Source organism: Danio rerio, chromosome 1 (genome assembly GCF_052040795.2).
Source record: "Danio rerio strain M-AB ecotype USA chromosome 1, GRCz13ab, whole genome shotgun sequence".
NCBI lineage: Eukaryota > Metazoa > Chordata > Actinopteri > Cypriniformes > Danionidae > Danio > Danio rerio.
The window spans coordinates 54,917,940-54,990,028 of NC_141021.1; the positions used below are offsets into that span (position 1 = coordinate 54,917,940).

Consider the following 72,089-nt stretch of genomic DNA (forward strand, 5'->3'; position numbering starts at 1 on the left):
CTCGACTTTTTCTCCTCAGCAAAAAAACTATTCAGTGACGTCTGTTTCTTACTCATTTTGCTGCTCGTGGGTGAAATTTGGGCTCTCAAGCGACAGAGATGTAACGAGAGAATACGGTCATTTTTCAAAATAAAAGATCGTTCAGACTCAGATAATAAATAAAACGGAAATAATTTGTAATTTTTTTGTGTGGCCTAGTACCAATTGATCCACGGAACGGTACCGAACCGCAGCCTAGTGTTTGAGGACCACTGGTCTACCATGTAAAAAGCAATTTTTAATGACCTTAGTCCGACTATAGTTATAATCAAACTAAAGAGAAATTGGATTAATATGTATGCCTATTTTAGTCGCATCATTGAAGTGCAGTCCGGACATGTAAACACCGTAATCAAACTATTACCGTAGTGTAGAACTTTTGCAGCATTTTGTGACAGGAAATTCCATAAACAAAGTTGTTTGACACTATTCTCTGCACCTACCAAGTGAGTAAAGGACCACAGACACCTGCAAGGTGGAATGCAGAGTTTTATTTTTCCATTCGGCGTGCAGTATCAAACTACATTAAAACAACACTCTTCCAGCAGTACTCACTTCATACATGCATCCAATATCTCGTTTGTCACGGTGGACATGCATGAAATGTTCCTGAATGAAAGTGAAAGTGCCAAGCTACAGTAAACGTCAAAAAATTAAAAATAAACACCCGAAAACACCCTAAACACCCGAAATGACATGAAATTCCAGAGAAAACGTGGACAGCATGACAACACAATGACACTAATCGAACTATGTGCTATAACTAGGGCCAGACGGAATCTGTGGACATTTTTGGCTATTTCTGCAAAGAATTTTGGCAAAAATCTCAGAATTTCTGCGGAATTATTTTGGGAGTATCATAACTAAAACCTTAATATATAAAAAAAAATAATCATAATATCTTTTTAACTTTCATTTAATATTTAAGATTCAAATCCAGTTAGATTCACTTGATTTGGTAAATAAAGCAAGTTTGTCATAATATATCTCGTAAAAGACAGAAAATAATACTGTACACACTGCACTGTACATAAATCAGATTTACACAGACAATAATATTACTGAAATTAATTTAAAAACTGAATAAATATAGATTTACACACATTTACTCATGCAAATAAACAGAATTAATGATAATGGCTAAAAATCTGCGGAAATCTGCGTAATTCTGCATGCGCAGATTCCGGGTGGGCCTAGCAATAACAAGTAAAATTGGATCATGAAAGGAACATTCAAAAAGCAACTCATGTAAACACATTAATCATATTACTGTTTTTTTTTTTCATATTAAGGCAAATAATTCGATTACTGACATCCATGTAAAAGTAAAAATTGTTAAAATGTCTGATTTGTTTTAATGTATGCAAAAGTAACACATGGCTGCTCCACTTTCAAAAGATGTGATGCTATCTTTTCCATTAAATAATATAAAACAGAGGTTGTTTATATATCTTAAAAAAAACATTCTTTCGCATATCAAATATCACAGTGCTTAGCATGCTATTGCATTTTTCTTGAATACCGCACAGCCCTAAACACGAGGGAAAGCAAATAAGGACATGATTTTATTTATGTCATATTTGCTTGTATATATTTACATGGTGTCTCACAATCCTTAAAAGTTTTCATCCAAAAGTACAGATGTACAAACACATACTTTCTGATAAATGACAGCAAACCGTAAATACAATTAAGTAAGTTTCAGCAGGGACTGTAGTAAGTCCAAGAGCACAATAATTACCTGGGGAATGTAGAAGTACAAGTAATGTTTGTACTTCATACCACATTTAACAAGACAATGCCAAGGAGTGGCCTGTTCAAGAAGATATTTTCCCAAAGCAACCATTATTACAATAAAACACACATTACAGAAGTTGCTGCATATTTCCAGGTTAAAGGTTAAAGAGACAGTTTTCCTTACTATTTACTCAAAACTTCCAAATGTCGGAAACCAGCAGCCATTGACATCCGTAGTAGGAACAAAAAGACTACAAAGGTCAATGGCTGCTTTTTTACATTCTTCATAAAATGTTCTGTTGTGTTCAACAGAAGGAAAGAAACTCAAACAGGTTTAGATCAAGTGAAGGATGAGTAAATTCTGAAAATGTTCATGTGAACTGTCTCTTCAATCATAATGATCATCATGATAATACTCTGAATATAGAGTAACTCTACATGAATTTCCATTTCTAACAGAAAGCATGAAATTCAATAGTACACAATATGCACATGACCAAACAGTATCAGTTACACAAAGAATCCATCATAAGCTTATGTCCTGAAATTAAATCTATACTAGGGCAGCTTCTAATAATAGCTCCTATCTAAGCAAACTACTCAAGTTACTCTTTAACATTCACTCCCACAATAACTAATACGTTATCCATTTTCATCCATTTTCAGCTGGACATTCACAGCAGCTTTCAGTCTCACTAAGCCAACTGTTGACAGAAAATATTCTTTAGGCAGCAACAACAAGGTTTTACCGGCAAAGATTAACCTTAATAAACCCAACAGCTTTAGAACATCAATCCACCATCATTTCCTAATGACAATATGAGTATTAGAAATGGGACGATAACCGTATTCAAGGTATACAGCAGTTTGGAAAAGTTAAGGTTTTAAAACTATCAAAATTTTCTGCTATACCGTGTCTAAGGTATAAGTAAATTTTTATTTACATTTTTTTCTTTAGTTTTTTAGGACAGCAGTATCTCCAACAGAAAAGATCTCCAAAGATGCTGTTTTAAATTGTGAAAAATCTTTGAAACAAATTACTACAGCAGAAGTCAATGATCCATCTGAATTATTTAGCCTGACATGTTTACTGCTCCAAAATATTATAAATGTTTTTCAAATTAAAATATTGTGTACAAAGGAGGAAAAGGTTTTGTTTTTTTACCCAGCCATTTAAAAATATACATTTTAGAGCAGTAATCTCAATACCGTACCGTGATAGTTATATCCAAGGTTATCATACCATCAGAATATTATACCAGCCCATGCCTTATGTGTATAACAGACCCATTAAAGCAACCGATATCACACACATACATTATTTCAAAAGCAGCTCAATATTGTACAAAAGAGAAATATTAAAAAGACAGCCTCCTGTATTTTTCATCCCTTGATATCTGCTGTTCACATTTTTATTTGTCTAAGTAGTATTCACTAAACTAAATAAAACATATGAAAAATGGTAGTTAAAAGACATGGTTTCAAGAGGACAAAAACATTCGTTTTTAGTAAGCTTGTATGTAATTAATACATTCTAAAAAAAAAAAAAACTAATAATGATTTTTATTCTTAATAATATAGGGTAATCAAACTGCATTTTGTATTAAGTCTGGTAAAAATAAATTAATCATCATGTAAAATAATGTCTCTATTTTTTATTTCTACAATTTTTAGCTAATTGTATTGATGTAAACAATTCCATATTAATATTATGTATATATATTTACATTTTCCCAGTGCTGAGTTGTAGCTGGAAGGGCATCCGCTGCGTAAAACACATGCTGGATAAGTTGGTGGTTCATTCCACTGTGGCAACCCCTGATAAATAAAGGGAATAAGCTGAAAAGAAGATGAATGAATGAATACATTTACATATAAAATTAATGTGAATTAAATTTGCATCTGAAGTAGAGCTGCACGATATTGAAAAAAATCTAACATTGCGATATATTTTTTATACTTCGATATGAATACAATTTCCCCAGATGTCTTGAATATCTCCAATTAGAAAAAATGTATAACTTAGATAGATAGATAGATGGATGGATGGATGGATGGATGGATGGATGGATGGATGGATGGATGGATGGATGGATGGATGGATGGATGGATGGATGGATGGATGGATGGATGGATGGATGGATGGATGGATAGATAGATAGATAGATAGATAGATAGATAGATAGATAGATAGATAGATAGATAGATAGATAGATAGATAGATAGATAGATAGATAGATAGATAGATAGATAGATAGATAGATAGATACAAAATCCAATTCGCAATTCAAAACACATTTCAAAAATACATAAATCCACTTCGTAAGTTCAAAACACGGTTTATAAATACACAAAACCAATTCGTAAGTTTAAAACAGTTCGTAAATACACAAAGTCAATTCATCTGCCGAAAATATTTATAATTTTTACTTGTGAATTTATAAAATGTGTGTTGTATTTATAAACTTTTGTAAATATGAATTGTGCTGTGCATGTATGAATTTTATGTTGTAAATGTATTCTTTTTTTTAGACTGATTCCATATTGTAATGGGCAACATATACATTGTGATGGCAAAAACTTGGTGTGAGTATTCTGTTATTTTCATGGTCACATCTTACCACATGTCCTGTTTTTGCTTTGACTTGATGTTTTTGTCATGTTCAATCTACTTCAGCTTGTTTGGTTCAGATGTGAGCATTCACACACTCAAATGAAGAATTACAATAGTTCATTTCAATCCAAACAAACCTGCTAGGGTACATCCTGCCAACATATTAAACATTCCATGGAAATGATTTGTATAAACTCACTGTTTTCTCAAAACACTGAACTAAGGCCAGTGACTAATTTAATCCATTTACTGTGACACGTGCCAGTGAGGACAAGCTTTTGTACTTTTGCTCAGATTATATGATTCCTGTTTGGGTTTTGACTGCATTAATTGGACTTAAGTGCATTTCTCACATTAAACCTATAAGCATTGTGACTTTGATAGTGCAGGACCGTAGCCAAGGGGGGTTTGGGTGGTTCGAAAAACTGACAAATATCCAGTATTTGTCACATACATGAGCTCATTTGTCGTATTTTGACTGTTATATGCCATCATAAGATATCCAAATAACCAGCCTGATCTCACAAGAAAACATAAGTATTTTATGTTTTGTCAGTTTAGTGGCTAATCCATATGAATTCTTACGAGTTCAGTCATACTAAAATATACGATTTTAAAAAGGAGGCGTGGCACTTAACCCCACCATTAACCCCAACCGTCATTGGGTGATGAGAAAATCATACTAAAGTGTACAAACTAGATTGTACAAATCCATACGAATTAGCCACTAAAGCAAAAAGTAATGAATTTCTGTGAGATTGTGTTGAAATAGCACATCAAAAAATGCTTTAACACCAATCTGTGAGTAGAGTCAACTGTATTGTTTTTATAGAGAAAACATTTTATAAGTAACTTTTATTACAAATCTTGGATCTTATTCTTGAAATTAAAAAATGACCAATAAAAAGTTGTGAAGCACCAAATGCTGCCCAAATTAACACTTGTTAGGTTATTGTTGTTATTTATGAACTTTAAAATGTACATTTTTACAAGAAAAGCTAGAAAATCGTGATTCTTTACATTATTATGGGCTTTATATATAATTATTATCATTCAAATGGTCAAATTCTGAGACTGTGGAAAGTTGAACGTGCTGGCCAGTTTGTTATTTGCCTAATATATGACAATAAGTCAGTTTTAAATTTAAAACTATATCAATTTTTCCCCCTATGGTGACATATTATAAAGTAGCCTAAAAATAAGTTGCCTCTTCATATTTCTTGATGTTTTGGCACATCAAAAAAGTGGGATCATCCATAAATGTCACTAAATTGCAGCATTAAAATCTCCTAATTAAATAAAAAATGAGTTAAATAACTGCAAAAAGGTCCACTTGAAAAAAAACATCATTTTCACTATAGGCTGGCTACATGCCCGTAGTGGGATGGTGCCCGTAGTGGACCGCGGGCCAAAGTTGGCCCATTGATTTGGCTCGCCATACCATCTGAGAAGAGAGGGAGAATGATGGGGATGGTTTGGAGATTTTCAAGTAAATTCAATGTAACCCTTTGTTTGTTTGATTGTTTAAAGCTAACTGATATTAAATGTTTCAATTAAATGGTGTCTCCGGGCATACATACGGTCACCCAACAATGCAGAGAATTTGGTGGGCAAATCAAGACAGAGGCTGTTTCTCAATATGCATTCTTCAGTGATCTAGCTATCTTGCGTCCTCATGTTTTCGCGTCTTCATCAATTGCCAAAGTTCAGTTTCTAAAACTCAAGACCACAAGAACAGAGGATGCGTGAAATTTACAGGATGTGTTCTAAATACCAAGGATGCATCAACGCAGAAGCTCACTTGAGAAGTCTCAGAAGTGATTGCAGCTGAATAAACGAGGTGAGAAATCCATCACTTCATATAGATTTATTATTAAAGTTTAGAGATATAACTTATTTGTTTCAGGAGTTTCCCTAAATGAGACGGTGAAAATAAACATCACCATGAAAATCTTATTAAACACATTAGGGTTGTTTATTTGCTGAAATTCGTATTAAATTTGTTTTATGTATTGTGCAACATATATTTGTAAGATCTTTATGCATAGTATATATTTTGAAAAGGGGAAAACAAAAAATTGTTGCGTTAATGCCGTAATGATTAAATAATTTTCTGTAAAAATGTGTGAAGGTCATGTGACCATCAGGAAGAACGCAGCCTCTCATTTCTCTCGCCATCTCCCAAGTTCATTCTTCTGAGGTGACCTGGCAAGACCGGTCTTCACAAGAACGCAAGTCCGTTTTCTGCATTCTTGCAATTGAAAAAACAGCCAAAGGCAGATTCTGTATGACTAGTGTATTCAGCATTGAACTCCAATGTGTTATAAATGTGATTGATAATGTTTTTATTGCAATACGTTATCATTTAAATGAGTTAATATGATTTTAAGTAATGTTTTCTATTTATTTTTAAATATTAGAAAATAAATTAGGAAATTACCCATGACAGCTTTACCTTCGGCTCACGGCTCTCAATGGTATTTGGTTTTTGGCCACTTAAAAGTTTGAGCACCCCTGGTTTGAGAGCATGACTATTGACCAAATTCTTTAATGCGAAAGTGCGCTCGTTTTTGCGATTGTTTTAGAACTTACGATTCAGCTGTCTGTGAGAGCAATGACTAGGAATAATAAACGGCAGAAAATGGTCAAACTACGTTGATAATGACTTTACAGACAAAATAGAAAAATATAATTAGAAAATATCAGTTTGCAGCATTAAACAGCAGAACACACTGTTTTTTAATATCTGAAAATGAATGGAAGTGAATGAGACCGGAAGTCTTAAGCCAAAAAGATTCAATTATGGCTGCACCTGCTTGTCCGCGGACAATAAGGTGAATTGCTCCAGTGGTAGATGAAGTGTTACTGTTCCAAATAAAATATTGAGGTAAAGTTAGTTTTATATTCACACATTCAGACTTTCTCATTGATAATATAATTTCAGTAAAGTATTGTTTGCTAATTCTAAATAGTGAATTCATATTAGCAGCATATTAGCATATTAATGTCTATCAAAGTAAAACACTGTTTACAGTCAATTAAAAAGTGCTTGAAGACATACTTATGTCAGACTTAATATTCAAAGTACCATGGTAAACAATATGGGGAGTGTGTCACTGCACAAATTACCTCTATTATAAACACAACCAATCTCATACATTTTTTAATGGGAAAGCTAAGCTGCTCCTACCTGATTTGGTGCTGTCATCTGTAGCTGCCTCTAGTGCCATCACGTGTTTGGATTAATAAACAACTCTGAATTACTAAACTTTAGTTAGGAGCACATTCCTGTAGTGTACCTTTATTTTTTAATTGTTTATAATACATTTTGTGCATTGTTTTGCGTCAGATAACGGAAGAGCTCAGCGAATTAACGGACCCTTTTTGAAAACATTTCCTGTCTGTCATTGGTCGGTCACAACTGACAGTCTCGCCCAAGCTCTTATCATTGGTTGATGGTCAAAAGGCTTTAGTGTTACATTACTTTTATTTTATTTTTGTAATTTTTGCTGATATAATTATTTATATACGTTGTATAATACATGTGTTTACCATTCAGGGCTAATTTATATAATCTACATAATTATAGTGATTTTTAAAATTATTTTGATACAGTTAAACCGCAAGAAATTAAGTTAAAAACGCTATTTGATCGACGTCTGCTGCAATTTTGAATGCAGTATGAACTGACCTGAAATCTGCATGCAGTATATGATACCAACAGTTTTGTTGTTACCATCTGGTTACCGTCAGAGCTCTGGTTACCATGGCAGCGCGGTGGAAGTTGTTGAACTAGATATCATCATGTCATGCGTTAAGCACGCGTTTACTGCAGTGCAGTACATCAAATTTGCAATGGAAACCTGTTACACAAAAACTGAAACTTCCTTAACAAAAGCCTGCTTTAAACTCATTTAAATTGAAGACAATGTAGATTCAACATGAAAAATGGATGCTGCTGATCATATGAACACCTCCCAGTTCAACGCTCCAGTTGAAGCTTATGTTGAAGGTTAATCATTTGAGAATGTGCTTAAAAATGAATAATGAATGAAAACATCCTTAAGTAAGTAAACATCATATTATTTTTTTATATTAACTAAACACTATTTAAAACGTTTACCCAAAAGTGCGGATTCCCCTACATTGTGTGCGTGTGTGTGTGTGTGTGTTTGTGTGTGTATTTGTGTGTGTAAGCTATATACTGTATGTACAGGAAAATAAATGAATGATATTTATATATATATATATATATATATATATATATATATATATATATATATATATATATATATATATATATATATATATATATATTGTGAAATACCATTTAAGAAGCCTCTGTCACACCTAAGCATTTTTAGAGAGTAATAAAACAATCCTTAAACAAAAGCAAGAGCACTTCATTGAAGATGTAATTGTATCATATTTGTGAAACAGGACTGGCAAGCACTCCGAAGTATGGACGTTTCTGATTGTATTTAAATCACATAATCACAGACAGAATTGAAGATATACACTCAACGGCCACTTTATTAGGTACACCTGTCCAACTGTTACCGCAAATTTCTAATCAGCCAATCACATGGCAGCAACTCAATGCATTTAGGCATTGTCAAGACAATCGGCTGCAGTTCAAACCGAGCATCAGAATGGGAAAGAAAGGTGATTTAAGTGACTTTGAACGTGGCATGGTTGTTGTTGCCAGACTTGCTGGTCTGATTATTTCAGAAACTGCTGATCTACTGGTATTTTCACGCACAACCATCTCTAGGGTTTATAGAGAATGGTCTGAAAAAGTAAAAATATCCAGTGAGCGGCAGTTCTGTGGCCGCAAATGCCTTGTTGATGCCACACGTCAAAGGAGAATGGCCAGACTGGTTCCAGCTGATGGAAAGGCAAGAGTAACTCAAATAACCACTCATTACAATAGATGTATGCAGAAGAGCATCTCTGAACGCACAACACATCTAACCTTGGGGCAGATGGGCTACAGCAGCAGAAGACCACACCGGGTGCTACGCCCGTCACCAAAGTTGGACAATAGAAGATCAGAAAAACGTGGCCTGATCTGATGAGTCTCAATTTCTGCTGTGACATTCGGATGGTAAGATCAGAATTTGGTGTCAACTACATAAAAGCATGGATCCATCTTGCCTAGTATCAACGATTTAGGCTGGTGGTGGTGGTGGTGTAATGGTGTGGGGGATATTTTCTTGGCACACTTTGGGCCCATTATTGAGCATCGTATCAACACCACAGCCTACCTGAGTATTGTTGCTGACCATGTCCATACCTTTATGACCACAGTGTACCCATCTTCTGATTCAAGCAGAATAACCCACCATGTCATAAAGCGTGAATCATCTCAGACTGATTTCTTGAACATGACAATGAGTTCACTGTACTCAAATGGCCTCCACATTCACCAGATCTAAATCAAATAGAGCACCTTTGGGATGTAGTAGAAAGGAAGATTGGCATCATAGATGTGTAGCTGACAAATCTGCAGCAACTGCGTGACACTATCATGTCAATATGGACCAAAATCTCAGAGGAATATTTCCAGTAGCTTGTTGAATCTATGCGACGAAGGATTAAGGCAGTTCTGAAGGTAAATGGAGGTCCAAACCCCTACTAGTAAGGTGTACCTAATAAAGTGGCCAGTGAGTGTAGATGTGTTTTTAGGAACTAGCCTGTCAAGTGCACACAAGCTTTGTCCATCGTGCTGCTGAGAGGACCAACGCACGTGTACATGATGCAAAATGTCAGCGGTGACATCCGCATATAAATGCAGCATTTACTGTCACAATATAAAATGACTGACTTAATGGTAACCACATGAATAGAAGGGACTAAAATATCACATGACAAGACTTTAGTTATAATCAAAGGTTATAATCACTTCGCAAACAATACCTCTGAATGCAACTCAGGCATGCATTCATAGTGACGGTAAATCAGCATAGAAAATGCTGATTGTTTAGTGCAGTCAGCTGTTTGTTGAGAATTATGGGTGGAGGTTGTCTGCATTCTCACAGCTGGAGGGAACAGATCGTGTTAGTTCAGTGGGTTTTTTTTGCCCTAAGACTTCCATGTGGCTGGCAAGGGTGTGAACATATGAGAAGTGAGATGTTTCCTCATGCTTTCTGTCATCTTTTTGATTAGATGAGTGTAGCTATTTTTGAGAACCATGATAGCTGGGATTTTTTTTAGTTGCTGCTGCATCACTTGGCATCAACCTCCTTTGCTTTTGACATGACTTATGTAATTGATCAAAGCTCAATTCCATTCATTTTCTTTCTATAGCACTTTTACAATGTTGATTGTGTCAAAGCAGCTTAACATAGAAGTTCTAGTAAATCGAAACTGTCCGTCCAGATTTAAGAGCTGAAGTTCAGTTTAGTTCTGTTTCATGTGGTTTAATTTTCACCGCTGAAAGTCTAAACGCTAGAGAGCAAATCCATCGAGTCCCAAAGCCAACAAGCCAGTGGTGATAGTGGCGAGAAACAAAACTTCACCAATTGACAAAAATGAAAAAAAAAAAAACTTGCGAGAAACCAGGCTCAGTTGAGCACGACCACTTCTCCTCTGGCCAAACTTCCTGTGTAGAGCTGCAGTTTAAGCGCTGGAGGCTTGAGAACGCTGAACGTCCATCATAAAGAAACTGCAGATATGAGTAGGTCACCGGCGGGTTTTCATGCTGTCGCAGGTGGATCAATGTGCAGACTCGTCTGTCACTGTGGTCGATCATGATCAGTCTAATGCTGTCCACTCGTCCATGACCACCAAAGCATCTGCACAGGATGCGGCCTGGTCCAGGATTATGCATTAATCTCACATAATCTTCTCAGATAATTAAGTAAATGGTGTAAGTGTCAAAGGAGTCTGCTTGTTTCTGTGGATTATGAGTCTGAGAACTTGACATCCAAAGGGACCATCCAGACTTTCATAAGAGACCGATGTGAAAGCAAACATTCATTTGTCATCACTGTTGAGCATTTGAAGTCTTGTATCATGTTAAATTGGACAAAGTTTGGCTTGTAAAAATTTATACCAAACTTTAACAATTAGTATCCTCGATTCTCAAAAAACAGTTGATGTTATGGTGTGTTAAAAACAAAACTGTTCCAACATTGTTTTTAATTATAACTTTTATAGGGGTTGTAAAACTTTTTTTGCAATAGGATATTGGAGAACAGACAGGAAAGCATTCGGAGTAGAGAAAGGATCGGGGTAGGACCTTGAGCCGGAAATCAAACTTGGGTTGTCATGAGCACCATGGTGCTATATGTCAGCCAGGCCCGGATTGGCTAATCGGGAGGACCGGGAGAATTCCCGGTGGGCCGGTCCGATTTTTGGCCGCAAGGGCCGGTGTCCCTAGCTCCAGAATCTGTTGTTCTGAGCAGTCACACTTTTTAAATTAATTAATTTATTTACTTGACCACAGCCTTCTTATTCTTTAATTTACTCATTATTGTATGTTTTGCATTTCAATTCTGAATACAGGCTGCAAACTATTCAACAAAAGTATATTACGTGGTAAAGTCCAAGTAAAAATCCTATTCTGTGTTAAATAAAGGTTCAGTTTCATCCTCAGCATTTGTGGCTTGTGGTTGATTACAGTAAAGTATTTTATTTTTTGTCCCCTGGTTTGTTTAAAAAAAAAGGAGCAGAAATGTGTTTACAGCTCTTTGCTCTTTTCATATATAACCAGCCTGCAGGTTCATAATGTTATGAGTCACCTCTTACTATTCAACTGTTGTGGCCCAGTGGTTAGCACGTTAGATTACAACGTCGCCGACCCGGGTTTGATCCTTGCCTGACTGAGTATATTATTATTTTCATTTTTATTGTTGAGACATATAATACTGTTAGGGTTGTTGAACATTTGAAGTTCTAAAGCAGTTGTTTTCTCAAAAAAAAAAAAAAAAAAAAAAAAAGGCGTGATAGTGTAATTAGAAACTGAATTGGAAATGACCTTATTTTAATATAGTCAGTCGTGAACTGAGGTGGGCCGGTCTGAGGCTTGAAACTCCAGGGCTGAAAAGGAGTCCCACTCCGGCCCTGATGTCAGCGCACTTAACCACTAGGCTAAAGCCAACATCCCAACATTTTCAAAGTCTGTTGCTGCCATCAAAATCTAAATAAATGTGTATTTCCTGAATAAAGCTTATTTGGTCAGTGAAAATATTGACATCTTTGTACTTGTCAATTAAATACAAGTTAGAAGGTTATGAAACCCTCAATTAAAGTTTCTGGACTAACTGAGATTTTAACAGATATATATGTTGGACATCAATTAAGACAATGTTAGCATTAATGTTGCCAAGTGGTGCATTGATTCAGGTTACACACAACAACATGTACATAGTAGGTTTGTGTAAGTTTAGAATTCTCCAGCAGCTGTTTTATTCACCTTATTCTCTGCCGACGAGCGGGCGCTGCCATTTAAATCTTTTTGGCTCGAGACTTCCGGTCTCATTCACTTCCATTCATTTTTTGATGTTAAAAACGGCTCATTACGCTGCTAGATGTAGCAATTTGATAATTTCACATTATATTATTCTACTTGGTCTGTATAGTCATGCAAACATTTGTTTGTAGAGCAAGTAGTTTGACCGTTTTCTGCCGTTTATTATTCCTAGTCGTTTCTCCCATAGGCGACTGAATCGGAAGTTCTAAGACAATCGCGAAAACAGGCGCACTTCCGCATTTTAGAATAAGGTCAATATGCTTATTTAATTAGGGTAAAACAGGCTAACTCTTTTGCCTAGTTTTTTGGTTCTGGGTTCAAAATCTGCATTGCATCAATGTCACGGGTTGTGAAGTGGCATAGTGCTGGAAAGTACTTCAATGTCTCATTGTTATTCACAAGATTGAGTTTCTGACAGTTAAGTGCTCTCAATAGTACAGACTTCGATACCAAGTGGTACTAAAATAAAAAAAAATATATGATAGCAGCGTTTCCCACTTGCTATTGAGTTAATTCTTAAACACTGCCGACTGGCCACTGTTTCCACGTGTATTTGAAGACTGTGTCTGCTAGCTCATCTCTCAATGGATCGTTCATATCCCTGCTTAGACAGATCCTCTGACTGACACTTTCAAATGTTCAAGTGTTCTGAGGGCTTTTCTGACCTTTCAATGTATGCATGTGTGTGTCCTAATCTTAAAACAAGCAAACTTTGCATTTCCTCACATTTTACTTCTGATTTTAATCACTATGGGCCACTGAAAAAAGCTCTTCTCTTAAACCACTGCTTGCCCTGACACACCCTTCCTTGTACCTTTTGCTCATGGCTTTTTACACCCATTTAAGTTGCAGTTGTTAAACACAAATTCCAGGCTTGAGGTTGACTTAAACTTGAAGTGGGGGTGTGTGGGGGGGTGTTTATCACACATATATTAAAATCTCAAAAAAATGTTGAGGCTTTCATGATCTTTTAAAGATAATTAATATTCTTGATTTTATCGCATTTAAGGGAAATGGTTTTGTAACGTAAAGATTATTTGACACTCCACATGTGGTTTTCCTGTAATAGTTACTGTATGCTAATGAGATTGCTATTGAAAGGCTTACTTCAGACTTCCATATGTCTAGACAATTCCTCTAGCTCCTTTGTGGGGAACCCAAAGTATTCCCAAGCAAGTATTTTCGGTCATTACTCAAAGTTCATTACAATAAAGGTGAGAGTTGGAATGAAGACTGACCAGTACATCGACTGAGACCTTCCATCCTTCCCTCGTTCATGAACAACACCCTGTGAAATTTCACCTGGGGCAAGGACTCTCCTCCAACCTGAACATGGCAAAGGACTTGGACTGCAAAACTACTAGCCTTTAATTACTTTCTGTCGGATGTTAATTTCTCTCATTATAATCTTCAGTTTCTGCTTCCAAAGCCTTTGGAGCCATTGTAATTCCAAAAGTTAATAATTGCATCCATTTCAGTCAGATTCTAACAATGTGAAGTTTAATGAGTAATAATCAAGCTGATGAATGAATGGATGCATGGATGGATGGATGGATGGATGGATGGATGGATGGATAATAGAGTGGTGGGTGGGTGGATGGATGGATGGATAGATGGTTAATCAAGTCGAAGAATGGATGAATAAATGGATGGGTGGATGGATGAATTGATAATGGAATTGGTGGATGAATGGTTGAATAATAAAGTCAAAGGATGAATGGAATAATTGATAAATGGATAATCAAGTCAATAGATGAATGTATGGATGGATGAATGAATAATTGAGTTGGTGGATGAATGGTTAATTAAGTCAAAGGATTGATCAATTGATATATAGATAAACATTTTGATGGATGGATGGATATTTGAATTGGTGGATAAATGGATGGATGGATAATTGAGTTGATGGATAAATGGATGGATGGATAATTGAGTTGATGGATGGACAGATGGATGGATAGATGGATGAATAATCAAGTCAAAGGATGGATGAATTGATTGATGAATAAAGTCAATGGGTGGGTGGATGGATGGATGGATGGATAAATCAGTTTACAGTTGGATAAATTAATGAATGGACAATGGAGTCTATGAGTGGTTGGAAAAAAGATGGATAAATGAGTGGATAGACAGATAAAGGCAATATAATTGAGTTGATGAATGGATGGTTAGTTGAGCAGGTTGGTGGTTGGATGAATGAAGGAATGGATGGATGGATGATTCGATGGATGGATGGATGGATGGATGGATGGATGGATGGATGGATGGATAGACTGATGCATGAACAGATTGTTAGGTGGATAATTGAGTTGGTAGATGGACGATGGATGGATAATTGATGTGAATGGATGGATGGATTGATGAATGTATGAATAATCAAGTCATTTGATAGATGGATGGATACATCAGTTTACAGATGGATAAACGGATGGTTAAATGAGTGGATAGACAGATAAAAGGGAAAATAATGGAGTTCATGGATGAATGTTTAGTTGAGTTGGTTGGTTGGTGGATGGATGGATAATTTGATGGATGGATGGATGGATGGATGGATGGATGGATGGATGATGGAGGGATGAAAAGACAGTTGATTGGATAGATAATGGATGGATAATTGACTTGGTGGATGGATGGATAGATAGATGGATGAATACCCAAGTCAAAGAATGGATGAATTGATTGATGAATGGACAGTCAAGTCAATGGGTGGGTGGATGGATGGACAGATAAATCAGTTTACAGATGGATAAATGAATGAATGGATGATGGAGTCTATGGGTGGTTGGAAAATATATATAGATAAATGAGTGGATAAACAAAGGCAATATAATTGAGTTGATGATTGGATGGTTAGTTAAGGTGGTTGGTGGATGGATGGATGGATGGATAAATGGATGGATGGATAAATACTCAACTCAAAGGATGGATGGACTGATTGATGAATGGATCATAAAGTCAATAGATGGATGAATGGATGGATGGATAAATCAGTTTACAGATGGATAAATGGATGGATGGATAATGGAGTCAATTGGTGGTTGGAAAAATGGATGATTAAATGTGTGGAGAGACGCATAAAAGGAAATATAATTGAGTTGATGGATAAATGGATGGTTAGTTGATTTGGTTAGTGAATGAATGAATGATTTGATGGATAGATGGATGGATAAAAAGAGGGTTGGTTGAATGGATAATTGAGTTGGTAGATGGATGATGGATGGATGAATACTAAAGTCAAAGTATGGATGGATTGATTGATTGATTGATTGATTGATTGATTGATTGATTGATTGATTGATTGATTGATTGATTGATTGATAAATTGAAAAGTCAATGGATGGATGGATGGTAAATGGATGGATGGATGGATAGATAAATCCATTTACAGATGGATAAATAGATGGATGGTGGTTGGAAAAATGGATGGTTAAATGAGTGGATAGACAGATATTCAGAATTCAGCTGATGGAAGGATGTTTAGTAAAGCTGGTGGGTGAATGGATGGATGATTTCATAAATGGATGAATAAATGGTTGGTTGGTTGGTTTGTTGGTTGGTTGGTTGGTTGGTTGGTTGAATGGATGGATACTTGAGTTCAGTTCTCCCTGCTTTACAAGTGTTCAGTTATATTATTCGACAGTTCGAGATTATATGATGTTGTACGCACTTGTTTCCTTATCAGATAACTCAAAATATAGCATAACATTACATTAGGAATTTAGTGTTATGATAAGAAACACCTGATTAGCCAGATGCATTGATAGGCTGAGAAATGTCACAATACAACAATGCATGCCACACCTGTAGTCTCTGTTCTCACGTCACATACCTGCGCACAAACTGTACAAACTAGTGTAGCAGCTACATTCTCTGACCCATCGAAACATAACAGTCTTAAAAAGAGACTGGAGTTTTTTTCTTTTGCAATACAAAGCGCTCTGTCTTTTTCTTGTCATGCGGTATCTACTTGAGTGATAAACAGGTGTTATGGACGGCTACTTTGACACAATGTTCAGAGAAAGCAACAGGAAGTTTACTGAAAGACAAATAAATACAGGTATTAGCTTTGCTGTCATGGTCATTCTCAAATGGTGACTCATTTGCTAACATGTCTGGTTTTTGGATTTAGATGGATTTAATATCACGTCAAAAAATACTTATCAAATACTAGAGTTAATACTACAAAAACACATTATAACAACAAATACCAATGGAAATTCCAATAGAAAGCTTTTAAATAAACAGCAAAATCCCTAAAAAATTGTTCAAAAATGCTGGAATTATTTTAAAGACAAATAAAACAAATTACTGGAGAAATTATATTGTATAATCAATGTCAAGTTAGATTATTCATAGGGTGTTTTTTAGACCAGTGTACTTTAAAGATTGAAACTAAGGGTTGCAGTACTGTTTGTAAGGCAATTTTTTAATGACATTTGTTGTTTATTTATTGTATGGTGAGCTGATGTTATTTTCCTTTTGGGATAAATACATTTTTAAATAATAATAATAGTAATAATAATAATAATAATTCAATTCATGTTAATTTCTATAATACTTTTAGAATGTAAATTGCGTCAAAGCAGCAAAATATATAAGTAAATTGAAACTGTGTCAGTCCATTTTTGAAGTTCAGTTTAGTTCAGTTTAGTGTGGTTTAATTTTCACTGCTGAAAGTCCAAACACTGAAGAGCAAATCTATCAATGCGCAGCTGCACAAGTCCCAAACCAAGCAAGCCAGTAGTGACAGTGGCGAGGAACAAAACTTCACTAATTGACGAAAGTGAAGGAAAAAACCTCGAGAGAAACCAGGCTCAGTTGGACATGATCACTTTTTGGCCAAACTTCTAGTGCAGAGCTGCAATCTAAGCGCCGGATGCTGGAGAACACTGGACGTTCATCGTGGAGAAACTGCAGGTGTGAGTACTGTAGGTCAGCGGATGTTCAGCCTGGCTCACGGGATCAAATCAGAGGCTCATCTGTCACTGGGGTCTTTCAGGAATTTTCAGGAGTCTCGTGCTCTCCGCTCCTGTAAAGAGAGCCAAATTGTAGAATGATTTACCTGTTAACCTTAAATTAGAAAGAAAGATAAATATTGTTAGTAGTGTTCTTAAAAAGTGGTTAAAAACAAAATAGCACTGTTTGCACAAATCTACAATTAGTTTGTTGGATCATGCTCCCTTTGCTTTTGCCTTCAATAATTTTATGTGAAGAATTATAATGTTGTGTATATATGTTTATTATATTTTCATTTTGTCAATTTTGTGTACGAGGTACACTTAAACAAATGCAATTTTTTGTCCCGTGAAATTGTGATGTCCATGTAAAAAATGAAAAAAATAAACAAAATAAATAAAAATAAATAAATAAATAAAAATAAATAAATAAAAATTAAAAATAAATAAATAAATACAAATTAAAAATAAATAAATAAATAAAAATAAATAAATAAATAAAAATAAATAAATAAATAAAATTTATATTTATTCTCTTATTAAATTAATTAATCAGTCATATTATTGACTAAAATAAAAAATGTAAATATGATTTATTTACAATACAGTTTGTAAAGTAACATTTTCTGTCTTTTAGTAGATATATTATATGAGAAACTTGCTTTTGTTTGCCAAATAAGTGGATCTAATTGGATTTGCATTATAAACATTAAATAAAAGTTAAAAAGGTATTATTTTTTTATTTCATATATTAAGTTTTAGTTATACTTCCAAAATAATTATTCATAAATCCTCAGATTTTTTACAAAATTCTGTGCAGAAATATCAAAAAAAATGTCTGCAGATTCCGTCTGGCCCTAGCTATGTCTTCAGCAGATAAACATGCATTTGTTCTGCACTTGATTTACTGTTTTTGGGGAATCTGAAGCATGTTCGACATGTTATCTTCATCCTGTCTATCAGTGAGTTTACATTGGCAGGGTCAAGACTTCTCTATTTTGGTGGAGGCCGAACTACTCTGATCAGAAGTGAGCACATTGTCAGTTTAAGGATGCACAATCATTTGTCAGGTGATGTTTACCCACAATGCAAATTTGAGTTTATTCAAAGCAGGGCGTGTCTCTGCTTTAATTATGCTGGAAGAGCAGGTGCAGAGAGCCTGAAGCGGCATTGGAGGGCTTTTAATTACCAAAAACTTCCTTTACTTGCACAGAGTTAAAAAAAAAAAAAAAAGTAAAGGCTTTAAATAAATATAATTCAAGTTGGTTTTAAATTAAAACACTATTAAAACACTATTTCACTATAAACACTATTCAGCTTTTTGCTAATAATTGCATATTTAATTCAAAGTGCTGTTCGCTGTTTCTTTCTTTTTTAATTGTGAAATGCTGCAATGTGAGTAACAAGAATTTTAAAAAATTCTTCCTGGTAGAATTACGGTTACAAGCAAGTTCCTAAGGGTTCATGTGTTTAAGATATTAAGTTTAATATGTTTAATTAGCTTATTAAGTTATTTTTAAAATAATAAGAGTAATAGCTCAGACATTGCTCATTCGATCAGAATTTAGAAAATTCTCCATTTTAGAAACCAAAGGTTGCAAGTAGTTTTAGGTCAAAGATGAGATCTAGATCAAATATTTTCATTCATTAATTTTTTTCATAGTCCCTTTATTCATCAGGGGTCGCCACAGCTGAATGAACCACCAACTTATTGAACATATGTTTTAAACAGCGAATGCCCTACCAGCTACATCCCAGTACTGGGAAACACCCACTCATTTCTACACATACACTACGGCCAATTTAGTTTTTTCAGTTCACCTATACTGCATGTGTTTGGAATGTAGGGGAAAACCGGAGCACCAGGAGGAAACCCACGCCAGCACCGGGAGAACATGCAAACTCCACACAGACATGCCAACTAACCCAGTCAGGACTCAAACCAGCGACCTTCTTGCTGTGAGGCGACAGTGCTAACCACCGTGTCACCCCGGATATATTCATTTTGTACAATAAAGCATATTAAATATAATGCTTAGAAGAACACAATAAAATATACATTACTTTGAAAAACATGCTCTGGCATGAATAGTATTACTCTGACACAAATTGTATTATATAAATCCTTCTTGCAGACCAATGGGTAAAATTGAATACAATGGCCAAGAATGATGATATAAAATGAAAATTAATGTGTGACTGCACTGAAATCCTTTAATAATGCTTAAATATGTTTGAATATGATTAGTTTGAAATATTTCTGACCTGTTTTGGTGAATAAACTTCACATGGCATTTCCAATGGATGTCAGTAAAATGTATATGAACTAATATTTTTGGGTCAGAAAAAAAGCTTAAAAAATCAGGAGACGTTCTAAAAAACAAATAGAAAGCTCTATATAATTTAAATATTGTTTTGCATTATGTTTAAAACCTATGGCTACTTTTGTATGACCCACATCATCCAGTAATGCTAAATTAGATGTGTGAATGAAAATATGCCTCTGCTTTAAACATTTTAATCTATCTTTGTTTCAAAATGTAATCATTCACACTCAAAAAGTGGACTTTTATTTTTAATAACAAATCTGTGCTGCCGAAAACGGAAACAAATCAATAGCAGACATTTTTACATTGTTATAATAATTTATGTTTCAAAATTGTACGTTTACATATAAATAAGTGGCAGTAAAAAAACATTTAAGAGTGATAAGTGATTGACTAACCAGTTATTGCACAAGCTACTTGTGTGCTACCACCGTCAGCCATGATGACAGTAGGCTAGGCTAAAGCTTCAGTTGTTTTCAGTATAACAGAGACATCTTGTGGTTTTATTTAACGGGTGTTCCGTTTTTATTTTTTTCATGCCAATCCCTTTAAATATTGCATGGTTTGCGCGGAAAAGTTTTTTTACTATTTTCATCTTCCAAAATACACTAACCAACCAATTAACAAACAAATAAGTACTAAATCACAATTCACTTCTACAAGCATTTAAAGAGAAAATGGATAGCCGAGACATCTTAAAAGTATTTTACCTGTCGAAAGAGTGTTGTCTGTGCAGTTGGACAGTTGAGCACCAGAAAATCAGTACTGAGGTGAGTTTGACGGTTACAGGTTCAAAAAACAAAAAGGCGGGAATTAAGAATTAGGGCTCATCATGGCTATGATTGTGAATATGAGTCCGTTTTAAAGAATATTATGTAGGCCTCTTTTGTGTATATTACTATTGTAGTTTAATCAAACTGACTGAATTACAATAAAATAAAATAACAGAATCAGTTGCTTTAAAACATAAAATAAGTGACATTAGTTTTTTTGATATAGGGTTGTTGTTGTTTTATTATTAAACAGTATATTGTTAAACATTAATCCAAGAATATTTCATTTTTACTTAATGTGCAATTTTAAGATATCAACAATAGAGGTCGCCCTAATTTAGCTTACCTGGCTTGTTAATGACTTCCAGTCGCATCAGCAGGAAAAGGAAAAGTAAGCTAGGCCTATCCTACAGTTTGTTTAAAACCTGCCTGCCTAAAACTCTTCTTATATAAGTTGCTCCTTATTTAGGCTAATCCATTACCAGTTTTATTTATAATAAACAATTGGTAAACAGGGTGACACTGTGGCTCAGTGGTTAGCACTGTTGCCTCACAGCAAGAAGGTTCGAGTCTCGGCTGGGCCAGTTGACATTTCTGTGTGGAGTTTGCATTTTCTCCCCATATTGGTGTGGGTTTCCTCCAGGTGCTCTGGTTTCCCCCACAGACCAAACAAATGCGGAATAGACCATTTTGAGGGATGTAAACAAAAAAAATATCCCCAACTTATTTCCAGTTTTTCATTTTTAATTTCTGCAGCTTCCGAGAATCCAAAAAGAGCCACATATTGATAAATAATGTTATGAAAGCTGTTTTAACATTAAGTTATGATTGAGTTGTTTGATAACAAGTTGGAAATATCCACGGGCCATCGACATCACCACATTGAAATGGTCTCAAATAATCTAAATTGGCCGTAGGGAATGTGTGTGTATGATGTGTATGGATGTTTCCCAGTACTGGGTTGCAGCTGGCAGGGCATCTGCTGCATAAAACATATGCTGGATTATTTGGCAGTTCATTCCACTGTGATGACCCCTGATGAATAAAGAGGGTAAGCCGCAGGCACGTGCACACATAGGGCTCGACCTGTGCAGTGCACATTCCCTTTTTAGTCTTGTATAGAAAGTGCCCTGCCAAAATGATCTGATGTGCCCCCGCGACTGGAAGGGCATTCGCTGCATAAAACATATGCTGGATAAGTTTTAGTCATTCTGCTTTGGCCACCCCTGATTAATAAAGGGACTGAAAAGAAAATTAATAAATGAATGAACTTGGAAATTGGCATTTATGGTAAATTCTATAGTGTTTTTGATCCATAAGTGTATTCGACTGTATATATTAAAGTATTTAAAACACTTTTGTTAATGAATGCTACAACATTACTTATATTAAAGTGAAAAAAAGACTAATACATACTTTAAATGGGGGAATTGTAGTATAATATACATTCAAATTAGTACAGCATTGGTTGTTTATATTGCGTAGTTGTTTTTCAACTGTATTTGCACAACAGGGTAGCATGGTGGCTCAGTGGTTAGCACTGTACCCTTACAGCAAGAAGGTTGCTGGTTCGAGTTCTAGCTGGGCCAGTTGGCATTTCTCTGTGGAGTTTGCATGTTCTCCCCATGTTGGCGCGGGTTTCCTCTGGGAGCTCTGGTTTCCCCCACAGTCCAAACACATGCTTTATAGGTAAACTGAATAGACTTAATTGACCGTAGTATATGAGCATGTGTGTGAATGAGTGTGTAAGGGTGTTTATAGGTTTTGGCTGGAAGTGCATCCACTGCGTAAGAAATATGCTGGAATAGTGTGGCAACCTCTGAAATAGACAAGTTGAAAGAAAATGAATGAATGAATAATTTCTAACATCGTAGTTTAATTAATTAACTATAATATGCTTCAAAAGCACTAAAATATTTATCTATCAATTACTATAATAATTTATAATGTGGCTTGGCGTTTTGGAGAAGGGTCTGGATGCAGACCTGGTGCAGTGCAATCTGAGCTGCATCTGTAACGGAGGCCAGCTAGTAAGTGCTATTCAGGTAAACCTCACTCCTCTGACCTCTAAAGGTGCTCTAGCGACAGATGCTAGAGGCCATGGTCTTTAGTATCCTTGTTAGAGTAGCTGACTTCCATGCGGAAGGTTGCCGGTTCGAATCCAGCACGGAGTGGGTTGGGTGGCGTAGGACTGGTGAGGTTACATTGGTGCTGTGACCCGGATGGGAGTGAGGTTTAGGGGAGTGAGTGTAACGGAGGCCAGCTAGTAAGTGCTGTGCAGGTAAACCTCACTCCTCTGACCTCTAAAGGTGCTCTAGCGACAGATGCTAGAGGCTATGGTCTTTAGTCTCCTTGTTAGAGCACCCGACTCCCATGCGGAAGGTTGCCGGTTCGAAACTAGCTCGGAGTGGGTTGGGTGGCGTAAGATCGGTGGGGTTACACATCCAATGCTTTTTAATGCGCTCACCCAACCCCACCCCTAACCCTACCCACCCCTCACAGTGTTGTCATTTGTTCCATTTGAGAGCATTGATGCAAGCTGAGATTGATAAAGGCTGAATCCAGATACTATTGGACATTTTTGTGATAGACTTTGGCTTAAAACAGCTGTCTACTAATATGCAAACAACAACATTCATATCATTGCACTAGATATATTTGATATTTATTAGTAACTGTGATAAAGACATAAAGGGTACTGTTGACACTACCTGAAAAATTACATCAGTGAAAGAAAAACTTTTATATTGGAAAGTACCTATAATGGCACTAATAAACAGATCTTGTCTCTGGTTTCTCATCAAGCACGTGACTTCGAAGAACCCAGAGCTCAGCAGTGCAACCAAAAAAAAAAAACACCAGACAATATGATGACTGTGCGTTTTGTGCATCTATGAAAGATTGCTGGAAATCCCGGTATTTTTGTTTTTGAATACGAAACAAACTAGTGTCCCTCATTGTTTAACATATAAATGTTTTTTATAGGTTATTTGGTACTACATTAGCATGACTTCTACCATAAACTACAATGAAAGTTTTACTTAACCCATCTTATTATTTGGTTATTTGTGTTATTGGTAATTTTTTAAATCTCATGTACAGTTGAAGTCAGAGTTATTTGCCCCCCTTTGGGTTGTTTTGCTTTTTTAAATATTTTCTAAATGATGTTTAACAGAGCAAGGAAATTTTCACAGTATATCTGGTAATATTTTTTCTTCTGGAGAAAGTCGTATTTGTTTTATTTCAGCTAGAATAAAAACAGTTTTTAATGTTCTAAACACCATTTTAAGGTCAAAATTATTAGCCCCTTTAAGCCATATTTTTTTCGATAGTCTACAAAACAATCCATCGTTATACACTAACTTGCCTAATTACCCTAACCTGCCTAGTTAACCTAATTAACCTAGTTAAGCCTTTAAATGTCAATTTAAGCTGTTTAGAAGTGTTTTAAAAAATATCTAGTCAAATATTATTTACAGTCATCACGGCAAAGATAAAATAAATCAGTTATTGAAACTATTATGTTTTGAAATGTGTTGAACAAATATCTCTGTTAAACAGAAATTGGAGGAAAAAATAGACAGGGTGGGCTAATAATTCTGACTTCAACTGTATACCTGTACACTGTAAATAAAAAATTGACTCAACTTAAAATTTTAAGGCAACAAACTTCAGGACATTTTTGCGTTTACTCAAGTTAAATCAAGCCAAGTGCAGTAATTAGGTTAAAGGTTGAGTACACTCAAAAATGTCCTGAAGTTTGTTGCCTTAAAAATTTCAGTTGAGTTAACTTTGTTTTAGTTTTTTTATTTTTATTTTTTGTTTTTTTACAGTGTTGATACTGAATTTACTATATGAAGATTGAAAATGAAACTAATTTGTTTTTGGTAAATCAAATGTTTTCCGCCTGCAACCTGTTCCAGTTTGGAGCTCGAGACGCTAAATAAATAACCATCTCTTGCACCAGAAGTTATTTGCATGACAGCTTGTCTGCACGGTATACACAAACAAACTCACAAGATTTTCACTTTCACTTTTTAATAGCTTTTGCTTTCACTAGCATGCTGTTATGTTGTTGGTTAAGATGTGGAAAGAATACACAAAAAAGGTAGCTTGGTTATTAAAGTTTATTTTCCAAATGTGTAATTTGACTACATTTCTTTACAAGACAATTAAAAAGAAACAACTTGACAATTTTTTTTAAATATTATTTTAGACTTTATGTAAAAAAAATAAAAATCTGGTATTTTCTATAACCCAAATATAATATATGAACAAAAACCCAAAACTATATTGATTATTTATATAGTCAACCAAAAGATAATTTTTATGAAAATGTGACCAAATGTAAACAAAACTTATCGAACCTAACGGTTATATGAAGACATATAGTACATAATAGACACGCAAGCATAAAAAAAATAAACAGAAGAGCTTAAAAAAGTCTTTTTAGCCTCCATGGCACTTCTGGTAGGTGATGAATGTAGCACCGGGCTCCACCTGCAGATCACACAGCTTCTGTTGTAGTTGAACTGGTTTGCCATTAAAGGTCAGATTCCCGCATCCCACAAAATCTGGCTTGAGCTTCTCTGCTTTCTTCTGGAGTTTCCCAATGGTGTCAGTGCTCCTTATCTTTACAGTAATCTTCTTTCCCTTTGAGCCATCAAAGATGTTAACAAAGAAGCTTTTTGGACCTGGAGAAACTGGCTTTTCCACCTGGAGAACAGCGTGGCTGGTGCTTTCCAGTGGCTCGTGATAGGGAACAGGCACCATGTTTTGATCTCCTCTGACATGCTGCCTGGCTCCACATGCTGGAGCCTAGAAAATATTTGGAGTCAGAAAGAAAATATAAGGCATTGACACAAGCATCTTCAGATGATGGACCATATTAAATATGCACATATATTAAATATATATATATATATATATATATATATATATATATATATATATATATATATATATATATATATATATATATATATATATATATATATATATATATATACATTATATAAATATACACACAGGTTGGTTTAAACTTAAAATACACTTCATTGGACATGCACACATAGATATAGTATATAGTATATGCTATAAAACTGCAGGTTGACTGTTTATAATATCTAACTGTTAAAAGCTATTAGTTAATTAAGTTAAAGTTAGTAACTAATAAAGTTTTGAATATTATTAGCTTTCACTTTTCTGATTTTGATTGTAATGCAGTCATGTGCACGTCTTGTAGCTGCTTTGAAACAATAAGTATTGTGAAAAGCACTATACAAATAAACTTGAATTGAATTGAGAGGACATTCCATAGGTTTCCATTGCTTATATATCGTAAAAACTGTATTTAAATTGTCATATCCCAAGCCTACACCTAACCCTACCATAGAGGAAAATGGGTGCATCATTCTGTTTGATTTATAAGCCTTTTGGAAAATGAGTGCATCAGCAATGTCCTCATAATTCACACACAAAGGTCACACACACAATGTATGAAATCATCTTACCTGTACTTGGTAAACCATAGTAGCCATTCTGCCTTGAGCTGTCAACTGTCTTCAGTGAAGAAATACAGTGTACAGAGACTGTACTTTTGCTTGGATTTATAGTCACATGTAAACAGTGAAAAAAGTACCCAGCTTACCAACATGCCCAACCCTTCATGGCTTCTCACAAGCATGATGATTTCAAGTAAGTCATTTGATTATAATACAGACATGGAATAACAGAAAATGGGAATTCCCTTAAAAAACTTAACTAAACAAACCGTTTTTTATTGTTATTATTATTATTATTATTATTATTATTATTATTGTTGTTATTATTATTATTATTATTGTTGTTGTTGTTGTTGTTGTTGTTGTTGTATGGTGATGATGCAGCAGTTAGCATCTACATTAGGTGATACATATTTTTATACATGCATGAACATTTTAATCTAAACTATAGCAGGGCTACTCATGATGTCCTGCATAATAAATTGACCAATGTGTTTTGGGGAGATTGGATTACCTAAATTTGGGCGATTTCAGGGAATATGCATTGTTTATTTCTTTCATAACTCACAGAGACTACCATCAATTCATCTTTTTTATGAATTATGTTTATATAAAGCAAGTATTCAGGAAAATAAATGGACATCTGATGGATTTATGTGTGGCACGGACATTTTTTTACAGTATTTACAATGATTTCATGTTATTCATCCATTCATACATTTTTCTGCCGCTTAGCCTCTATTTCAGAGGTCGCCATAGCGGAATGAACCGCCAACTAATCGAGAGGGGTCTGGCTGAGACCTGGTGCAGTGCAATCTGGGCTGCATCCAATGCTTTTTAATGGGCTCACCTAACCCCACCCCTAACCCTACCCATCACAGTGACGTCACTAGCTCCATTTGAGTGCATTTTGTCTGACATTGCATCGCTGAGTGATGCAGTCTCAGCTTGCATCATAAAGGCTGCATCCAGATACTGTTGAACTATTCCAGCATATGATTTTGCGGCAGATGCACTTCCTGTCGCAACCCAGTACTGGGAAAGATCTTTACAATATCACTCACACATACACTACAGTCAATTTAGTTAATCCAATTCACCTATAGAGCATGTGTTTGGACTGTGGGGGGAAACCAGAGCTCCCGGAGGAAACCCGCACCAACACGGGCAGAACAACTCCAAACAGAAATGTCAATGGTCCAGCCAGGACTCGAACCAGCGACCTTCTTGCTGACAGACTACTATCAATTTACCTTAATAAGCATTTCTATGACTTATGTCCTATATATAGTAAACATTTAGGAAAATAAATGGATATCTAATGGATTTATGTGAAGACAAACTCAAACTGGCAAACTTTTTTGTTGTGTTTAACATAACAAAGGCATTTTTTCACATTATTTTCTGGAACACACCAACCACTGCCCCTCTTAAGTAATCTTTTTCTTTGCAATTGGCTCAAGAACAAATCAATTAATGACTGTTAAACTAATTTAAGCCTTTTAAAATGCATTTTAAGCTGAACATTAAATATATTGCAAACTATTATGTAAAAAAAATTTTCCATTAATCATCAATTAGGAAATATGAAAATAATAATAAAAATGTTGGCCTAATAATTTTGTCTTTGACTGTAGATGTTATGAAATCAATTGTGTGACTGGTTTCAGGTGTTTTTGCTTCCACTGAAGCTCAAAATGCTCTTTATAAAAACATATTATTAAATTGGAAAATAATGCATAAAGACTTTCTTTTTTTTAACCAGTGGCTTGATCTTTATTAAAACAGAAATATACAGAAAGGAAATCATATTTGACAAGTTGACAAGCTTAATATTTCCATTAACGTTGATTTTCTGTAAAGACATCTCCTCTTTCATTTAATACAAGTTTTATTGTGAGATATTTATGAGGTTGCATTTGAAAAATTATCTTTTACTGAAAAAAAAAATTGCTTGTTTTTATCTAAAGATTCTACACTGTAAAAACATGTTTGGTATCCACACAATCTATTTGTGTTGGGACAGAATGAAGAAGTTCAGCAAACTTCTTGTGTTGTTTTACAAATGTAAGTGGATTGAAAGCAATTACTGTAAGTTGTCCCAAAAATAACTCAAGAATTGTGTTGTTTCAGCTCATTTTATATCAGTAGTTTAAACAAACAGTAAATGTCATTTATTGAGTGTAATATTATTGCATTATTCAACTCTCAGTGAATATCACAGCATAATAAAGAATGTAAATGAAGAGTTAACAGTTATTGTGGTTACTTCCTAAAAATCCCCATTCAAACAAAAATAAAAACAATGCAAGTACATATTTGGCCTTAAACACAATATTTCAATGATATATATATATATATATATATATATATATATATATATATATATATATATATATATATATATTATTATTATTATTATTATTATTATTATTATTATTATTATTATTAGACTTTGCAGCAAATTTACAGTTTTTTTACTGCAAAACGCCCAGTAAAATACCACAAACAGTCTTTACAGTTCACTGCTGCAATATGCACTGCATTGTGGGTCATTTAAAACTTTACAGTTACTTACTGCCTATTAGAAATTTGCGGTATTCTACTGTAATCAAAGTAAACAAGCACTGCTACTGTAGTTGAAGACAAAAATTAGAAAGTTGAAAAAAATGAGCCACTTGTTTGGAATTGATTAAATTCAATAGTAAAAATAAAGGTTTTGTATTGCTAGTGTAACATGTAAATAATTACAGTAAAGCTACTGTAAAAATTGTTAATTGTAAAAATAAAAATGTTATCATAAAAAGGGGCTGTGGTAAGGCTAAATTAAAGTAAAACTAAAAAAAGAAATGAAGTAGGGATCTGCTACTGTAAAACAATTACAGGTAAGTTACTGTACGGGGGTAGTTGCTGTAACTTGCTGGCAACAGTACAAAATACAATAAAATGTCTAACAGAGTACACTTCTGGAAGCTGCAATTCTGTTTGATCAGTTTTGCTTTAGGTTACATTAATTTGCGTCAAAAGCTTTTGTTGCTTTACAGATTATCAGTCTGAATCAAAAGAATGCAGAAGATAACGGCATTAAAAGAAATGACAAGCAAAGATGTTGTATATATAGTGCCTATTTAAAGTGCTATTCAGATAACAGAACAAGAGAACAGAACAATAGAGATTCAGAGAAATGTCTCTTTTAGCCTCCGTGGCACTTCTGGTAGGTGATGAATGTGGCGCCGGGCTTCACCTGCAGATCACACAGCATCTGATTCGGCTGAACCGGTTTCCCATTGAAGATCAGATTCAGGTCTGTTTTGACCATCAGGGCCTTCAGCAGCATTTTGGCAACAGTATACGAGCTCCTCACCTTTACGGGAATCTTCGATCCCCTTGAGCCATTAATGATAAACACAGTGAAGCTTTTGGGAGCTGGAGAAACAGGCCCTTGAGCCTGGAGAACAGCGTGGCTGGTGTTTTCCAGGTGGGGATGATAGGCAACAGGCACTGTGTTTTTAGGATCTCCTCTGAAATGCTGCCTGGCTCCACATGCTGGAGGCTGGAGGAGATTTGGAATCTGAAAGATAATATAAAATCATTGACACAAGCTTCTTCAGAAGATGGATCACAAACAAACACAAAACCATACTTGCTCTCATTTTATATTAAAGTCCACATAAAGTCAAAACTAACCATATTGATTTTGTTAGCTCGCTTTGCTGGTTTTGTGGTGAACAATTCATCTGTGCATGTCATTAGGAAAAATAAAAGGGTTTGCCCATGTCATTTAAAATTAAAATCTGAAAAAACACTTCCTGTTTGTTTTCAGATTATTTCTATGTCTGTTTGAGGTACTGGGAGTGGCTAACATACTTAACCACGCCCCTCCAGCTGTCAGTTTTGACAACAAACAGAAATGGTTAGGAGGAAGTGTCTGTCAGGTTGTAATAACTCTCCTCAAACCCTTTTCCAGACCCTTCTGAATCAAAAACGCCTACTTTACTACATCCAATCAGCTCTCAGTAGAAAAATAACAAGCCACGCCCACTGTTTGCTCATTTAACATCCCGTTTCTCCAGGAACTGCATCACAATACAAAACAAGGTTACAGCTTCCAGTCTACGCGTTTTTAAGCAACCTTCATTACTACTTACATTTTAATTAATCATTTAACACAATGCATTTATTACTGTAAAGAAATATGTAATGACAAAACTTCAAGACAACAAATATTTTTGTGTTGCTTTAACTTAATTTAGCAAGTTAATCAGGTTTCAACTAGTAACATAAGTTATACAAGCTTTAACTTCATATGTAAAGTCTGTTTGATTGATGTAAGTTGAGATGACTAGACATGTTAATTAGATTCAACTAAAACAAATTAAGGCAGCATTCATTTTTTTTAAGTGTACATTACATATATATTCAAAAAATTATCTGCTTACAATTAGGCCTGTAATTAATTTCTGTCATTACGTTTTTAACTGATCATCCCTTAAACTTTAGCTCAACTTTAAACCTGGCCAAAAACAATGAAATCCTGAATCTCACTTCAACACACTGTAAAACAATGTAATGACAAAAAGTCAAGACAACAAATATTTGTGTGTTGCTTTAACTTATTTTAACCAGTTAATCAGGTTTCAACTACATTTGTAACATAAGTTATACAAACTTTAACTTCATATGTAAAGTCTGATTGATGTAAGTTGAGATGACTAGATAAGTTTAATTAAACTTAACCTAAATTTATCTAATTAAACTAAAAAAAGGCAGCAATCATTTTACAGTGTAAACTGTACTTAAACAATATAATTTTAGTAATTAGATCTGCATTAATTTCTGTCATTACATTTATAAATACACATACTGACCATCACTTGCACCTTAATTCAACCTTAAACCTACCCATACCCCCAAACCTAGTCCCTAACCTTATCTGAATCCCACTTCAACACACTAGAAAGAAGATTTAATCAGGAAAAAGTCAAGACAACAAATATTTTTATATTGCTTTATTTATAACTATTTTAAAAAGTTAATCAGGTTTCAACTAAATTTTTTTAGGTTATACTTAATATTTTGTAACAAGGGCATAGATATTCTCCTGATAATGGTGTGGATATACATCCCTAGCGTGCATGAATGGAACAGTACAAATTCTGTATCACGCTTTTAAAAACATGAATAAAGTACATATTAATATTAAATAAACACTTAATAATACAAATAACATCCTGTTCCAGGCTACAAAAGTCAATTTACATGATTTTACTGCAGCCGAGCAGCAGGGTTCTGTGATGCAGTTTAACTGTTTTATCCCGATTATTGTTTATATATATATATATATATATATATATATATATATATATATATATATATATATATATATATATATATATATATATATCATGGAGGCCAAAATTGAAACTGAATTTTGATTAATTGTACAGCATTGGTTAATGGTATTACACTGAACTTGACAGGTAGGTTAAGAGTTAACGAATCATTACTTTGTTTAGAAGCTGATAAAACTATTGGTAGGGACATTATAGTAGTTGGTGGATATTGGTGTCCCCTCTGTTCATGCCAATTCTACGCTCTTGTTTTGGAAGTTGTGATGACTAGAAAAGCTCATTTGATTCAACTAAAATATTAAAATATTGAAATTTAATATTAAAGTGTTTTTGACAGTGTAGCACCATAAGTGGCAACACTATATGAACACCACAAGTGTTGTACTTGTTTTCTGATGTAAGAACATAGTAATTAAGTACACTTAATATAAAGCGTGACTAAATACTTTAAAATATCTTACCTGTGCTGGGTAAACCTCTGTAGCCATTCTGCAACGGAGCTGTCAACTATTCAGAGTAGGAACTCTTTTCTGATAGGGTTTCCTGTTGTTGTGTCAGATTTATGCATGTAAGTCAAAATAGAAAGTAAACTTGTCTTCCTTGTTGGCTTTACAGTACATGCCCAGCCCTACAGAGGTGATTCTCGAAAACTCACTGATGTACAATAAATGATTTGATTACTATCCAGACACGGGATCACAGAAAGAACGGGAATTTCCTTCTAAATGCTTTTTATTATTATTATCATTGACTCTCGTGATAATTCCTCAATAAGGATCAACATTACAGCTGACAGACACATGAACTTGTTTAGACCTTTTAAACACTTTTAACTGAGATTACACTCTAATGCTGAAAAGGGGGGTCCATTCTGTTTTGGGTAGAGTAGGAGTGAATGTAATTAATGTGTTCCCCTATTTAAAGCATCCTACTTTCTACACTCACCACTTTATTGGGTACACCTGACCAACTGTTCATTAATGCAAATTTCCAATCAGTCAATCACATGGCAGCAACTCAATGCATTTAGGCATGTAGACATGGTCAACACAATCTGCTGCAGTGTAAACAGAGCATCAAAATTGGGAAGAAAGGTGATTTAAGGAACTTTGAACGTGGCATGTTTGTTGGTTCCAGACAGGCTAGTCTGAGTATTTCAGAAAATGCTGATCTACTGGGATTTTCACGCACAGCCATCACTAGAGTTTACAGAGAATGGTCTGAAAAAGAGAAAATATCCATTGAGCGGCAGTTCTGTGGGCGCAAATGCCTTGGTGATGCCAGAGGTCAGAGGAGAATGGCCAGACTGGTTTGAGCTTATAGAAAAGCAACAATATTTAATACCCACTCGTTACAACTGAGGTCTGCAGAGAAGCACTTCTGAACGCATAACACGTCTAACCATGAGGCAGATGGGCTACAGCAGCAGAAGACCACACCGGGTGCCACACCTGTCAGCTAAAAGGAAACTGAGGCTACAATTCTCACAGGTTCACTACAATCAGATAATAGAAGATTGGAAAAACGTTGCCTGAGTCTCGATTTCTGCTGTAACAGTTGGATGGTCGGGTCAGAATTTGGTGTCAACAACATGAAAGCATGGATTCATCCTTCCTTGTATCAACGGTTCACACTGGTGGTGGTGGTGTAATGGTGTGGGAGATATTTTCTTGGCACACTTTGGTCTCATTAGTACCAACTGAGCATCGTGTCAACGCCACAGCCTACGAGTATTGTTGCTGACCATGTCCATCCCTTAATGACCACAGTTTCTCCATCTTCTGATGACTACTTTCAGCAGCATACTGCACCATGTCATAAAGCGTGAATCATCTTAGACTGGTTTCTTGAACATGACAATGAGTTCACTGTGCTCAAATGGCCTCCACATTCACCAGAACTCAATCTAATAAAGCACCCTTAGGATGTGGTGGAACGGGAGATTGGCATCATGGACATGCAGCTGACAAATCAAATGCGTGATATGCTATCATGTCAATATAGAAAAAACTTTTCCAATACCTTGTTGAATCTATGCTATGATGGATTAAGGCAGTTCTGAAAGCAAAAAGGGGTCCAACCCGGTTCTAGTAAGGTGTACCTAATAGTGGCCGGTGAGTGTACTTTCTATCTTAACCCTTAATTTATTTATTTTTTCAACTTTGTTTTTTATTGATTTTAATTATATTACAAAACCCAACAAACAGAACAGAGTATTAACTTATGGTATTTAAGAATTTTCTTTCCCACTCCAACATTTATTAAACAAAAATAACATTTAAAATAAATTATAAAATAGAATAAAATACAATACTATGAAAAAATACAAATACAAAAAAAAATGATTACATTGAACTTTAAATTACAGTCATCTTTTGAAAGACATGCTTTTTTTCTATCCATTTATAAAGCAACTGAAAGGGGACCACACTTTTTTAAAAGTCTCTGCTGTACCTCTGATAACGTGTGTTAATTTTTCAAGAGCAAGATTATCAGACATTTCCTTTATCCATTGTGCAAAAACAGGTCTTCGGGTATTTTTCCATACCAAAGCTATAACACGTTTAGCTTGTATAAAACTGAAATCTAAGTTTCTCTTTGTTTGCATTCACTGACACATTTTCAGGATACATATGTAATAAAGAAAGATTTGTTCCAAAGGAATATATTCTCCAACCATTTCACAGACCACACCAAGCACCTCCTTTCAAAATCGTAACCCTTAGCTGGCGTAGTGTGTGACTGACCTTCTGTGCATTAACCTTTAGTATAAAAAAGCAAGAAATTAGGAACTACTTTACAGCTGACACATAACCTTTTATATATATAAACATACATGTTTTAAACTCTTTTAGCTGAGATTACACTTCTGCTATTGCGCCAGACAGCACATGTCCTGCATGCTGAAATTAGGTCATCTGAGATTTGGAAAGAGAATGGGGAAATGTGATTAATGTGTTTACTTATTTATTTAATGAATTATTTACAGACTACTACCAGTCTGCTTTCTATCTTAACCAGCGGACGCTGCATATGGTTGACCTTTTGTGCATTAAAACGAAAAACCTTTTAAGTTTGAGAGGTGACAGGAACACAATATAAAAAGGTAATGTTTCCTAGAGAGAAGTTAATAAGGAGTTACTGTACAATAAATAAAAACATACAAATAAATGAGTTGTGTTAAACCCTTTGACAACAAAATATAATGTTTTTGGCTCCAGAAGTGGTTAAAAAGAGATACATATTTAATAAATGTGTTATTGGTGCTGTTTGAAAGAGTTGTCAACCAAAAACGGTTGTCACATGAGAGTCCTATCCTAAAATAATACAGTAGGCATTTGCTAAATATACTAAATATAGACCTGGTTTGGACAACACGGTGGCTTAGTGGCTCAGTCGGCATTTCTGTGTGGAGTTTGCATGTTCTCTTCGTGTTGGTGTGGGTTTCCTCCAGGTGCTCTAGTTTCCCCCACAGTCTAAACACATGTGCTATAGAGGAATTGAATACCTAAATTGGCCATAGTGTATGAGTGTGTGTGGGTGTTTCCCAGTACTGGGTTGCAGCCGGAAAATTATTCACTGTGTAAGACATACTGTATGCTGGATAACATGGGGGTTTATTCCAGTGTGGTGACCCATGATGTATAAAGAGACTAAGCCGAAGGAAAATGAATGAATGGCTGTCAGAAGAGAGTTCTAAATTCATGGATGGAAATCACAATGAGCATTAGCCAAATTTACAAAATCTCTCAGACCTGGTTTTATTTTTAGTAAATTTAGTCATTATGTCGTCCTAAATAGTTTAGTGTTTGTGTGTGTGATCTTGTTTTTATATCCCAGTGGGGACTTAAACCTGAATGCACAAAGAGTTGTGAGAACCAAAACTGGAGTGTTTATGACTGTACAGATGTCAAGTGATTTCCAAAATAATGATTGTATAGATGCATGTAACAATAAACCTGTACACAATGGTGTAAAATGGTTTAATATTGTGCTTAATGTCATTGATATATGATGATTCAGCTCAAGTTCATGATGCTATTTGTAATAAAATATCACTGAATTAGAAAATAATGCCAAAATGATAAGTGCTTATGTTTATTGAAACAGAAAGTCATATCTCAGTTTCACAAATTTCACAATCAATTCACAGTGGTGTTTATATTGACTGAACAGCAAGAATTACAAATCATCTGAAAAAAAAAGTAATAGAAATTCTTTACTATTTTTATGATATATTATTATGTATTTTTAACACTGAAACATGTTATTAATATTCAATTCATATTGTATTATTCCAGATCTATCAAAATCAAAAGTGAAAATGAAACGTGTATCCTGGTATCTCCCTGAACGTACACTTTGGGTATTTCTTTTGGTAAACCCCCTAATAAAGTACACAAGTCCTAAACCAAACATTTTAACAAAACGTCTATCCCTCACATCCTTAAACATTGGCACTATTTGCTTTGTTTTGCTTTATATCACTTTGTTTGCATCAACAGGGCTTGTGCTGCATTACAGATTATTTAAACGGAGTAAAAATCACAGCAAACGTAATATAAGACAGCTAACAGCATAAGGACAAGGAAACATACTACAGTACTCACTTCAAGAGTTCACACTTAGATATTGCTTGATAATAATAGCAGGTTTGGCATGCTGTTCCAGGAGAGAACCCTGAGCTCGGAGATAACTGAGCCCAGAGCCTATGTAAAGGGATACAAGATCAGGTTCTCAAGAGCTCCCCCTGGTAAAGGAGGAAAAAAGGGGGGAGATAGGGTGGATGGGGGGTTTCTTCAGAAAAACGAAGATAAGGCAGTAGTTTTAGACAGGCTACTTATAGTGAGTTTGGATTAATCTGATTGGCTTACTAATGATTACAGAAGAGAGACGAGCTGTGATCAGTCATATCACGTGCTCCTCTCGAAATGAGTTTGAGAAACTTCACTTTGACTATATACTTCAGCCTACAACATAAGAGTACAACTAAACAGAGATCTGAGAGAAAAGTAAAGCACTAAGCCCTGGTCTTTTAATCAAGTCTCTTTCAGCCTCCATGGCACTTCTGGTAGGTGATGAATGTGGCGCCAGGCTTCACCTGGAGGTCACACAGCTTCTGGGACAGCTGAACCGGTTTGCCATTGAAGATCAGATTGGGATTTGCTTGAAGGTTGTGTTTTTGCAGCATTTCCTCAATGGTGTCAGTGCTGGTCACGGTCACAGGAATCCTGCTTCCCTTTGAGCCATTAATGATGAACACAGAGAAGACTTTGGGAGCTGGAGAAACGGGCTCTTGAAGCTTGAGAACGGTGTGGCTGGTGTTTTCCAGCGGCTCATGATAGGGAACAGGCACTGTGTTTTTAGGGTCTCCTCTGGGAAGTCCATGTGCTTGATTCTGACACCCAACACGTTGAGCCTGAAACTGAGGCGGAAAGAGAGAAAGAGAGTTTTGAATTTATTTGTTTTTCTGTTGCCTTCTGTTTTGCTGTTTTAACAATTAAAATTGATTGATTCATTTTCTTTTCGGGTTAGTCTCTTTATTAATCAGGGATCGCCACAGCGGAATGAACCGCCAACTTTTCCCGCATATGTTTTACACAGTGGATGCACTTCCAGCTGCAACCCTCACTGGGAAACTACTGAAATTACAGAATGTAATTTGTAGATGCACAACTTTTATACATAACGATTTTAGTAGGCTCAGTTGGAGGCAGTCGTGATTAATTCTTTTAGTAAAGTAACACAAAAACTTTTTTTGCCATATCTGCATGGTCTCCTGGCTATTTAATATTCTAAAATTTCATTAATTTGACAAACATTTTATAAACAATATTTTTTCTTATATAGTATAATGGTTCATAGCAATAAAAAGACATCAATAACAATAATAAATAATGCATACAAATAACATTTTTATTTTTACTTTTGCTAAAAAAATTAACAATTTTTTAAGGGTGCAAATGTAAAAAAAAATCCTCTAAGCTCTCTCCAAATAAATATTGTTGTCTGATAACTTAAAAAGTAAGGCTTATGACAATAAAACAAAATCAATAACAATAAATAATTCATAAAGACGGAAAATATATATTACTTTTGATAAAAATTCCACCATTTTTGAAAGATTCAAATGTAAAAACAATTCATTTAAAGTCTCTTCAGAAAAATAACATTGTCTGATAACATTAAAAATAAGGTTTATAACAATAAAAATACATCAACAACTATAAATAATACATAAAATACACAAATAAATACTTTTGATAAAATTCTGTTAAAGTCTCTTCAGATAATTATTGTTGTCTGATAACTTTATAATAAAGGTTTTATAAAATTAAAGGATATCAACAGCCATACATAATAATGAAATAGGATAAAAATCTAATAATTTTTTTATTTACTCTTGATTAAAAAAGAAATCTACTATTTTTGAAGGATTCACATTTAAAAACAAAGTCTCTAGATAAATATTGTTGTCTGATAACCTTAAAAACAATTCATTTGCATTGCAACATTGACATTTTGTACTTCTCCTTTAAGTAAACATCTAAGAATGACCTCAATGGGTCTAATTCTGCATCTTATGTCTCGAGTTACAAGAATAGTTTGACCTCAAAACATTTATCTGAGCCCTGATCTCATTCTGCTTGCCATTTGAAAATGAGTGATCAGAGTATTAAACAATTTAATGAAGTTTGATCAAAAATTAAATCAATAACATTTTATTAGTGTCTACACTGAAATGCTTTTAAAACAATCTTACCAATGTTGGCAGCCATCCTACAATCGTAGCCATGATGTCTAACACAGGAAATCTTTCTTTCTGGTATTTTTCTTCTGTGCTGTCTGGTGGGTTTTGTGCTTGGTAAACTGAAAGTGTTTTTTTTATATGAGAATTAAACTCCTCCTCTGATGATATGACTGATTTCCTTTGCCAAGTTCACCAGAGTTCCCTTGACTGTGAAAACCCTTTAGTTGTGGCATGGCTGGGAGAATTTGTATTAAAAGTTGCATGGTTTGGGACTCAAAAGTACAGATCATGTTACTTTAGCATCACCTGAGATACTGATAATGAAAGCATTTTACACTGATTATAAATATTGGCACAATAAATCTCACCGAACCAGCGGAAAGTCCCTTCTGTGTTTTTTTATGTCACTTTTGAAAACGAAACCTTTTTCACCATTGAAAACAATAAAACAGACAGTTCTTCAACATATGAGAAACAGAACCTAAACATATTAAGATGATTTTAGGAAATGTGTTTGAGTTATATTTTCACATAAATCTCTTTAAATAAAAAAAGATGTCTGAAAGCATCAAATCAACAGATTTAATTACCTGTTGATTAGTTGTACAGATAATACATCAGGCATTACATAATGCTTTTGTTAATAGTAGTGTTCATGTTTTAAAAACTGTTAATTTCTGACCTCAGTTAACCTCACAGAGTTTACATAAAGAATCACGATGCAATTGCTCTGTCATGGTTACTTCCTAATTATGGCCTTTTGATGTTTTCTTTGGGTAAAACAAAAACTAACAAACAAACAAACAAAAAACATTAAAGTACGTGTTTAACCTAAAACCTGTTTATTTTTTTCCATGTTTTCTGTTTAATGGAGAGCAGATTTTTTTAGAGATTTCTAATCATAATAGTTTTACTAACTAATTTCTAATAACTGATTTATTTTATCTTTGCCATGATGACAGTAAATAATATTTGACTAGATATTTTTCAAGACACTTCTATACAGCTTAAAGTGACATTTAAAGGTTGAACTAGGTTAATTAGGTTAACTTGGCAGGTTAGGGTAATTAGGCAAGTTATTGTATTGTATAATGATGGCTTGTTCAGTAGACTATCGAAAAAAATATGCAGCCTAAAGGGGCTAATAATTTTGGCCCTTAAAATGGTTCCTAAAAAATTAAAAACTGCCTTTATTCTAGCTGAAATAAAACAAATAAGACTTTCTCCAGATGAAAAAAAAAAATCAGACATACTGTGAAAATTTCCTTGCTCTGGAAACATCATTTAGGAAATGTTTAAAAAAAGAAAAAAATTCAAAGGGGGTCTAATAATTTTGACTTCAACTGTATATATCCTATTTCTTTCTGTTTAAATGACACATTTGACATCAATTTCTATCTGATTTGAGCCAGTACTGAATTATTACAATTTTATTACAGTTATTACACATATTACAGTATTAGTAAGTCAAATCAAGCCTGATTGAGACCACTAACAACATAAAGACAAGGAAATACTATGACACAGCCCACAATATAAGCATACAAATGAACTGAAATGTGAGGGAGGGAAAAGAAAAGCACTAAGCCGTGGTTCTTTATCAAAGTCTCTTTTAGTCTCCATGGCAAATCTGGTAGGAGATGAATGTGGCGCCGGGCTTCACCTGAAGGTCACATAGCTTCTCATTCGGCTGAACTGGTTTGCCGTTATAGACCAGATTCAGGATCCCTAGGTTGTTGTTTTGCAGGATTTCCTCAATGGTATCAGTGATGTTCACAGTCACAGCTCTGTTTCCCACTCTGCCTTTAATGATGAACACATTGGTTTTGGGAGCTTAAGAAACAGGTCTTTGAATCTGGAGATTGGCGTGGCAGGTGTTTTCCAGCGGCCCATAATACGGAACAATTACCCTGTTTTGAGGGTTCAATGGTTCTCCTCTCACACGTTCAATGTTTACAAGTGCTTGAGGCTGACACTTAACCTTTTAGGCCTGAAAATGAGTGTGGGAGAGAAAGTAGTTATAAAAAATTAAGTTTTTGAAAAATTACTTTTGACAAAAAAATCTACACTTTTAAAGGATTCACATTTAAAAATGATACCTTTCCAGATAAAAATCGGTGTCCTGATAACAAAAAAATAGGGCAGTTATGTTTCAACAGTTATGTTGCTATTGCAATATTGACAAGCACAATGATTGTATAGTCTCTGACACTCTGTCAGCGTTTACATGCTGGATTCCAAAACCTAAAGCATTGAGCCTGAAAATAAATCTAGACATTTATGAGGAATAGATCAGTACAAAGTTTAATGTTGTTTAATCTGAGCAAAACATCATGACCAATGTTAAATGAGTTGAAATGCATTTCAAACAATCTTACCAATCAAGCAACCATGCTGTCTGCAGCCATGCTAACAGAGGAAATCTTTCTGGTCTTCTGTGTTGTTTGGTGTGTTCTGCTCGATTTACTGCAACAGTATTTACTGCAGTCTCAAACTCCACCCAAACACCAGCACCAGACTAATATATTTGTTTTCACGACATTTAACTATGAATACTATTTAGTGAAGGTTTGACTGGCGGAAATTATTTTGTAAAGAAGCATCATTTGGGAATGATAAGTAGCGATCATGTCACCTCAGCGTTTAAAAAACACATGAGATACTGATAATGAAAGCATTTTCCAAAATAATAGGCTAAATACTGTCACATTTTGTATGATATTTTTTTTTATGAATCACAATTTATTTGATTTAGGAAACATTTTCAGATACATTTCTTATTTTCTATATGGAAACAGTTTTTTTACAGGTTTGTAGTGTTTTGTTTCTATAACATACATTTAACATACGTTTTAATGGCCTACATTGAATCACAGACACAAAATTAGCAGACCTCCATGCTTTTTTTAAATAAAAGTGATTAAATGTTTATTAAAGCAAAAGTGTCAGATTTACAGTAGAACGAATCACATTCATCATTTTGACAGGTTTAATCCTTTGATTAACAGTTGTGTTTGTGTTTTAAAATCTGTTGATGTGCTTTTGTCTGAGTTTGAATATCACAAATCGTCTATTTATAAACAGTTTCTATTAATTTAATACATAAATTCGGAACTCTGTTAACCTCACTGAGTCAAAACAAAGGATGACAATAACATTTTTACCACCTAATTTAAACACTGTCATAATTACTTCCTAATTATAGCATTTTTGTGTTTTCTTTGAGTAAAAAAAACATTGAAGTACATATTTAATCTAAACCCAACCATGATTTAAACAATATATATATGATTTCTTTCAGCTTAAATGACACATTTGACATCGATTTCTATTTGATTTTAGAGCTAGTGCTGCATTATTACAGTGATTAGGTCAAATTCTTCCAAACCTGATAGAGACCATTAACAACATAAAGACCAGGAAACAGCCCACAACATGAGAATACAAACTAACTCAAATAAAAGGGAGGAAAAAGAAAAGCACTAAGCCCTGGACCTTTAACCAAGTCTCTTTAACCTCCATTGCACTTTTGGCAGATGATGAATGTAATCTGCGGCTTCAGTTGGAGATCACACAGCTTCTGATCCAGCGGCACTGTTTTGCCATTGCAGACCAGATACAGGTTCTCTACCTGCTTTGGTGTGAGCTTTAGGACTTTCTGTAGCATTTCCCTGCCGGTGTTAGTGCGCTCTATATCCACGGTCTTCTTTTCCTTTGGGCCATTGTTGATGCTCACTGTGAGTAATTTTTCATCCGGCAAAACAGACTTTTCAACCTTGAGAGAGACATGGATGGCCTTTTTCAGTGGGTTATAGGGATCAAGCTCAGCATCTGGAATGGCTCTGACACAACGCCAGGTATCACGTCTTAAATCCAGAAACCTATTGAATCGAGCCTGAAAATGAACCAAGATATTTATGAGTATATTACAATAAATTACAAAAGTTTATTATGAAGCTTAATGGTGTTAAATTTCAGCAGAATACCATGACCAATGTTAAATGAGTTTCTCCATTGAAATGCATTTAAAATAATCTTACCAATCGTTCAATATCAGCTGCAGCCATGCTGTCTAACAGAGGAAATCTTTCTGCTCTTCTGTGTTGTATGGTGTGTCTGTTCCACTTACTGCAACATTCCTTTTATCATAGTTTCAAACTCCGCCCAAACATCAGGATCAGACTAATAATATCCTTTGTCAACTTCACTACACTTAAAAAAAAAAAAAAAAGTTTAAAAAAAGTACCAGGCACGTGACCTCAGCATTTAAAAAACTCCTAAGAGACTGATAGTGAAAGCATTTCACAAGGTAATCAATATTGTCACATTATACCTTTCCAAACAATTGGAAAATCCCCTGCATTTGTGTTAATTTTCAAAATGAAACCTCTTCTCTCACTGAAAACATTAACAAAAGCAGTTCTTTAACATATGAGAAGCAGAAATTAAACACAATTAAATGATTTAGGAAATGCATTTTCAGATATTCTTCTTAAAAAGCTGACTGGAATAAGTTATAGCATCTCATATTTATTTGCCTTTAAACTTGCTGTACAGAGATTACATCAGACGCGAGTTTCTCAGTGTGTTGTTTAATCACAATGGCTGATATAATTTATATAATGCCAACTTGACCTCACTTTTGCCACAGAAAGACAACAGAGACCAGAGTTGTGAGTATATGAGTTCATTATAAGGACATTCTATTGCAGTGGATGATAGAGATGGACCAAATGATATAGACTAATTGGTTAAGGAGATAAAGTTAGTTACACAGAGGGACTGAGAGACAGACAACCGGATGGGAACCTCACTAGGAAGAAGAGATGAATATTTTGGAGATGACAGGAAACAATCTATCACTGACCACTCGGGTTAGTACTTCTGTCTATCGACAAGGTCAGACACTGAATGAACTGAGGTGCTGGTATTTATAGTGCTGGAGTCTTGACTGGGAATGACATGCAGGTGTGGGGCTAATCAGAAGTCAAGGTGATGGTAATTGGAGTGATGGGGATGACTGTGAGTGGGAAGAACCTGGCCTGGCTGTTACAGACTGAAGCAGCCGTCACACTGCACTTTTCTCCCCATAGACTTCCATTCATATGCACTCGAATGCATCAGATCAGAAATTTAAGGTAATGTGGCAAGTTTCGCAGTTCGCTACAGTGGAAAGTTCAAGCTTGCTGAACTCTGACCTGCGAAATCGCATAACTTGACTGCGTGAGACCAACCGAGTATCAAAACATGACCTTTTTAAGCTCTTCAAGAAAAGGGGGCGGGATTAAGCAAGATGATTGGACTTTTAAAAAAGCAAGCGATTGCTCAATATTTTGAACTTCTGTCCAGAGAGATCATGTTTTGATCCTCGGTTGGCCTTACGCAGTCAAGTGATGCAATTTCTCAAGTCAGAGTTCACCAAGCTTAAACTTTCCAACGCAGCGAACTGAGAAATTTATCGCACAAGCTTGCATTTCCGGTCTAATGCATTCACGTACATATGAATGGACGTCTATGGGGAGAAAAGTGCAGTGTGACCATGGCTTAACGTGGAAACACAAGCTTGTGCAACAAGTTTCGCAGTTCTCTGTGTTGCAAAGGTTAGGCTTGGTGAACTCTGACCTTTGAAATCTTATCATTTGACTGCGTGAGATCAATCGAGGATCAAAACATGACCTCTCTAAACAAAAATTTTAAATATGGAGCAATCGCTGGCTTTTTTTTATAAATGTCAAATCATCTTTTCGCAGGGCCATACAACAGAATTTTGCAAGCTCAAATTCAAGCTTGAACTTTGCAATGCAGTGAACTGTGAAACTTGTAGCATGAGCTTGCGTTTCTGGTCTGACGCATTCATGTGTGTATGAATGGAAGTTTATAGCGAGAAAATTGCAGTGTGACCGCAGCTTTATCTATAGATCAGATTTTTTCCAACTATATCTGCAGTTTGCTGTGTGTGTTCATTTATTTGCTTGGTTAATTTTGTAAAAAAAAAAAATGTTTTATATTTATTATTGCATTGTGTATATAAGTTGTTATCTATGCAAATTTTGTTGTAACTGTTATTTTTATCATTAAATCAGTTAAATATTCAGGCAGTTCTTACATTTTTCATTTCCAGACACATCCGTAGTCTGAACTTAATCAACTTTCACTTTTGAATTGCTTAATTTAGATTTGAAATGCTTTATTATTGTGGTTTAGTTATGTAATGAAGAACAATTTTTCTAATTACCTTCCAAGTAATTAAACTACTATTGTAAAAATGAAACTAGTCGACTTTTTATTAGTCATATTTATTTGGGGTCAGCCTGAGAAACAATAGAAATCTGGAGGGGAAAAAAAGCCATTATGCATTTACGATCTCTGCTTTTTTTTTCGGATTTTCTTCTCATTTTTTCAGATGTTCTGCTTTTCCACATGCCAGGCTTTTTTAAATATAAGCAACTGTAGTTATTGAAACAAACATGTACAAGAGCAAATCATATTCATCATTTTGACAGGTTTGATGCTTTTATTAACAGTAGTGTTTATGTTTTAAAATATGTTAATGCTTGAATATCACAAATTAACTATTTAAAAATATTTTCTGTTTTTCAAGAGTTCACACTTAGCTGATGATTGATAATAAAGCTAGTTTGGCGTGCTGTCCCGGGAGAGAGCCCTGAGCTTATAAGATCCTCAAGCCCTGGGCTCCCCCCCCCTTTGCAAGGCGAGAGGGGAGTTTGAGCTCAGGTAGATCTCGATGACTCTCCCTCTTTCTTGTTGTATCTAAGTGTCAGATATGGATGCTAAAAGGTGTACTCAGAGTTTAGCTAAAGTATTTGGATAAATTGTTTAGAGTGCTTGTTTTTGAACTGTGGAAGGAAACCAGAGGACCCGGGGAAAACCCACACGACCACGGGGAGAACAGGCAAACTCCGCACAGAAATGCCGTCTGGTTTGGAAAGGAATTAAACCAGGGGCATTCTTGCTGTGAGGCAACAGCGCTAATCGCTGGCCACCGTGACGCCCGCTTGAAAGGAGGGAAAGTAGGGTTGGGTGGGGGGGTTTCTTCAAGACGAAGGTGCTTTAACCAAGTCTCTTTAACCTCCATGGCAAATCCGGTAGGAGATGAACTTGGCATTGGGCTTCACCTTGAGATCACAAAGTCTCTGCTGAGGATGAACTGTTTGGCCATTTAAGACTAGACTCAAGCTCCCTAGGCCAGCATTTTGCAGCATTTGCTCAATGGTATAAGTGGTGTGCACAACCACAGGAATCAGGTTTCCAACTCCGCCATTATTGATGAATACAGTGAAGATTTCGGGAATTAGAGAAACAGCTGTTTGAACCTGGAGGACGGTGTGGCTGGTGTTTTCCAGAAGCTCATGGTAGTGAACAGATACCGTGTTTTGAGGGCCTCTCCTCACACGTCGAGTGGTCACACGTGCTTGGGTCTGAAGATGAGTTGGGGAGAGAAAGAATTTTGAGTTTATTGCCATATCAGCCTTTTCTGGCTATTTAATGCCGAAAAAAATAATAATTTGCAAACGTTTTACAATAACTTATTATTATTATTAATGATTTCTTTAACATTTTTACATTTTACAAACAACATAGAAAATATAGAAAATAATAATAAATGTTAAAATAATGAAATTTTTTTTTTTTTTATTAAATAATACCCAGTTACACAACTAAATGCTGGGCAGATGTTTACATTTTTGCAACAATCTTAATGTTACAATTCAAGTGATGAAAGATTACAAATTTATGTATTTTATTGTCAAGAGCTAGCAAAGGTGATCAGTCTAGATTCAGATAGAAAGTTTTAACGTAAAAAAAAAAAGGGCTTCCAAATTTTAACGAATGTTCTGTCTTTGAAGGGAGTATCTAATCTTCTCTAGCTTGAATATACGAAACATCTTTCAGCCACCGCACATGTGAGGGTGGCCTGGGGCTCTTCCAGTTTAATAAAACATTTTTTTATTATTTATAAAGTTGATAAATAATGCGCATAATAAAATAAAAACTATTCATTTTTTTATACTATTTTTGGAAAAAATTTTTCCAATATATATTTTCACAAAATTTACATTTAAAAATAACTTCTTTGAAGTCTCTCCAGATAAAAATTGTCTTGATAACTCTAGAAATAGGTCATTGCTATTATGTATGATATTACAATCTTGACCAGCACAGATCAAGCAGTGTTTGTATAGTTTCTGACACACTGCCAACGTTTACGTGTTGGATTTCAAAACCTTTAGCATTGAGCCTGAAAATAAACTTAGATATTTATGAGGAACAGAATCTTAAAGTTGTTTAATGTTGTTTAATCTAAGCAAAATATCATGACCAATGTTAAATGAGTTTCTCCACTGAAATGCATTTCAAATAATCTTACCAGTCAGACTAATATCCTTTGCCAACTAAACCCTGACATTCAACTATAAATAGTGAAGGCGGAAAGTATTTTATAAAGAAGCACAGTAGAAACATACCGATCACGTCACCTCAGTGTTCAAAAATCAACAGAGACTGATAATGAAAGCATTTCAGAGTATAATAAATATTGTCACATAAAACTTTACAAAGCAATTGGAAAATCCCCTGGATGTGTGCCAATTTTGAAAATGAAACCTCTTCTACTAAAAAAAACTAATTAATTGAGAACAAAAATAGTTCTTTAACATATAAGAATTATAAATTAAACAGTTTTATATGATTTAGGAAATGCATTTTCAGATATATTTCTTAAAAAGATGACCGGAAACGGGTTACACCAACACACATTTATTTGCGTTTAAACTTGCTGTACAGACATTAGATCAGACTCGAGTTTCTCAGTGTGTTGCTTTATCCCAATGGTTGACATAATCTGGTCTACTTTGAGTCACAGATCAAAGATGATGAGCCCTCCATATTGAATTGATCCACAAAAGATTTCAGCATGTCGATGTTTGAGGAGATTTTCACACATCTGTAGAGAGACATTCTCTAGGAGCTGCTGGTGGTTTTCTCTGTGCTCTTCTTGACTTTAGGGGGTGTTTTCTGCACCATGGAGAGCGTGTCTCTTTTCTCAATCTTCCTCAGCTGTTTCTTCTTCATCCTCTTGATCTTTGCTGTATTTTTAATCTGATATAGACAAAACAGGAGAGAGTTAGGAAGATAAAGAAACATGTGGCAGCGTTAAGCTGCGGTCACACTGCACTTTTAGCCCCATAGATCTTCATTCATACATATGCGAATGCGACAGACAGAAATCGCAAGCTTGTGCGACAAGTTTCGCAGTTCGCAGCATTGGAAAGTACAAGCTTGGTGAACTGTGAGCTGTGAAATCACACCCCGTGTTTGCGCCAGATCAATCGATATCAAAACATGACCAGAATATTTTACAGAAATGTAAAATATAGACCAATCACTCGCTTCTATAAATGTCTAATCATCTTGTTTAATCCTGCCCCCTTCACAGTATAGTGCTCAAACTCTAGTGACTGCGGCTTACGAAACATGTACAGTTTCCTTCTATTAATAGACGAAATAAGATTTCTTTAAAGTCAGTAATAAAGTTTAAAAAAGTGCTAATAATTATGTCGGGTTGACAATAGAGCTGTGGGATATGGGCAAAAGAAACCACCGTAATTTTATTGACAATTTGCAACTTCGATTTTACTCACGATTTTGTCACAGACTGACTGAATCTGTGTTTACAGCGTGAATCTGAAACATTTCAAAAGAAAAACAATTATAACTTTATCAAAGACCTGTAATGTGTCTCGAAAACAGACCTATGGTAAAACAAGTGTGTGTGTGTGTGTGAGCGCGCAAGTAAGGCTTTGATGTTCTGCTTGACCAAATATCAGAAGTAGTTGCGTTTATATAAACAGATTTGTTTTGTCACGTATAGATCATAAACGTCGTTGTGACACTGCTGTGAAATAAGACGTTCACAAATCACATCTTTTGCGCGCACAAGTCCATTATATCTAATGGAGGTGCGTGGATTGCGTGCACATATTATCCCTTTTCACACAGTGATATTGGTAAATATCCGGAAAATTTCCAGAACAACTTTACTGGTAAATTAAGAAAGCGCTGTTCACACAGACACGGACGTTACAGAATTTTTCCAGAAAAGACGGTTTACACATCCATTCCAAAATACCGGTAAATTCTGACATCATTAACCAGAAATAAACAGCTGCGCTTGTATTTGTAAACATTTGACTACATTACATATTCTGTGGATGGATCAGTATTGTGAACAACTTCGATGAAAACATATGGAGGAACACTTTGGCATGTCGAGATGTACTTATGTGTGTGAGCTGGCGCTCACTGGCTCCTTTACGTGCACACATGTCAGAGCTTAAAGGTAAACAAACAACGGCTTATCATAAGCATTTTACCGATATTATTTATACATTTGGCTTTAAGAATGAACAGAAACGTTATCTGACTAACATCAAGCAGCTAAATGCGTCTGGAAAATATTGAAAGGCTTTTAATTTCATAAACTGCACTTACGTGAATGAGCCTAAGTGTTCTGATTGGCTAAAGTAGACGTCTTACGTCAGCACGTTCTAGACGTGTACGCGCTCTTTCCGGCAATCTTCCTTCTGCGTTCAGATCAGAGCAGCATTCCCGCAAATTACCGGTAATGTTACAACTTCTTTTTTCTGGAAAATTGCTGGAACAAATTTACCGGTATTTTCTAAAAGGGCCTGTTCACACATACAGACCTTTCTGGAAAATTGCTGGTAATTTTCCGGAAAGGTCTGTATGTGTGAAAGTGGCTATTGAGAACGGCACATGCGCGTATGCCTGGTGTGCATGTCATCTCCTGAGAAAATGGTTGATGGTTCCCACAAAGCATGTTAAAAATGTTGAAGGAGGAGATGCGCTGACACTTTCCACTCGCTTCTGGCGCAATATACTGACTTACAAATTGTTCTGCCATACATCGGCCTTCCTGTTTCTAAAGTAACTTAACCCCACACCACAGTTGACTTTTTTTTGTCACTAAGTCCTCCCGTGCTGAACGCATTATCCCTGTATATGCAGGCTATTCAGTCTCCTGTTCTTGCGCCGTTTAGGTGAGCTGTGTTATGATTGGTTCAAATACCATTCTGCAGGAAAATTGTGCTGTCAGGTGATTTAGAAATGTCTAAATTGCAATTTCGATCCAATTTTAATGAATCACACAGCCCTAGTTGACCATTCCAAAGTATGGATTCATTTTGACAGGGTAAGATATAAGTCCAAAATGAATGACAATAATACTCACAAAACATTTTAAAACTTTTTTTGTTTGCACCAAAACAGCTTTTATGCCAACATGACCTGACTTCTCTATGTCGAATTTTTTATTTAGATTATACTTCTGCAGTTTGTGTCATATTTGTTAATTTATTGGCTTAGTTAATAAGGTTAAAAAAGTTAAAAAAGGTGTTTTATATTTGTTCTTGCATTGTATATTAATAAGTTGTGATGTATGCAAATGTGTTGTATTTTGTGATTTTGATTATTTAATTACTTAAATGTCTTTACATTCTTTTCCTCAGACACGTTCATAGCATGAACTTAAGCAACTTTCACTTTAAATCAGTTTTAATCCTTAATTTAGATTCTAAATGTTTTATTATTGTGGTTTAGTACACCTGGAATGCAGAACACTGTTTTTAATAACTTTATTGCTATTAAAAAAGTTAATATTGTAAAAATGCAATCAGTCGACTAATGACTTAAATAAACAGAGATTAATCGACTTTGAGTATTTTAACTTGAGGTCAGCCTGAGAAACAATAAAAATCTGAAGATAAAAAGCCATTCTGCATTTACCACTTGCACAATCTCTGCTTTTCTCTCATTTTCTGCTCGTCTTTTCAGATGCTCTTCTCTCCTCTTCTTCTTTTCCTGCAAAAATAGGTAAATAGGTTAAAAAAAGGTTAATACATTAATGAAAAGCACGTGATTTCAGATAATAATTACCCATTTTAAACTGAAAGTTAATCACATTTTTCGGGAAAAACCTTTTGGCATTCTTTACAGGTCACAAGCTTTCTGTTTCTTACTGCTTATATAACGCATCAATTAAAAGAAATGGACACTAATATTTAGCAGAAACACATTACATTTAAAAAATAGTGACAATAGAGGCATCTGTTCTATATAACAAAAGTTTTCTCTCAAATAAATGCAATAATTTTAAACTTTAAATCGATCCTAACATCTAAAAACATTAAGCAGCACAATTGTTTTTAACATTAATAATAATAGTAATATTATAAAATGTGTTAAAAAGCACCAAATCAGCATGTGTGAGTGATTCCTGGAAGATTATGAGACACTGGAGAATAATGATGCACAAAATTCAGCATTAAATCACAGGAATAAATGACTATATTAGGAAAAAAACATATATTATTTTAAATTCTAATATTTTTTTCACAATATTTTAGTTTTACTGTACTTTTTTAAAAGCTGTGCAAAGGCTATTTCTGAACAATATTGTATGTAACAAGAAGACATTAGTTCCCTGCTATGTGATACCAAATGCTTTCCCCCAAAACAAGCAAGGAAACCCTTAGACACGAGAGTGTTGGACAACATTAATTTCAGTAAACAAGTCATGGCAGAATCTGACCTCTTTCTCTCTGGCCTGCTCATCTTTCAGCTGTTGGTGGTACAGCTTGACCTGCTGCTTTTCTCTCTTGGCCTCCATCTTCTTCTCCCATGATGTGCACAGAGGTTTGTCTCGCAACAGAGCGGAGAACCTATAAAACAAATAAGACATAGTAAATGCTAGGGCTGCCAATATATCACTTTAGCATTGATATCGCAATGTACGCATCGACAACAGACATATTGCAAAGATCTGCAATGTTGAATTGGAATTATATTTGACCAGGAGCCAGAGTTCAGAAAAAGGCCATAATGGAGCAAATGTTCATCATTTACATGTTTTAAGGTCTGTGACTGTATGAGTATATCAAGAGAGTTTAAAACATTCAGGCACAAGGGACTATACCATTTGAAACATTAATAAAAAATATTTGTATTGAATTATTTATACAATGAAAATGCGATGTAGAGCAATTTTACATTTGATTATTCAATTTCTGTCCCTGAATTCTTCTCAAATAGAGCGACTCAAGTCATTTGGTGAAAATATATTCTTATTCCAAAATAAATAGCAGAAAAACAAAATACTGCAATGTCATGCAGCCCTGGTATATAGACAAAACAGAGCAGGTAAGTGAACCTTAAAGTGGGGAACTTACTATTATGGCCCGTTTCGTACCGTATGGTACAATATGGTTCGGTACAGTTTTATGGCCGTTTCCACTGTCAAAAGGTACCTAAAAGTGCACCGTACCACTTTTTGGGCATCCTTTGCAAAGGGTACATAGCACGACAAAAAGGTACCAAAGGCGGAGCTAGACGCGCAGCTGAACGCAAAAAGATACGTCACTCGCTCATGTAAAAGTGCAATGTTTAACTATTATTAACACCTTTTGGACTACTATGAACTCAGAATGAGGGAATTACTTTCTAACAGAGGTTACACGTGCTGGTGAAGCTCAAAGCCTGATTTATACTTCTGCGTCAGTTGACCGGCATAACCAACGGCGCATGCAACGCACGTGGCTGTGCATTTATACTTCTGCGCGCTGTCTCTGTCGGTCTGCATTAACACTTCCGAAACGCTAGTTGGCAGTGAGGTGTAAATGTTCCTCTGTGTCGAGTTTCTTCGCTACTTTTTTTGCTTTTCCTGAACACTTCCGGGATGTACAAGGGGCTCAAACTCGCTCACTTTGAGGCAGGAACCGGCGGACGTGCAACAACTTTAACTATGAGGTAAACACAAAACAAAACTTTCCATCCGGAGCTCCTTCACGGGACTCCACACATGTAAACAATCGCTCGCGCGGCTCTCAGTCCCGCCCAGACTCGTCAGCGCTACCAAACCGACCAATCACAGAGCTTACGCTACGCGTCGTTGCGACGTGTAGTTACATTTTTTGAGAGGTGCACGTCAGTGACGGCGATGGCCACGGCGAAGGGCTATGCGTCAGCGCCGTAGCATACGCCGGTGTTTGACGCAGAAGTATAAATCAGCCTTAAAGATGCAAATGAGAGGTTTGCACTGACTGTGGGCTATGTTGCGAATGTTTTGAACCCAAATAAGGACTAAATGACTGCTGTGTGAAGATTTTCTGTAATTGCTAACATAATGTAAGGGTCTGTATGTGTTCATATATGTTGCATTTATTTATTTATTTTATATAATTGCAGACATTACAGTAGGCTATTTTACACTACAGCCTGATTATATCTGCATAGATAATCAAATCATGTTCATAGAAAGGTTAGTAATGAACATTTATACAGAAGTACTTATGTGTATAAAGCATCTGTTTTGTGAGAAATGCTTTTCATATGATATGTGAACAACCTATAACATCGATTTAAACTTTGTCCTAAAACATGCACACCAAAAAGAGTTCAATTGGTTGCATTTTAGCAGTGGAACCGCAAGCCTGATAAAGGTGACCTGTGCCAACGCCATTAAACTGTTTAATGATGTTTGATCTAAATGAATAAGATCATCAGCCAAAATACAGACTGATATATGACAACACAGGATTATATCAATGATACAGAACAAAAGGCCTATCCCTGGTTCTTAGGAAAACCACTGGCTAAAAAAAGCCAACATTCGACATTCTCCATTGCTTTGCCAACTTTCTTTATATAAACATTTCCGCCTAGACTGTAAAAAAACTAAATTATATAATCAATTAGTCACGACAACATAGTTTTTTAGCTATGTACAAGTTAATCTTGTTCCAACTTCATTTTATAAGTCACGCAAGCTGCTTTAAGTCAGTTTAATTTAAGTTCAAATGACTCAAAGTTAATTTAATTCAGCTTAAATATGGAAAGTAACCAGTATTGTTTTTGACAGTGGAGGTCAGCAAAACAATTCAGGGATGTCTTCTTTTAGGTTTAAATAGAATTGTAAAAAAAAAAAAAAACTAAGAAAAACTTTAACTAAGAAATTTATTAAATAACAGAGAACATTTCCAGAAAATTATCTTTTGGTCATCAAAATTAAACAAAGGCTTAATAAATTGGAACCATATGGGTGCAAGTTTAAGTGTTTGATGTGATGTGCACAAACCAAATGGGACTGAAATGGGATTGGGGAAAAGTTGGCTTAATATTCACACATTCTGACTTTTTCCTTAACCTAATTTCAGCAATGTAGTCTTCGCAAATTCTAAATTGTCCTGGCTAAAATGAGAATCATGATTTTTTTATTATTTTTTTGCTTAAAATTAAGATAACGATTTTCTCACGATTCAGTAGATGTAAAATAAAGGGTAATATGGGTAGGCCGTTATTACTGCTTCTTCTCAAACATATGGTAAATAAACAATTATAATATTAGGCCTATGTGTAGCTCTACTGTTGGTTAAAATGCTATATTTTGTATAGACTTGGATTGGTGGACTTAGGATTTAAAGTTGTCCTGTTTGTTAATTCCCAGTAAAGTGAAGACATCAGAATACAACTATTCATAATTCTTAAGTTGAACTATTATGTTTGAGACATGTGCTTGTCATTGACAACATCATTTCAACATTTTTTCAGTGGTAAAATGAAACATTTGTCATTATCAGATTCCCTTTTGCATTATATTCATCTTTATATAGACTAGAGCAGTGTACTGACATTGTAAACATTTATTTTCATGCACAACACTTTGTGTTGACTATGAAAGAAAAAACATGCTTGTCATAATCATAACTCTAAAACGTGATATGATCATAAATGATGTGCTCGCTTTTGCTTTTCACTGTTGAGTACGCTCACGTCATGGCTGCTGTCATTTTGAGATCAGTGTTGTGATTATTATTATTAATAAAATATTTAAATGTTCAGGCAGCCTTTACCTCAACAAACTGAACGTTATTTACAACTTTATCAACCATTATTCACAGCCTATGCAGGTTCTGTTCACTCAAGTAGAAGTGAATGGCGGGAACGCGCGCATCCTCTTGGTAGTAAACAAACAGTGCGCTATCTCATGTGTGATTTTATGGCCGTAAATACATCATTACATGAAGACAAAAATGACATATTGGGTGAATTATACCAAAATACAGAATGTGACACTATTAACCCCATTTAGAGGTGTCCATGTTGCTGAGCAACGTATGTGAAACAACGTGAAGTCTTGTGCAACCGCATATACGCTTCTATCCTGGACTTGAAAATATAATTGGCTGTATCGTAACTGGCTGATTCGTGTGTAGGGGAGAATCGAGACCTTTTTTCGATTAATCGTGCATCCCTAATTAGCAGCCAATGGCTATTAAAGTACAACATTGTTTACAGTCAAATAAATAGTGCTAATGTTGTTTTGAAGTCATACTTGCACGTGATTTCAGACCAAACAAAAAAGGGACTGTGTCACAAGTTGTCACTGTTCAAAAATGAACAAATGTGCAAATATAAAAACCAACTTTACCTCAATCTAAAAGGGAACCATATGGATTGAGGTAAAGTTGGTTTTATATTTGCACATTCATTCAATGACAACTTGTGACATGCTATGCTAGGACATCCCAATATTGTTTACCACACTCTTTGAATATTTGGTCTGAAATTACATGCAAGTATGACTTGAAAACAACATTAGCATTATTTAATTTTGTACTTTGATAGTCGTTGGCTGCTAATGTGATGTCACTATTTAGAATTTGCAAAATTGCAAAGACTACTGAAATTACATTATTAAGAAGAAAGTCTGAATGAGCTAATATTAAGCCAACTTTACCTCAATAATGAATGTTAAGTGCTTGCTGGGATGTAAACAAACCATTATCTGACCAATTGAGATAAAGTTGGTTTTATTTTTGCGAATTCTGACTTACTCCTTAAAATTACACATTCAGAAAAGTAGTCTTTGCCATTTCTAATTCAATTCAGCTTTATTTGTATAGCGCTTTTACAATGTAGATTGTGTCAAAGCAGCTTCACATAAATGGTCAATGGTCATATTATAAGACAAAGACTATGAAAGTACAAAGTGTTCAGTCAAATAAATAATGCTACTGTTGATTTGAAGCCAACATGTGATTTCAGACCCAATGGTACCATGGTAAACAATATAATGAGTACATCACAAGTTGACACTGAATGAACGTGGGAATATAAAACCAACTTCAACCCATTACATGGTTTCAGTTATAAATGTTTTGTTGTCATTTCATTCATACTGGTTTATTAGTACAGTTTGCTTTAACATTTTATTTATAACTAGAAACTATTCACATGTTACATTGGTATTTTTATTCAGTGAAATTAACTGTATTGTTTACTATTAATACAAACTGTAGTAAAATAAACATGGTGACCATATAAATTACCTTTGCTTCTTTCTGTCCTTCCACACTCTTCCAGATTTGGGTTTTCCCAGAGGAACCACGTTGCTTTTCTTCTCACTGGACTCAGAGTGAGTCCTCTTTTTGGCCTTGTTCGCTTTCTCTGGGTTAACTGGACCACTGGATCCTATATTTTTGTTATTTGCGACATTTTCTTTCTCGCTGGTCTGATCTGAAGCGATTAAAAGTGCATTATCTGATACTGCAGACTCCTGACTTGCTTCTGCTGCTGCAGCTGTATTTACATCTGGACACGCGGCTTCAGTCAATGAACTGCTCTGGTCAGTTTTAGCATCTTCTGTAGGTTCCTCATGGATGTCTATCGCTTCTTCTGGGACTACTGACTTTCTGGTCCTGCGGACGGGGGCTTTGGCCGCGGGTGTCCGTATTCTGCGACCGCTCCGTGTGCGACTCACAACCGGAGAATCCACTTCATTATCGGATCCTTCTAGATTCGCAGCATCGCCTCCGTCTGATTCTTTACATGTGGACATCTTTGGGGTCGTGTCAACGTAGAAATATATGAACTAATACAATCCTTACATGTGCGGAAACACACGTGTATCTCTCCAGTGCTTCCTAGAGAGTCGAAGAAAGGACAAGAGTCCAACAGAGAGTCGACATCATCATCTAGTGGTTGGGAGAGTAACTAGTCATGGATGTTTGAATCATTTCTCGCGAGTCGATTAATGAATCGATTCAAAGATTCAAGACTAGTGATTACAATGTATGATGATCTATCTAGTCTTCTTTATCCCTATCTCTCCACTTTTTACTAACATTTAATTTTAAATGTTGTAAAATCCCTATTAAGACGTCCAATTTTTATAAACACGCCTTAAAACACATGGAGACTTATAAGCATAACTTTCCCCCTCACTCATTTATTATTTGAAACATTCATTTTTTTTTCGGCTTAGTCCCTTTATTAATCTGGGGTCGCCACTGTGAAATGAACCACCAACTTATACAGCATATGTTTTACGCAGCAGATGTCCTTCCAGCTGCAACCCATCACTGGGAAACATCCATACACACTCATTCACACACATTCAAGACGGACAATTTAGCTTACCCAATTCACCTGTACAGCATGTCTTTGGACATGTGGGGGAAATCGGAGCACAGAAAATAAACCCATGCCAACACGGGGAGAACATGCAAACTCCACACAGAAATGCCAATTGACCCAGCTGAGGCTCGAACCAGCGACCTTCTTTTACTCATGGCGAATTTAAAGTAATACAGTTTGGTTTTGGTGACCCTTTATAAGAAAAGGTTTGGGCACCCCTGGTCTAGTTGTTGGATTCAATTTGTGAATGACTTATTCAGATCGACTCTTTGAACTAGTTCATTTGCTTCAAGACTCGACTCTAAAGAATGATTCTTAGCTTTAGCAGCAACCAAAACAAATGGCATTTGACTTCCGCACCGCTGTTTACCGTTTCAAACACCATGACTCCCGGTGTCGGACTAGTCTCGGTTCTGCTCCTTATCATACCAGCCACCACGGTAAGTATTAACCATATCTATTTGTTTGAAAAGTATAATTTAAATCAAACCTGTTCAGGTTAGCTATTAATGGACACATAATAGTGTGCATATGCTCTCTCCATCACTTATAATTAGTAAATGGTGCTGTATCTAGTGTGAAAAGTGTCATACTTTTTATTTCGTGCACTCAGACTCTGTTTATAGACGTATTTCTGTGCTATGATGTTTGGTCGCAGTTCTCTGGTTTTAACATGGTAATGACATACAGGAGGCTACAGTACATATCTTGTCAAGTGTCTTGTGACATGTCATGTGAGGACGTCACTCATCAAATATAGCCTATATCCTCATGATTTTGGTTTGTTATGTAGAGATGTTATTTATTTAGATTATTAACATTTCTACTTTAATGTGTCAAAATTCGCACTTATCAGATGTGATATTTAAAGGGATAATTCATCCAAAAATGACAATTGTGCTCAGTAATTTTAACTCAATTAAATATGGATAGACACCAAGCATTGGTGCATTTTGTTTAAAGGATATTTATAGGACCAACCTTAACCCAACGTTTGTGTTTGACTATATTTTACGCAATTTGTGTTGAAATAATCAAGCATTTCCTAGTGTCCTCTTCCTCAATTCTTTTTTTATCTTCTGATTTTTTTCCACAATACATAAAACAAGGAAGTCAATGGCTAATATGGCTGTTTGTTCATCATTCTTGAGGATATTTTCCTTTGTGCTTAGCAGAAGAAATAAACTTAAACAGGCTTGGAACGAGTGGAGGATTAGGAAATGATGACAGAGTTTACATTTTTTAATTGTGAAATATTCCTTTAAAGCATAGGTCTTAAACTCCATTCCTGGAGCGCCGCAGCTCTGCATAGTTTTCATTCATTCATTCATTCATGCATTCATTCATTCATTCATTCATCCATCCATCCATTCATTCATTTATTCATTCATTCATTCAGTCATTCATTAATTCTCTTTTCGACTTATTTCCTTTATTAATCTGGGGTCACCACAGCAGAATGAATTGCCAACTTATCCAGCACGTTTTTATGCAGCGGATACCCTTCCAGCTGCAACCCATCTCTGGGAAACATCCATTAACACTCATTCACACACACACTCATATACTACAGACAATTTAGCTTACTTAATTCACCTATACCACATGTCTTTGGACTGTGGGGGAAACCGGAGCCCCCGGAGGAAACCCACGCTAATGCAGGGAGAACATGCAAACTCCACACAGAAACGCCAACTGAGCCAGCTGAGGCTCGAACCAGTGACCTTCTTGCTGTGAGGCGACAGCACTACCTACTGCGCTAAAGCCTCGCTGCACAGTTTAGTTCCAACCCTAATTAAACACAGCTGATCAAACTAATTGAATCCTTCATGGTTGTATGAAACCTACAGGTAAGTGTGTTGGAGCAGGGTTGGAACTAAACTGTGCAGGGCTGCGGCCCTCCAGGAACTGAGAGGGGGGGGCTTTGGGGGCTTAAGCCCCTGATGTATTGTCAAAAGCCCCTGATCTCTTGGAATATATTGCACTTAAATAAAAATATGTTGTATAACATTTATTTTGTTATCTAAGTACTGAAAATGAACACATACATCACGAACATTCCACTTAACGCAGCGTTTGTGTTAGGTAATTAAATCGTCAGCTGTTCAGCAGTACCTGTTTCTACCGGCAGGTGGGAGTGGCTCTGTTGTCACATGGTGTTAAAAAAATCCCGCCACTGCACTTCATTCATTCATTATTTTGAGGAGCTGAAGCTAATGAGGTAATAATACAACTCTTTCGCGAAACTGAATATTTTTAACTACTGATGAAACTTGTTTCCCCAGTATAAAATGTGTGTAGTTCTGGTGATTTAAAATAACTATAATCAGTAAAATGGGCATCATATCAATGTAAATACATGCAAGTAAGTACAAAAAAAACGTAAATTGTTCTAGCTTTCTAGATATAATATATATATGAGATAGCAAGTCACATTTGTTTCTGTAATAGTTAAATCACACTGAGTTTATTCATCTAGCACATTGTTATATAGCTATATTCTAGTGTAACATGCTATGTCAATTTGCATCAAATTATAAATCGACTTTCTTATGAAAATACATAAAATGGTTGGAAGAGCACATACAGTTGAAGTCTGAATTATTAGCCCCTGTTGATTTTTTTCCCCAAATTCTGTTTAACGGAGAGAAATTTGTTTTCAGCACATTTCTAATCATAATAGTTTTAATACCTCAACTCTAATAACTGATTTATTTTATCTTTGCCATGATGACAGTCATATTTGACAAGACATTTTTAAAAACACTTCTATACAGCTTAAAGTGACATTTAAAGGCTTTAAAGGCAGGTTAGGGTAATTTCTTTGGGGCTAAGCCCCTTATCCCTTTCGACCCTAGCAACGCCCCTGGTCTGGAAAAAAAACTGTGATTTCAGCGTTGAGTTTGTGTATATTTTACCCAACATTGGGTTATCGTACTCCAGTATCATCATGACATTTTTAAAATCAATAATAGTCAACCATTTTCCATTATTGGGTAGCGTCTGGAAGGCATCTGCTGCGTTAAACATGTGCCCGAATAGTTAGAGGTTCATTCCGCTGTGGTGACAGCTGATAAATAAGGGACTTAAGGGAAATAAGGGTTACATAGTCGCCTACTGACATAAAGCAGGGCTGCACCTGGTCAGTACCTGGATGTGAGACCATATGGCAAAGCTAGGTTGCTGCTGGAAGTGGTGTAATATTGACTTAATATTAAATTTTGGGTGAGCTGTTCATTTAAAGCACTTTGTTTTGCCTGTTGTTTCAGTACGCCACAACTCCCACTTTTTCTGTGGATTACCATCGAAACTGCTTTCTTAAAGATGGAGAGCCATTCCGCTACATATCTGGCAGTATCCACTACAGCCGGATCCCTAGAGTCTATTGGAAAGACCGGCTACTCAAGATGTACATGGCTGGATTGAACGCCATCCAGACGTAAGCACAACCATCAATGATTTAGCTCCAGTCTTGTAGAATATTTAGGATTTCCAACAGTCTTTCCAACTCATTCCAGCTCGGATTTTGCAAATGATCCACAGATATGTGCCGTGGAACTTCCACGAAGCAGTTCCTGGTCAGTACGACTTCAGTGGAGATCGAGATCTGGAGCAATTCCTCCAGCTCTGCCAAGACATCGGCCTGCTGGTCATCATGAGACCAGGACCCTACATATGTGCCGAGTGGGATATGGTGAGAAAACACTGTACTTTCTATAGGCAGAGAATATATGTTAGGATAGGGCAATATTTCACAGAGAAACTTAAATTCCAGAACTGAATAATTGTGTGCAAACAATAAAATAAAAATATTGAGAACTTTCCCTTTAAAGGTGTCTAAAATAAGTGCTTAGCAATGCACATTACTAATCAAAAAAGTTCTGATATATCCATAGTATGTTATTTATAAAATATCTTCATGTAACATGTTTTTAGGCATTAAAAAAGTCAGTCATTTTGACTAATACAATGGGCCCTATCAAACACTCGGCGCAATGTGGCACAGGGCGCAACGCAATTGTTGTTTGCTAGTTTCAGCTCGGCGTAAGAGTCGTTTTGGCGTTTTGCACCACGCTTTTTAAATAGCAAATGTATTTGCACTCCACAAGAGTGAAAGTGAAAGTAAATATTGAGGAGGCTTATCTCTCATTCTCGCGCTGTAGATGCTCTGTTTAACTGTTTTCTCTCTAGTGAAATGCTCAGTTTTTCCACTTACAAAGTCTGCCATGTAAATAGCAAATGCGCTATGGCGCAACGCAACTGACTCTTAAAGGGAATGGGAGATGAAACTCTGATTGGTTTATTCTCAAAACACACGTATAACTCATTAAGAGAATAAGCTCAACCCTGTTAGACCATGTGCTACGGCACAAAGTGGATTTTTCCATCCTTAAAATAGCAAAAGTGGATTCGGACACACCCGTAATGCTTTTGCACACTGCGCTTTGGACTTTGCGCATGTAATATCAAAATAGAGCCCTAATGTGTTTATGGTTTATTACAACAAATATATTTGTGCAATTTACCAATTTTGTCGTCCAGGGTCCAGATATGAAAATACTCTCTCTCTCTCTCTCTCTCTCTCTCTTATTCATGCATTATCCATTTTCCTGAATGCAATAACAATCTCAACAAATTCTTATAAAATATATCCAGTTTGTCATAGTTTATGTATCCATAGTTTTTTATAAATGTGTCCAAGGTAATTTTCTCAAATCTATTACAATCACTAATATAGAGATAAATTTTAATGCTTTATTTCTTTTATTCAATTTATTCTAACTTACGCTTGCTCTATTTGTCTTGTTGTAGGGTGGTTTGCCTGCCTGGCTGCTGAAAAAAAAGGATATTGTGCTTCGATCATCTGATCCAGGTGATAACACAAGTTTCTGATTGACCTCATATTGGACAGATATGCAGTTAAATGAGTGAAATGTGTGATCATAAGCTCCTTTATGTTGTTCTAGATTACCTTGCAGCAGTGGACAAGTGGATGGGGAAGCTGTTGCCAATCATAAAGCGTTACCTGTACCAGAATGGAGGCCCAATCATTACCGTGCAGGTAAGACGGTTATATAACAATCACACCAGTAAAATGAGCACATATGCACTAAGGTTTGAATAACATACAGTATATAAACATCACATGCATAATACGATTCATAGTTCATTTCAGTATATAGTGTATGAAAAATGGAAAGTGCAATGGGATAACTGTACCACGATACATATAATAAACTGCAAAAAATCAACCAGAACATATATAAAAGACTCTTTTTATATTTAATTTACTTTTATTTCAAACTGATATATGAGATGCCAAATTTGGCTCTGTAGGTTGACTCTATTGGATCTATTGAAGAATGATTCAACACCAACATGGAACCACTGTGAAGCTTCCTTTACCATACAACATATTTTATCAAAATGTGACATTTTAAAGACTATTAAACAAGATTTCAACACTGAGAGCACTTTGATGGATGCTTTTAAAGTATATATCACCGGAAAGAATTTAAATTTGAACTCTTTTGTGGTCATTTTAAATAAAGAGACTCTTGCTAGCTAACCAGACACCAGGTTTTGTCTTCTTTCCCCTGCTTCAAGGCCCACTTTGTCACAGATAATACCCAGCTCGCTTCAGAGCAGTGGTCTCAAACTTAATTCCCGGAGGGCTCTAACCTCCAGTTCATGTGGAGTTTAAAGTAAAGTGTTTTCTAGCATTCAATATAATTTTAAAAAGATGCAACTTTCTCACTTTTCATGTCAAACACAAGTTCTTCTACCTATATGTGTGATTGTTTTTATTATTTCGGGGAATTATGCATTATTTGTCTTTGTCATGCAGGTAGAGAATGAGTACGGCAGCTACTTCGCCTGTGATTTTAACTACATGCGTCATCTGAGCCAGTTGTTCCGGTTTTATCTCGGGGAAGAGGCTGTGCTGTTCACTACTGATGGGGCAGGTCTGGGTTACTTGAAATGTGGATCCCTCCAGGGCCTCTACGCCACTGTTGACTTCGGCCCAGGTCTGCATACCCCATTCATCGCCTACAGTTGAAGTCAAAAGGATTAGCCCATCTGTGAAATTTAATTAAGTAGTTTCTAATAAGGGGCAACACGGTGGCTCAGTGGTAAGCACTGTCGCCTCACAGCATGAAGGTCGCTGGTTCGAGTCCTGGCTGGGCCAGTTGGCATTTCTGTGTGGAGTTTGCATGTTCTCCCTGTGTTTGCGTGGGTTTCTCCCAAAGACATGCAGTACAGGTGAATTAAATAAACTAAATTGGCCGTAGTGTATGAGTGTGTGTGAGTGAATGAGTGTGTATGGATGTTTCCCAGTACTGGGTTGCAGCGGAAAGGGCATCCACCGTGTAAAACATATCCTGGATAAGTTGGCGGTTCATTCCGCTGTGGCGACCTCAGTTGAATAAAGGAACTAAGCCGAAAGAAAATGAATGAATTATTAACTTTTAAAAATAATTGTTGCTGTTCGTAATGTTAAACAATGCTGTTTTATTTTTGGCCAATTTGTATTTTATGCAGGTGCAAATGTAACCGCTGCGTTTGAAGCACAGAGGCATGTTGAGCCACGTGGGCCTTTGGTAAGAACTGAAAACTTTCTGTTTACACCTGCTACTTAAATGACAATTTCAATGTCTTTTTTACACTCATATGCAAATTGCACTTGCGTTTTTGATCAGATATCTGAATAGGCCTATATTCTGAGAGCAGCTAGCTCTCTGCAACTCTCACATGGTCGCCCACTGAAGCTAAGCAGTCAGTACCTAAATAGGAAACAACATCGGAAACCTGCCAGAAGTGGTGTTACTGAGGCCAGCAGGGGGCGCTCAACCTGTGGTCTGAGTGGGTCTTAACACCTTAATATAGTCAAGGGGACTCTATACTGCTTAGACTCTGCTCTGACTCTCTGTGGTCGTTAAAAATCCCAGGATATTCTTCAAAAAAGTAGGGTTTTAACCCCTGGCCAAATTAGATGCTGCACACTGATGGTGGATGAGGAGATTCCCCCCTATGTGTAAACCACTTTGAGTGCCCAGCTAAATATATGTAAATATATTATGTATATATGTAAGGAATAATATATATATGCACATTTTTTTAATTAGTGATGGTTTTTAAGATTTAAAAGAATATGGTCCCAAAATATTCTCTTAATTATTATGTTTTAGTTAGTGAGGTACATTGTCATTCTACAAGAGCGCGTAGCAGGGATATTTACCTATATAGATTTAAGAGCGAATCAGGTAGAAATTTGTTTTTGTGGACGAGCTCTGCTGCTTGAAATGTTTTGCCCACGATTTTTAAAGAGATTCAGATTGATTGAGTGTTTTTAGAAGGGAAATTAGTAGTTGTTTTACAGTTGAAGTGGAGAATTTGATTGTGCCGAGGTGCCGAGCTGATGATGTTCACACTCCATTTATGATTTGCTCGTTCATTTTTTAAGAATATCGAGGACCACAATGGAAACAAGCCTGTGGCTTTTTTGTGTATTTATCCTCAACAGTTTTTAAAATATGTGTGAATTAGTCTAACTGGACTTGTTTGTATATTTTTGTTAAAATTGTCAAATAAAATCAATCAGTCAATCTACCTGTCAACCCTTCCCTAAAATAAATAACAAAAATGGGTAAAAGTGTGTAGAAAAGATTCATTACAGCAACAGGTGTGAACAGGAATCACCTTTTTGTGATCTGATCAGCTGTGAAAAGAATAATTGTAGACCTTTTTTCATATGTTAAAAAAACAAATTATATGTTAATTAGTTTGTTGTATTTGTTTTTAATCAATTATATGAAAACATAATTTACTTTACTGATTATAAAATATATTATAATATTGGCTGGCTAACTTAATTGAACTACATTGTGTCAGAATTCAAGCATGATGTGTGTTCTGTACTAATAAAACTAAAGGAAGGGTTTTGCAGGTGAACTCTGAGTTTTACCCCGGCTGGTTGGATCATTGGGGCGAAAAACACTCGGTGGTTCCTACATCTGCTGTAGTCAAGACTCTCAATGAAATTCTGGAAATTGGAGCCAATGTCAACCTGTGAGTTTTCATCTATAACAACTAACAACAGAAATGTATTGCATCATTGCATTTGAGTTCATTATGTAATTCATTTGTCAGGTATATGTTCATCGGTGGAACTAACTTTGGCTATTGGAATGGTAAGTTGGAGATTTATACATAAACAAGACTAAAAATAAATTAAAACGTGTCCATATTCATGTCTGTTTTCTATTTTTACCACATTATAGGTGCCAACACTCCTTATGGTCCTCAACCCACCAGCTATGACTATGACTCTCCTCTTACAGAGGCTGGAGATCTCACTGAGAAATATTTCGCCATAAGGGAAGTCATCAAAATGGTAAATTGAGAGGGGGGGATTTAGATTTTTTTTCGGGTCATGCTTTATTTTAAGGGACAATTATTGCTAATAACAAGCCAATAACTGTGACTTTTGCCTCAATAAACTCATATTTGCTGCTAAATAATAGTTATTAAGGTAAAAGTTGGGTTTAGATATTGGCTATTAAGGATTCAGAATAAGATCATGCAGAATATGTACTGTGTTTGACCCATAAACATTTCCTGCATGTTATTAAACTGTTTTATAGCTGTAACAAGAGGCAATTCACTCATAACCTAAAGTTAAACGGTTGTCATAACATTATTTATCAATATGGGACTCTTATTGGATTCTCAGATGCTATCGAAGTTAAAAATGTGGAACAGGAAATACGTTGGGACCATTGTTTTTTGTTTACATCCCTCAAAATGGTCTATATGTACTAATAAACAGCCAATATTTTAATAATATGCAGGTAATGTACTTTACAAGTACTGATAAGTAGCCAATACATTAAGATACAAGCAGTATCTTAATTTTATGCAGGTAATAAACTACTTGTTAATAGTATTGGAACTAATCTATTTTTATTTATTTTATTTTGCTTTTTCATCAAAAATAATGCATCAAAAATAAATTTCATCTTAGGTCAAACAGAATTAAATAACACTGTAAATACAATATAAACGACATAAATGCATATATACACATGCACAAACACTATAAAACCACACACTACCGAACAAAGTATCAGGAAAACACAAGTACAACTAAATAAGTATATAAATAAAAAGATAAAAAGATCTCATACATACAGTTGAAGTCAGAATTATTAGCCCCCTTTTGATTTTATTTTATTTTTTAAATATTTCCCAAATGATGTTTAACAGAGCAAGGAAATTTTCAGAGTTTGTCTGATAATATTCTTTCTTCTGGAGAAAGTCTTGTTTGTTTTATTTCGGCTAGATTAAAAGCAGATATTAATTTTTAAAAAATCATTTTTGGGACAAAATTATTAGTCCCTTTAAGCTAATTTTTTTTTCAATAATCTGCAGAACAAACCATCGTTATACAATAACTTGCCTAATTACCCTAACCTGCCTAGTTCACCTTATTAACCTAGTTAAGCCTTTAAATGCCACTTTAAGCTGTATAGAAGGGTCTTGAAAAACATCAAGTAAAATATTATTTACTGTCATCATGTTAAAGATAAAATAAATCCGTTATTAGAAATAAGTTATTAAAACTATTATGATTAGAAATGTGCTGAAACAATCTTCCCTCGATTAAACAGAAATTGGTGAAAAAAATAAACGGGTGCTAATAATTCAGGGGGGCTAATAATTCTGACTTCAACTGTACACAAATGCGTACATGCATGACACAACAAAGCAAACAATAGAAAAATGTAACTGCATTGTGTTGCAAATCATAAAGTTGATTGGTTGTTTTTATTTTATATATAGTATAAAGATGTACCAGAAGGAATTCTGCCTCCATCAACACCTAAATTTGCATATGGAAAAGTGCAAATGAAGAAAGTATGTTGTTTCTGTATATTTGCATGTCTATATAGGTATACTGTATATAAGACTTGTTTTTAAATAAATCATCTTTTTATCCTCAGCTAAAGACTGTGTCAGAGACGTTGGATGTGTTGTCTTTCTCCGGCCCTGTAAAAACACTTTACCCTCCAACATTTATTGAAATGAATCAGGTATGCCTTTCTTATATTATATTGGAGATTTTGCTGTTGAGTCTTAATTTGGCCACAACTTGCAATTTGTTTCAGCAAACGGAATGATTTCTGGTTACAAATCTTATTTTGGCACACATTGCTGGAAAATGCTTTGAGATGATTTTGTTTTTGTTTACTCATATAGTTTTTGTTGTTGTATTTATGCACGCACAACATTTACTGTTATACTTTATTTAACACTTTCTTTGCACAGGCCTATCTAAAGGGTTAAAAATTACAAATTGTAGCAGGGAAAACCACTAACAATCAAGAATGCATTATTAAATGCCAGAGGTGGGCAAACTACAGCCCGCGGGCCATATGCGGCCCGCTGAACACTTTCATCCGGCCCGTGAGGGAGTTTTTAAAATGCTGCTTCTGAGTAACGGTTTGGTGCAGAATTAGCAGTTTAATGATGCAATACAAGTGAGAGTGTTGCTGTTGATTTTAATATAACTTTATTTTCAGGCTCATTGTTTACAGTAACACACTCATAATAACGTAACCTGGAATAACAAAGACTAAGATTCTTCTTCCGTTTTATTTCATAAGTTTTATGATTGATATGAGCATATTAATACAAGCTCAAATGAGATTGTTGTCAATTTGACTTAAATTGTATAATAATTGCTTGTTAAATGCGTTACTTTTTGTCATAGAATATATTTTGCATGCATACAAAGTTCTTTGATCAAAGATTTGTGGTTTCATCAAGTTTTATAATGATTGATCTGTATATTCTAAAAGCAGTGCATATTAGATTATTGTAAATTTGACTGAATAGTAAACTTTAAGAATTATTTTTAATGTGTTAATATGAAATTTTTTTCTATCAGACAATATCTCCCCACTGTAAAAAATATTACATTATTATTATTATTATTATTACTATTATTATTATTATTATTATTATTATTATTATTATTATTATTATTACTATTATTATTACATTTCATTGTTTTATGATGATTGATAAGTAAATTTAAATAGCAGTGCAAACTATTTAGTCTCCACTACACTTCCTAATCTGCAATTGCCTCTCTGAATATCACACTAACTGTACCAAAAAAAAAAAAAAAAAAAAAAAAAATATATATATATATATATATATATATATATATATATATATATATATATATATATATATATATATATATATACTAATACTACTAATACTTCCCTTCTTAGACTTTACAGACCTGAAACTTGCCTATAGCACTTATTCTTTGTTGCTCTTGGTTGTGTAAATTGCTTCCTTGTCCTCATTTGTAAGTCGCTTTGGATAAAAGCGTCTGCTAAAAACAAACAAAAAAAAAATTCATTTGATTTTTTTAAATTTGACTCAATAATAACTATTAAAAAATCTGTTTTGTGTTAATGTGACATGTTTCTGTCCGATATTACATGTTCAATGAACACTGCCACTATAAATAAGTTATTTTTTGAAGGATTTGACATGTGGTCCTTTACTTTTTTGCAAAACGTGATGTGGCCCTCGGGTCTAAAAAGTTTACCCATCACTGTTATATGCAGTCATGGCTTTGCTATTAAAAAATGTCATTATAATGGAAAGCAATGGGTCAAAAACAGCCACAAACAGTAAATGAGGGAGGAACAAAATTGAATCTGATGCTCCACAAGTGCATGTTTTTGCTAATCTTTTAAATGTCCAAGACTGTTATAAAAAGTAAAAACAAATCCAGGCCACAATTACCCTTTACATTGAAAATAAGTCATTTTCTGTGTTTTTCACATGTTTTTTCAGAACGTAAAGAGTCAAAATCCTGGATTTAGTTCATGTTAATGTAACTTATTTAATCCTCCTTCCTTTAAAGTTGATGGCTTTTAATTTAGTGGACATTTTCATCCTGAACTTAACGAAAGGCTAGTACATTTGAACAATACACAAGGTTTAATTGTTATTTAGTTAGTTTTAGTTTTTTTTTTTAAGTGATTTTATTTTTTTTAATGCTCAGTCAGAAGGTTTCAGATGATGTTCATGGTTAAATCTGTGCATTGATTATGAATGTATGATTATCTTACAGGCGTTTGGGTTCGTGCTTTATCAAACTGTGCTACCAGTTAACTGCGTGAAGCCCACGCCGCTGTCGTCCCCTCTGAATGGAGTCCACGATCGGGCATATATTTCCATTGATGGCGTGAGCAGCAGTTTTATTTTATTATATATTATCTTAATTTTATGTGTCTAAGTTACTTTCAAAGACAAATGATGGTGATTTACTTGATCCCTCAGTGAAGCATTAAAAAGATTAGAATTACATAGTTCATCTATCAAAATAAAATTGACATTCACATCAAAGACCAGAGTAATGTCTGTTTTTAATTGTTTGATTTTGTGCAGCGTTTCCTAAATCATTTCTTTGTTTAGACTGCTGCTGGTATTTTGGAGAGGAACAAGGCACTCAGCATCAATATAACAGGGAAAGCTGGCAGCCGTGTGGACGTCCTGGTGGAGAACATGGGCAGAATCAACTACGGCAAAGGAATTAATGACTTCAAGGCAAACTAATATAAATATTTTCATCCACATGTTTAGTAATTATCTGTAAAATCGTTCAGCCTGATGTAAATTGGGTTGGATGATCATTCAAGTTATGTCAAATATGTCGTCCTCCTTTTCTTCTTTTTATTATTCATTCATTCATTTTCTTGTCGGCTTAGTCCCTTTATTAATCCGGGGTCGCCACAGCGGAATGAACCGCCAACTTATCCAGCAAGTTTTTACGCAGCGGATGCCCTTCCAGCCGCAACCCATCTCTGGGAAACATACACACACACATTAACACAAACACTTATACACTATGGACGATTTAGCCTACCCAATTCACCTGTACCGCATGTCTGGACTGTGGGGGAAACCGGAGCACCCGGAGGAAACCCACGCGAAGGCAGGAAGAACATGCAAACTCCACACAGAAACGCCAACCGAGCTGAGGTTCGAACCAGCGACCTTCTTGCTGTGAGGCGACAGCACTACCTACTGCGCCACTGCCTCACCCTTTTTATTATTATTATTATTAATATTATTATTGCAAGGCTATTGCATTTTTACTGTTTCTATTGAGCTTTTTATAAACATGACGACACACACATAGCATTAACTTAAAATAAAAACAGTAAATAAAGATAAAATAATAACAATAAATTGCTTTTTTGCTTAAATTTTTCATCTTGTTTCTAGTCTAAATATCTAAAAATTCTTAAATCAAACTGCATTTTCTAGACAAGCAAAAATATTGTCTTGTTTTAAGATATGATGTCAAAATTAAGTGATTTTTGCCTTAAAACAAGCAAAATAATCTGCCAGTGGCGTAAGCAAAATAATTGTGTTTTTCCTTTTGTCCTAAGATTATTTTGCTTACCCCATTACCACAATTATTTAGCATGTTTTAAGGAAAAATTCAGCTAATTTTGACATTATTTCTTAAAACAAGACTATATGTTTTTCTCGTCTTGAAAAAGCTTCTTGATTTAAAGGGTCACGAAACACCAAAACACATTTTTTGAGCTGTTGACAGTCGTATATGTGTCCCACACTGCTAAAAACACTATTAGGACACCTATATTTCACTAAAAAGTGTAAATTGGTTGTTTTTGTGTTATTTCAAGCAAATTCTTACTTCCGGTTTGAAATGAATTTTTGAAGCTGCGTCACGGTCATGACATAATAGCCTGTATTCCAGCGTGCAGACTGGACATCTGTGCCAGAGTGGACTAGAAACAAGACAAAATTCTAAGTAAGACAAGCTTTTTTTGCAGTGAACTTGAATAAAGAAAGAAAGATCATTTTAAATATCGAACAAAAGTATGTTTGAATTATTTCCCAGTTCTGATCTATTTTTAAACACCTTTGCTGTTTTCCATATACTTTCTTTCTCTTCCATAATTCTCTGTTTATCATCTCACTCTGTGCTCTTCAGGGTCTGGTGTTTAATCTGACACTCGGTGCTGATGTTCTGGTTAACTGGACTGTGTATTCCCTGAGTGTCGATGAAGCAGTCAGCAAGGGTTTGCTTTTAGCTTCAGGCTCCTCCTCCACCAGCTCCACCAGCACACCTCCGCCTGCTCTTTCACCTCCAACCTTCTACACAGGCAGCTTCATCATTCCTGACGGTATCCCTGATCTCCCTCAGGACACCTATATCCAGTTCCCCGACTGGAGGAAGGTACGACTCTCTGTTTACAGCTAGATTTGTTCACTTCCAGAATGATAATTCACACAGCAAATGATGATTTTCTTACTTGGAGTTTTTGCCTTGTTTCTAGTAATAATACCAAGAAGCATTTTCTAGACAAGTACAGAGTGGAAAATAAGTATTGATAACTTCACTATTTTTCTCAGAAAACATATTTCTAAAGGTGCTGTGGACTTGATATTTTCCCTAAATGTTGATAGAAACCAAATAAATCCATATGCAAAGAAAACAAATCTAATTAGTTCATAAATGTAGTTATGTAATTTATAATTTTATTATAATTTTCAGGAAAAAACATGATGGGTTTAATACTTCTTTTCCCTGCACTAAATATTTTTTTTCTTTGTCTTTTCCTTTTGTCTTGTTTTCAGAAAAAAATATGAAAATTAAGCAAATTTCAGCTTAAAAAAGCAAAATATTCTCAGCAAAATCATTTAAAAACAAGTTTATTTGTCTTACTCTACTGACTGGATTTGTTGACTTCCGAAATGATAATTCAAGCAGAAAATATTGATTTTTCCACTTGGAGTTTTTGTCTGTTTTAGTATAAGAATCAAGAAGCCTTTTCTAGACAAGTAAACATTTTTGTCTTGTTTTCACTCAAAATTAAATGCTTAAATTTATGCTTAAAACAAGCTAAATATTTTAAGCAAAATAATCTAATAACATGTTTATTTTGCTTACTCTACTGACAGATTATTTAACTTGTTTTAAGGG

At 35.2% G+C, this 72,089-nt stretch overlaps 6 protein-coding genes and 1 long non-coding RNA gene across 14 annotated transcripts in view; 1 reads left to right on the forward strand and 6 right to left on the reverse strand.

Moving 5' to 3' along the window:
- Window positions 1-513: 513 nt before the first annotated feature.
- On the reverse strand, window positions 514-7,807 carry LOC141375088 (uncharacterized). Its single transcript, XR_015477042.1, has 3 exons — window positions 7,581-7,807; window positions 3,504-3,615; window positions 514-2,480 (listed from the first exon to the last, which is right to left on the reverse strand). It is a non-coding gene; the product is annotated as an uncharacterized LOC141375088 (long non-coding RNA).
- Window positions 7,808-25,282: 17,475 nt separating this feature from the next.
- zgc:194101 lies at window positions 25,283-26,484 on the reverse strand. The gene is made up of 2 exons (NM_001128803.1): window positions 26,435-26,484; window positions 25,283-25,739 (listed from the first exon to the last, which is right to left on the reverse strand). The coding sequence occupies exons 1-2, from the start codon at window positions 26,459-26,461 to the stop codon at window positions 25,371-25,373; spliced, it is 396 nt and encodes a 131-aa protein (NP_001122275.1). The 5' UTR covers window positions 26,462-26,484; the 3' UTR covers window positions 25,283-25,370.
- Window positions 26,485-28,176: 1,692 nt separating this feature from the next.
- si:ch211-217k17.12 lies at window positions 28,177-32,332 on the reverse strand. The gene is made up of 2 exons (NM_001386627.1): window positions 32,238-32,332; window positions 28,177-29,996 (listed from the first exon to the last, which is right to left on the reverse strand). Exons 1-2 carry the CDS (start codon window positions 32,262-32,264, stop codon window positions 29,619-29,621), a joined length of 405 nt encoding a protein of 134 aa, NP_001373556.1. The 5' UTR covers window positions 32,265-32,332; the 3' UTR covers window positions 28,177-29,618.
- A 3,526-nt stretch (window positions 32,333-35,858) lies between these two features.
- On the reverse strand, window positions 35,859-38,639 carry si:ch211-217k17.11. The gene is made up of 2 exons (XM_087237768.1): window positions 38,540-38,639; window positions 35,859-37,201 (listed from the first exon to the last, which is right to left on the reverse strand). Exons 1-2 carry the CDS (start codon window positions 38,570-38,572, stop codon window positions 36,827-36,829), a joined length of 408 nt encoding a protein of 135 aa, XP_087093894.1. The 5' UTR covers window positions 38,573-38,639; the 3' UTR covers window positions 35,859-36,826.
- A 2,789-nt stretch (window positions 38,640-41,428) lies between these two features.
- On the reverse strand, window positions 41,429-43,433 carry si:ch211-217k17.10. Of its 8 annotated transcripts, none has more exons than XM_087236442.1 (4): window positions 43,395-43,433; window positions 42,861-42,925; window positions 42,568-42,739; window positions 41,429-42,422 (listed from the first exon to the last, which is right to left on the reverse strand). In XM_087236442.1, exons 3-4 carry the CDS (start codon window positions 42,592-42,594, stop codon window positions 42,039-42,041), a joined length of 411 nt encoding a protein of 136 aa, XP_087092568.1. In that variant the 5' UTR covers window positions 42,595-42,739; window positions 42,861-42,925; window positions 43,395-43,433; the 3' UTR covers window positions 41,429-42,038. The 8 variants fall into 8 exon arrangements, with proteins under 8 accessions (XP_087092568.1, XP_087092567.1, XP_087092569.1 ...); XM_087236441.1 differs by having other exon boundaries at window positions 43,342-43,433; XM_087236443.1 differs by having other exon boundaries at window positions 43,301-43,433.
- Window positions 43,434-47,289: 3,856 nt separating this feature from the next.
- Window positions 47,290-56,602, reverse strand: ccdc86 (coiled-coil domain containing 86). Its single transcript, NM_001145359.1, has 4 exons — window positions 55,954-56,602; window positions 51,159-51,288; window positions 50,354-50,428; window positions 47,290-47,647 (listed from the first exon to the last, which is right to left on the reverse strand). Exons 1-4 carry the CDS (start codon window positions 56,460-56,462, stop codon window positions 47,510-47,512), a joined length of 852 nt encoding a protein of 283 aa, NP_001138831.1. The 5' UTR covers window positions 56,463-56,602; the 3' UTR covers window positions 47,290-47,509.
- A 780-nt stretch (window positions 56,603-57,382) lies between these two features.
- Window positions 57,383-72,089, forward strand: part of glb1 (galactosidase, beta 1) — an 18,693-nt gene continuing 3,986 nt past the window's right edge. The window contains exons 1-15 of the mRNA NM_001017547.2: window positions 57,383-57,480; window positions 60,310-60,479; window positions 60,584-60,734; window positions 61,853-61,913; window positions 62,008-62,102; window positions 62,889-63,069; window positions 63,584-63,642; window positions 64,989-65,110; window positions 65,192-65,232; window positions 65,323-65,435; window positions 66,884-66,958; window positions 67,045-67,134; window positions 69,201-69,314; window positions 69,545-69,676; window positions 71,097-71,342. Of these exons, the coding sequence (NP_001017547.2) occupies window positions 57,424-57,480; window positions 60,310-60,479; window positions 60,584-60,734; window positions 61,853-61,913; window positions 62,008-62,102; window positions 62,889-63,069; window positions 63,584-63,642; window positions 64,989-65,110; window positions 65,192-65,232; window positions 65,323-65,435; window positions 66,884-66,958; window positions 67,045-67,134; window positions 69,201-69,314; window positions 69,545-69,676; window positions 71,097-71,342 (1,707 nt within the window). The 5' untranslated portion in view covers window positions 57,383-57,423. The remainder of the gene's footprint in view (window positions 57,481-60,309; window positions 60,480-60,583; window positions 60,735-61,852; window positions 61,914-62,007; window positions 62,103-62,888; window positions 63,070-63,583; window positions 63,643-64,988; window positions 65,111-65,191; window positions 65,233-65,322; window positions 65,436-66,883; window positions 66,959-67,044; window positions 67,135-69,200; window positions 69,315-69,544; window positions 69,677-71,096; window positions 71,343-72,089) is intronic.

Excerpts from the sequence above, each read along its gene's own strand:
- zgc:194101 (NM_001128803.1), bottom strand. The coding sequence starts at position 26,461 with ATGGCTACTATGGTTTACCAAGTACAG. Across the intron at positions 25,740-26,434 it reads CTATGGTTTACCAAGTACAG|GCTCCAGCATGTGGAGCCAG; the intron begins GTAAGATGATTT and ends AATATTTTCTAG.
- si:ch211-217k17.11 (XM_087237768.1), bottom strand. The coding sequence starts at position 38,572 with ATGGCTACGATTGTAGGATGGCTGCCAACATTG. Across the intron at positions 37,202-38,539 it reads TAGGATGGCTGCCAACATTG|TTTCAGGCTCAACGTGTTGG; the intron begins GTAAGATTGTTT and ends TTTCCGCCTCAG.
- si:ch211-217k17.12 (NM_001386627.1), bottom strand. The coding sequence starts at position 32,264 with ATGGCTACAGAGGTTTACCCAGCACAG. Across the intron at positions 29,997-32,237 it reads CAGAGGTTTACCCAGCACAG|ATTCCAAATCTCCTCCAGCC; the intron begins GTAAGATATTTT and ends ATTATCTTTCAG.
- ccdc86 (NM_001145359.1), bottom strand. The coding sequence starts at position 56,462 with ATGTCCACATGTAAAGAATCAGACGGAGGCGATGCTGCGAATCTAGAA. Across the intron at positions 50,429-51,158 it reads AGCAGGCCAGAGAGAAAGAG|GAAAAGAAGAAGAGGAGAGA; the intron begins GTCAGATTCTGC and ends CTATTTTTGCAG. Across the intron at positions 47,648-50,353 it reads AAGCAGAGATTGTGCAAGTG|ATTAAAAATACAGCAAAGAT; the intron begins GTAAATGCAGAA and ends TGTCTATATCAG.
- si:ch211-217k17.10 (XM_087236445.1), bottom strand. The coding sequence starts at position 42,594 with ATGGCTGCAGCTGATATTGAACGATTG. Across the intron at positions 42,423-42,567 it reads CAGCTGATATTGAACGATTG|GCTCGATTCAATAGGTTTCT; the intron begins GTAAGATTATTT and ends GTTCATTTTCAG.